At 32.1% G+C, this 70,627-nt stretch overlaps 7 protein-coding genes, 1 long non-coding RNA gene, 1 other non-coding gene and 1 pseudogene across 16 annotated transcripts; 6 read left to right on the forward strand and 4 right to left on the reverse strand.

Moving 5' to 3' along the window:
- The first annotated feature begins 4,688 nt into the window (after positions 1–4,688).
- Positions 4,689–9,057, forward strand: LOC146940938 (uncharacterized). Its single transcript, XM_085749917.1, has 9 exons — positions 4,689–5,805; positions 5,898–6,125; positions 6,399–6,658; positions 6,745–6,924; positions 7,031–7,288; positions 7,371–7,613; positions 7,898–8,084; positions 8,172–8,300; positions 8,393–9,057. Exons 1-9 carry the CDS (start codon positions 4,759–4,761, stop codon positions 8,927–8,929), a joined length of 3,069 nt encoding a protein of 1,022 aa, XP_085606043.1. The 5' UTR covers positions 4,689–4,758; the 3' UTR covers positions 8,930–9,057.
- A 1,882-nt stretch (positions 9,058–10,939) lies between these two features.
- LOC146940939 (protein FAR1-RELATED SEQUENCE 5-like) lies at positions 10,940–14,068 on the reverse strand. The gene is made up of 2 exons (XM_085754719.1): positions 13,050–14,068; positions 10,940–12,615 (listed from the first exon to the last, which is right to left on the reverse strand). Exons 1-2 carry the CDS (start codon positions 13,930–13,932, stop codon positions 11,096–11,098), a joined length of 2,403 nt encoding a protein of 800 aa, XP_085610845.1. The 5' UTR covers positions 13,933–14,068; the 3' UTR covers positions 10,940–11,095.
- Positions 14,069–15,876: 1,808 nt separating this feature from the next.
- Positions 15,877–17,399, forward strand: LOC146940940 (stemmadenine O-acetyltransferase-like). Its single transcript, XM_085754721.1, has one exon. The coding sequence runs from the start codon at positions 15,946–15,948 to the stop codon at positions 17,194–17,196; it is 1,251 nt and encodes a 416-aa protein (XP_085610847.1). The 5' UTR covers positions 15,877–15,945; the 3' UTR covers positions 17,197–17,399.
- Positions 17,400–27,104: 9,705 nt separating this feature from the next.
- LOC146940941 (uncharacterized) lies at positions 27,105–31,269 on the forward strand. 2 transcript variants are annotated; one of them, XM_085754723.1, is made up of 3 exons: positions 27,105–27,581; positions 27,675–27,882; positions 30,751–31,269. In XM_085754723.1, the coding sequence occupies exons 1-2, from the start codon at positions 27,204–27,206 to the stop codon at positions 27,861–27,863; spliced, it is 567 nt and encodes a 188-aa protein (XP_085610849.1). In that variant the 5' UTR covers positions 27,105–27,203; the 3' UTR covers positions 27,864–27,882; positions 30,751–31,269. The 2 variants fall into 2 exon arrangements, with proteins under 2 accessions (XP_085610849.1, XP_085610848.1); XM_085754722.1 differs by lacking the exon at positions 30,751–31,269 and having other exon boundaries at positions 27,675–27,883.
- Positions 31,270–33,763: 2,494 nt separating this feature from the next.
- Positions 33,764–36,725, forward strand: LOC146940942 (multidrug resistance protein). Of its 3 annotated transcripts, none has more exons than XM_085754733.1 (5): positions 33,764–34,278; positions 35,315–35,401; positions 35,505–35,552; positions 36,142–36,321; positions 36,390–36,725. In XM_085754733.1, the coding sequence occupies exons 1-4, from the start codon at positions 33,868–33,870 to the stop codon at positions 36,283–36,285; spliced, it is 690 nt and encodes a 229-aa protein (XP_085610859.1). In that variant the 5' UTR covers positions 33,764–33,867; the 3' UTR covers positions 36,286–36,321; positions 36,390–36,725. The 3 variants fall into 3 exon arrangements, with proteins under 3 accessions (XP_085610859.1, XP_085610858.1, XP_085610857.1); XM_085754732.1 differs by having other exon boundaries at positions 36,412–36,725; XM_085754731.1 differs by having other exon boundaries at positions 36,142–36,281; positions 36,412–36,725.
- TRNAP-AGG (transfer RNA proline (anticodon AGG)) lies at positions 34,385–34,456 on the reverse strand. The gene has a single exon. It is a non-coding gene; the product is annotated as a tRNA-Pro (tRNA).
- Positions 36,726–38,628: 1,903 nt separating the features above from the next.
- LOC146940944 (small heat shock protein, chloroplastic pseudogene) lies at positions 38,629–39,783 on the forward strand (annotated as a pseudogene). The gene has a single exon (XR_015032212.1). The product of XR_015032212.1 is annotated as a small heat shock protein, chloroplastic pseudogene (transcript).
- Positions 39,784–39,934: 151 nt separating this feature from the next.
- LOC146940945 (uncharacterized) lies at positions 39,935–47,802 on the forward strand. 3 transcript variants are annotated; one of them, XM_085754736.1, is made up of 9 exons: positions 39,935–41,406; positions 44,102–44,809; positions 44,923–45,720; positions 45,853–45,908; positions 46,020–46,094; positions 46,273–46,375; positions 46,473–46,538; positions 46,787–46,897; positions 47,207–47,802. In XM_085754736.1, exons 2-9 carry the CDS (start codon positions 44,150–44,152, stop codon positions 47,414–47,416), a joined length of 2,079 nt encoding a protein of 692 aa, XP_085610862.1. In that variant the 5' UTR covers positions 39,935–41,406; positions 44,102–44,149; the 3' UTR covers positions 47,417–47,802. The 3 variants fall into 3 exon arrangements, with proteins under 3 accessions (XP_085610862.1, XP_085610860.1, XP_085610861.1); XM_085754734.1 differs by lacking the exon at positions 39,935–41,406 and adding an exon at positions 43,361–43,945; XM_085754735.1 differs by lacking the exon at positions 39,935–41,406 and adding an exon at positions 43,361–43,582.
- Positions 47,803–48,070: 268 nt separating this feature from the next.
- On the reverse strand, positions 48,071–51,949 carry LOC146940946 (two-component response regulator ARR11-like). The gene is made up of 5 exons (XM_085754737.1): positions 51,702–51,949; positions 50,631–50,783; positions 50,126–50,512; positions 49,656–49,732; positions 48,071–49,350 (listed from the first exon to the last, which is right to left on the reverse strand). Exons 1-5 carry the CDS (start codon positions 51,826–51,828, stop codon positions 48,382–48,384), a joined length of 1,713 nt encoding a protein of 570 aa, XP_085610863.1. The 5' UTR covers positions 51,829–51,949; the 3' UTR covers positions 48,071–48,381.
- Positions 51,950–65,664: 13,715 nt separating this feature from the next.
- LOC146940947 (uncharacterized) lies at positions 65,665–67,123 on the reverse strand. 2 transcript variants are annotated; one of them, XR_015032211.1, is made up of 3 exons: positions 66,606–67,123; positions 66,433–66,520; positions 65,665–66,255 (listed from the first exon to the last, which is right to left on the reverse strand). It is a non-coding gene; the product is annotated as an uncharacterized LOC146940947 (long non-coding RNA). The 2 variants fall into 2 exon arrangements; XR_015032210.1 differs by having other exon boundaries at positions 65,665–66,225; positions 66,606–67,121.
- Between the last annotated feature and the right edge of the window lie 3,504 nt (positions 67,124–70,627).

The raw sequence follows: 70,627 nt of genomic DNA on the forward strand, positions 1-70,627 counted from the left end.
TCTTCTTTCTCTTATGTCTATAGTCTACATAAACGAGAGAAGTTTTTTGTCAAATGTCGTGGGGTGATTACACGTGCTTTCTCTTTACTTTGAAAAAAAAAAAGACAACATAAACGTCATTTGATGCACATTCATGTTCAAAATCAATGAACTTGATTGTGTCTATCATACTATCTCAGATCCACAATCAATACTACCTCGTCTTTAAATACATGTCACCCCTTCCGTAAATACCTTGGTCCCTAAATATAAAACCTTGAGTTTTTCCTTTGTCTTTTTTTACAAGTCTCCTCTTAAATTTAATTTAAAAGTGCATGAATTATTTCTTTACAAATATACCCCTACTTATATTATATATTTTTCCTGCAATATGTTATCAATACTAAATGAAAACATGAATTAATTTTCTCTTCTGAATGGTAAACTTGTAATGCTATCGAACAATAGCAGTTGCCAAAATTAAAACAATCAACTTTAACTCCTGTGTTTTTTCTTCTTTTAAAATGGTCTTATATTTAGAAAATGAGGAAGTATTTGACCTTTTCAGAAATTAATTGGTCCGAATAAATAAACATTAAGTGATAAATGAAATGAATCTCAATCTACTTATATATGTAAGAAAGGAAATGTCCATTGAATTTACCAATTTGCCCCTATGAGGGGCATTTTGGTAATTCAATTATTGGAGGTTTTTTTTTAAGGTTTGACCTATGAATTTCCATTTTTGCCCTTAACCAATTTTTTTAATTATTTTCTTATTTTTATATTTTTAATAACATTTAATTATTTTCCAATTTTTATATTTTTAACTATTTTTTCAATTTTTCCTCCCAAATTCAATTGCTTCTACATTGCCGTTGTGGGAGATTAAGGTATCGTTTGACCCGACTTTTTTTCAAACTTCTCTACATTTTTAAGGAGAAGTTAGGCCGAATACAATATCAATTAAGTACTTACTAAAAAAAGTACTTTTTTTGAACGCATAAAATTGAATGGAATGAGCTTTGACCAAAAGCTGTTGAATGTTACTTTAAAAAACTACTTCTCGACAATTTATTTCACAAGCACCTCTTTTCAACTCACGCCGGAAACTTTTTCTTTATTTTTTAATATTATATTTCAATATGTTTTTTTCTTCCATTTAACTTTATTTTTTTTAACCGTTCCATTAATTTTTTAAGGAGATTCCATTTAATTTTATTACCTTTTTTCAAAGGAATTTTATTATCTTTTTATCACTTATATATTTAATTTCAATATCGTTTAATCATCACAATGTCACAAATATTTTTATTCACGCTGTCATTTAATGATCCCAAATATTTTTATCTCCTTTCTTCAACCTCGCGAATATATACACACATTAACGTTTAGAGTAATATTTTATGTCCGTCTGTCTTTTTTTTGTTACGCTAATGCATATAATTTTTTTAGTGTTGCTTGGTTGAGTGCTACCTCACCAATTTTTTTAAATATTTTAAAATTTTTATATTTTTAAAAACTTTTAACTATTTTACAATTTTTTTATTTTTAACTATTTAAAACTAAGTTGATGGTTCATGGTTTTTAAGGTTTATATTTTGACATATTACAATGATTCACAATTATCCGTCATTTTACCATCTATCCTTTCAATGTAATCTTCCAGACTGAATATTACTAAGCATATGTGAAGAGACTGAATATTGCTCTGTTGATATTACTTTTTTGACGTCAAAGAGATTTTTTATTTTTTAACGGTCAAAATATTGATAACAAGTTCCTACACAAGACGCTAAAGAGTTTAATGTGTTTCTTTCGTTCATTTTGTGTCATATAAATATTGGTGTTAATCCCTTTTTGGTAACTCTATGACAGTAGCGCTCACTTTTATAATTTTAACTATTATGTAATTTATGATGTTTTCCTGCTCTTGATAAAGCTTTCATAAATATTTTGATAAAGTTTCTTAATTTTTGTGCAATATTCATTAATTTGTTCATTTTTCCTTCGGAACAATTTTTTTACAAAATACGTTACTGAACCCCATGCCTTAAACCATGCATCACAAATATTTGGATTATGCGAACTTCATTCTCAAATTTACTAAGAATGGTAATATTCCGTAATTTGAACATCTCTCCTTTAAAACAAGTTTTTAAAAGTGCGTATAATTCACATGAAAGGACTCGATACTAAATTGCAGTTAATATCTGCGTTTGCTGTAGATCATGTGAAATGATTTATATACGTTGAAACTGAAAGGCAAAATGATATAAATCAAGTAGAGAGGCATTCAACTATCTGTCTGATTCAGAAGTTTGTTCACCTGAAAGGAATGGATACTAAATTACAGTTACTATCTACCTTTGTTGTAGATCATGTGAAAGGATTTATATACGTGGTACTAAATTGCATTTAATATCTGCCTTTGCTAGGGGTGGCAAAAATACCCATGCCCACGGGTACCCGTGGGTAAAATCCGTCACGGGTATGGAGCGGGTAGCTAAACTGGTATCCACGGGTATAATAAACGGGTATTTGACTACCCATTATTATCTGGACACAGACACGGATTGGATTGTATCCATACCTATGGGTACCCATACCCGATAATAAATTAAGTAAATTACTAATATATCTTTATATATCATATCTTATTACTTAAAGTTGGTACCTTATTGAAGAAAATTTTACCCCCCGCCTAAAAATCCTCAATAATAACCTATTTTTATTTTAATTTTTTTTAATTCATCTTATTAAGTTCACCGTTTCCACTTCATTCACATCATAAAACATATAGATTATATAAGAATCATGAATTTTCTATGAATTATGTATGATTTATGAAATTTTGAGTGGATTATGTATGGATGTTTAAAAGTTGAAGTTTTTTGGTAATTAAAAAAAGTTATTATTTGTACCAAAAAATAAATAAATTCAAAACTCCATGGGTACCCATGGATACCTCAATACCCACGGGTACCCGTATAGTGAGTACCCACGAGGATACGGGGCGGGCACGGGTATCATACTTATCCAACGGGGCGGGGACGGGTATCATATTATCCGTACCCATGGGTATCCATTGACATCCCTAGCCTTTGCTGTAGATAATGTGAAAAGATTTATATACGTTGAAGCTAAAAACACAAAATGATATAAATTAGGTAGAGAGGCTTTCAGCTATCTATCTGATGCAGAAGTTTGTTCGCCTGAAAGAACTAGATACTAAATTGCAGTTAATATCTGTCTTTGCTGTAGATCATGTGAAATGATTTATATATGTTGAAGCTGAAAGTCAAAATGATATAAATCAGGCAGCTTTGGTAATAGGGTTTTCATTGGTTTATAGATAGATATCAATTATTACTGGAAAAGTGTTTCTACAGCTGACAAAATATGTTTTCATTTGTTACTTGTGATCAAACCATTTTAAAGATTTAATTTTGTAATCCGTAATGTAAGAGTACTCTAAATATTGTATTATGGTTTATAATTATCTGTCATTTCACAATCTATCCTTCCAATATAATATTTTGTCAAATACGTTACTGAACCCCGTGCGAAGCACGGGTTTGTAACTAGTTACCACAAAAAGTCAGTCTCTACTCCCCATAATTGCAAGTGGATTAACATACGTTCAACTAGTGATTCACTCATATATTAAGGGAGTGGTTATGGTGCATAAGCAAAACTTATGCACCATGCATAAGCCCAGACCGGATCCGGCCCACTAAACCAAGCCCAAGCGAAAATTGCTTTCTACATCACTCAAATTGCTTTCTTCACCTAAGAGCAAAACAAAACCAAATTCCAACGGAAACTGCATTTAATTCTCGCCTGTAACAACTTCACCGTCGCCTGAAACAACTTCCGGCACCGGCGTTCACCAACTTCATCACCGTCGTCCTTTTCCACCGTCAAAATCACCGTCGTAGTCCACAATCATCATCACCGTCGTCGTTTTCTGCAGATTTCGTCATCATCGTTCGCATTTCCAACTTTCTTCACCATAACCGCCACCGTAACCGTCTTTCACGATAATCATCACCACCGCATTTCATCATCGTCAACATCACCTTCGTGCAAGCATTCTCAACTTCACGCAAGCATCTTCTTCATCATTACGGTTGTTTGAAACTAAACTTTAAAACTCAACAAAACTCATCAAAAATGAAGTTTAAACAGGTTTGAACTTATCTTGTGCTTTGAAATTATTACAATTATGTAACTGCATTTGTGTAACCATTTCTGTTTAGTTGGAAAGTAACTGCATCTGTGTAACCCTAAATTGACATTCTAATTTCGAATTGGGGAAAATGAAGTCAAATTAATGGTTTCAGAGTGATTAAATGTGCTTATTATAGAATGTTTTGTTTAAAAATTATGCCAAAACCATTTGCCTGTGTAAATGGTTTCTGCGAGTTTCACGATGAAACCATTTTGCTGTGGAAATGGTTTCAAAGTGTTAAGTTGGTTCAATTATAGTGTTGTTGTTGTTTGTTTGTTCATGATGTAAATTGATCATGTAGATCTTGTTCATGATATAAGTTGGTTCAATTATAGTATTGTTGTTGTACTTTGTAAGCTCTTGTGCTGAGCAAATGGTTTTGGTAAACTCTGAAAAATATGCTAAAACCATTGTGCTGAGCAAATGGTTTTGGTGATTTGTACTCCAAAACCATTGGTTGTATTTAATGGTTTTATTTGATCATCCAGGTGGAAAAAACTACAGAGCAAGGTACATTGCCATCATTCAGTTTAGGACTTACACAAATGGAGGAGGAGGATGAAAAGAATATCAATGACTCATCATCTGCTGGTGATACAAATAAGGATCATAGAAAAAGAGAGGCTAAGGGCAAAAAGAAGAAGCATAAACCAAGAGAGCCTAAGGAGCATAAAAAAAGAGAGGCTAAGGGCAAAGAAAAGAAGGAGCACATAACCAGAAGTAACAAAAGGAAACAAGAGAGTGAAGAACAAATGGAGGATGAACAAAATAATGAAGAACAATTGGAGGATGAACAAGAGAGGCTAAGGGCAAAGAAAAAGGTCACTGGTTCATCATCTGGTGGTGATAAACATAAGGAGCAGAAAGAAGATGCTAGAAGTAAGGAAAAGAGGCATAAGAAAAGGAAACAACAAGATGATGGTGAAGATTCTGATGAAGGACGTTTGAATGATGAAAATGCAAAGCACAGACTGAGGCACAAGATGAGTATACCTAAGGTATATGAAATTATGAATTCAATCTATCGAAAGAGAAACAAAACAGAGATCATTAAGGTTTTGAATAAGTATGGCTTTGGTGGAATGTTGCATATCTGCAACTGGAAAAGAATCCACACTTTCTTTGTGGATTGGGTTGTTAAAAACTTTGACAAAGATAACATGTGGATTGTATTAAGCAAGAATGAGGTACTTCCATTGAAAGAGGAAGATGTACATAGGGTGTATGAGCTTCCAGTGGCAGGGAAGAAGATTAACGTGGATCTCTGTTCTGAGGAAGCAATAAAGAAATTAAGGAAAGAATTAGGTCTGACTGGAACTTATTCTGCTTCTGTGAGGGTGACAGAATTGGAGAGAATACTGAAGACACTTGAGAAACCAAATGCATGGGTGAAAGGTGCAATATGTTATATCATTCACAATATTTTGTGCCCCACTAATAGTAGCTTTGTATCTCTCCAATATGCACACATATTTGAAGATCCAGCTGGGGTATCATCTTATAACTGGTGTTCCCATGTTCTTGAATATATGAAAGAAGGCCTGCAAAATCCGGAAGTTGCAAATCCATTAGCGGACTTCCACTTCCTAATGGTGATCATATTATATATTCTGTATATTTGTATTTTTTAAACAAATAAGTGTTAGATTTTTAAATTATGTATGTGCATGTTTTTATTGTGCAGATTAATTACATGGACAAAATGGGGAAGAGAAGTCCTTTTCTGACAGGACAATACAAGCGGCCATCACTTCGTGATTGGGATGTCATGGCGGCAAACCAAGAACTTCAGAAGGTCTATGACATTATGGGACTCGAGCATGGACTGACAGCCGGCGTAACCAGACTGCACAACACAATTGAAGGTCCCCTTGTATTGTGTTTTGATGCAGATACTTGCCCACTCTCTAAGGTGAGATAAAACTGTCAAAAGATGTATTAGATGAGTGGCATAATATTGTGTTTTTATGGTTTTGAAAATATTGTGTTTTTATGGTTTTCAAAATACTAATAGTACATATAAAACTAAAAATAATTAAACCAAACTTATTGTTTCAGTAATAATTCCATCATTTAAAACCATTTGAAAATGATTTTGGTTTCACAATTAAAGCTAATCAGAACCATTGAAACAGACATATGTTTTTCAAAATAGTAATAGTACATATACATAAAAAATTTGCAGGCACAAATGCATCTTAATCATTGTAGGTCTTGCATACAAATCTACACTAAAACTGCTGAAACCTTGGAAAGAAGAATAGCTGAGGGAAATGTTGAAACTTCTGGGGAAAATGATGATGTTCCAAAAGATACAACCAACGACAGTCCAATTGAAGTTCAACCTGAACACGACGAGAATAACAGTTCAAGTCATGAAAAAAGTATGGAAGCACCTGATAGTGAAGAAAATAGAGGGGATGGAAGCACTGGAAGGGAAAAAAGGTACTGCATCTAATTTTAAGTCTTAACATGATTTAATGTTTGATATCTGCATAAGATTGACACATATAAGCAAATGTATAATTCAGTGAAGAAAATCATGACAAAGATGTATCAGATGAGATTGTTGATGATGATGATGGAGAGAATGAGATTGATGCCAAAATCCTTGATGATTCAGTGAGGAAAGCATGCAATATTTCCGTTACACAGGAAACAATCTTGAGGTTTCCAGAGTTTTTTGATGGGGGAGAAGCTTCAAATGCAGGGTAAGAAATGAATATAAATGATGTGTTTCAATGGTTTTTAATTTGTGATATGTACAACTATATGAACTAACTAATGCTTTTCTATATATGATGTGTTTGTCAATAGTAAATCAGTTAAGACAAAATCTGAGACAACATCTAAAGCAAGCAATGTGAATCAAGAAAGGGTGATGGAGGAGGAAAACCAGGAGAAGGACACGGAGCAGGAGAACCTGGAGAAAAACACATCAGTTAAGACAAAATCTGAAGCAAGCAATGTGAATCAAGAAAGGGTGATGAAGGAGGATAACCCGGAGAAGGACACGAAGCAGGAGAATGCGGAGGAGGATAAGAATTTGGAATTTTGTAATGACATTATTGTAAAGTAAGTATCAACCAATGTGACATTTGCTTCATTAAATTCTGCAGAATATAAATTCTGCACAATTACATAATTTATTTGACAGCGCAACTCCGTTAAGGTCAGTGTTAGCAGATGAGGTAATTGACTTGGACAATGACAAAAGTGTGAAGGCAAGGAAAAGAAAGACCACACATGACATATCTGGAAAAACCCCTGAGCGTGAAAGAAGAGCTGTAAAGAAATCGAAATACCTTGAAAGCCCTTACGATGAAGCTGTCTACGAGTCAAAATGCAATAAGATGCAAAAGGACATATCAACATTTGCATGGAGCAATTCACTTAATGAGTAAGGAAAACCATTTTAAATATTTATTGGCATATTATATGAATTAGTACTTTGTTAGCACTTTGGTAAACTCTGAAGACTATGCTAAAACCATTGTGCTGTGGAAATGGTTTTGGTTAGTTGTCCTCCAAAACCATTGGCTGTATTTAATGGTTTTATTTGATCATCCAGGTGATAATGATGATGATGAGTCAAACTGTTAATGTTTATTTGGCTATACTACAGTTTCTAATATAATATAATATAGTATTAGTACAAATGCTAAATGCTTTATAATAATGTAGGGATGAGTTTTTGTACTGCTCGGAAAACAGCACTCATGCTTACGCTCTACAAAGAAGAGACTTGTGCACACTTAAAAAAGATGAATGGGTGTCATGCTTTGTTATAAATGCCTGGGTCAATTGCTTGAACTGGAATCAACAACCAGCTGACAAAATGACAAGACTGGTCACGCCATTCATGAATTATGTATGCATTACATTTCATGAATGTTAAAATTTTAAATACATAATGTTTAGTTCTTTTTGAAATTGATTTTGACTCGTTTTATATAAACATGTTGACTTGGAAAGACCTGATGCCCTGAATATTACAGAAAATGTTGCATTTGAACGATTCATCCAAAAGCTGAAAAAGTTCAAATACATGGATTGGAAAGCTATTGACCCTTCATGTCTAGAATATGTGAGACTACGTTCATTTTATTTTTGAAAGATTTCTACACATTAATTGTTTGAATTATATGATGTTGATTGTTTTTTTTACTGGTGAAATAGATAATGACACCAGCAATAATTGGAAATCCGGGTAGTCATTATGTATCCTTCGTAGTGAATCTCAAGAGCCAAAAGTTACAATTCCTGAACAGCTTGGCAGGAGATCCACTGCACATGAAGAATGGAGAACCAACTGTGTACAAACGAATGTTTGATGTATGGCTGAAGGAGGTGGAAGCATTCGTGAAAGAATTGTATAAGAAAAGCAACATCACAATGCCTTTCCAGTTTAGCAAATTTACATGGGAAACACCAAAGGTGCCTATTCAAACTGATAAAGACAGTTGTGGAGTGTTTTACATGAAGTTTCTTGCTGAATGGGAGGATGGCAATCCACAAATGGAATCTTTCAAAGGTTGGACCAAACTGAAAAAGCGTGGGGAGAATGGAAAGGTTGCAAGAATTATGGATATGAGAATTGAAATCTGTTCAACAATATTAACTGACTCAAGCAATAACAAAAGACAACATGTGGAGAAGGCAGCAACTTCAAACTACAAAGAAATGCTTGAAAAGCTAGCTTCTCCGGTTAAATAATGAATTAGTTTTAATGTTTTTTTTTTTGGAATTTTAATGTTTTTTAAGGAGTTTGTACACAGATGTTGATGAATTTATATATTTCTGTCAAGTTTATGGAGTTTTAAATGATGAGACTATTACTGAAACCATATGTCTGTTTTAATGGTTTTGATAGCTTTAATTGTGAAACCAAAATCATTGTCAAATGGTTTTAAATGATGGAATTAATACTGAAACAATAAGTTTGGTTTAATTATTTTTAGTGTTATAGTGCAAACTTATAACACTGAAAAGAATTACTTAATAGGAATTAATCAATCAGTAACCACTTTTTTATTTATTAAGCTTCATCATCTCTCTTTTGTTTCTTCCGTTGTAAAACAAATTTCTGCATTTGTCTAAGTAAAATTGTGGTTTAATGGTTTATAAAATAAAAGAATAATGAAAATTATTATTAAGAAACAATTTTAAATAATGACCTTTACTGAAACCAATAGTACGGTTTAATGGTTTTGAAAGTGTTCTATGTGAAACCAATATAACTGCCTAATGGTTTTGTAACTGCCTAATTAGAGACACATAAATTTCCACGGCCCCACCAAGATAAATACGGGAAAAAGGTATAATAACGGTTAGAATGGAAGAATCAGAGTCATGGACAGTTGAAAAATGCAATTAATTTAAAAAAAAAGAGTTAACTATGGTTTTGTAAGGAAGTTGAAAATAAATGAAACTGCCTAGTATGGTTATTAAACTGCTTAGGATGGGAAGTTGAAACATAAGGATTAACATATTACTATATATAATGAGGTTGCTTTAGAGAATGTTTCAGAATTAGTATCATAATAAGGTCTTGTGTCACTTACATTTCCAGAACAAAAAATGTCAGACGTCACTACTGCAAATTCGGTTCCAGTTGCTGTAAACGGAGACATCGCAAGGGCAACAGATCTTGCAAATGAAGTAAGAGAAATCATCGTAAACAACACATTTGAAGTAATCTATTCCGATGCCAATATTAGAAACCAATTATCCCAACTTTTAAGCCAAATCCGTCCACTAAGACACCTCCTCAATCCTGTTCATTCAGGATTAGTCTGTTCATGTCTTCAGTTGCAAAACATGTTTGCTGCAGGTTTACCAATCATTGAAACTGATACCCTAAATGCAAACATCGCAAGACAGGAACTTGCTGTGTTCGAAAGACAATGGAAGGTGCTCAATGATGATTTTGTCGCTGCTGAAAAAGCAATGACAGAACTATCATTGCAAAAGCATGCCTCTGATACTCGAATCGAAGTATTGGAGAAGGCACTTGCAGAAGAAAAAGAAAAAGGGAAATTGATCGGGACAGAATTTGAGGCATCAAGGGTTCATCACTCGCAGCTGGCGGGGAGGATTATGGCTGGAACTGAATTACGCACAACGTTGCAGAATGCGGTTGAGCAATGGGAGCAAAAGTACAATCAACTTGTGGTATGGAGAGAGAAAGTGTTGGATTGCTGGACAAAAATCAGGGCGTTCTATGGATGAAGAAAAAAGTAATCTTAGTATTTATTAGTAATCATATTTATGTTTTCATAATATTTCTGTATAAGTATTTTTAATTTTGTTATGTTTGGATTTATAATGTTAGTATGGTTTGTAATGTTTGGAACTATAATATTAGTATGTTTTTCCAATAATGGCTACATTGTTTAAAAATGCCTTGTTTTATTATGACTTTAATTTATATCATTTGTTTCCTCTTTGCTCTCAACATGCCACACCATGAACAAATTCAAGGAATGAGTGGTTTCAATTTCGAAAACATAGTAATATTGTCACCGCGCATTACTATTAATTTTACTATTAATTTTATCACTTGAATAGATTGAAGCACATTGCAAAACTCAGTAATTTATCCACTTAACTACGAATTGAAAATCTTAACTAAACCATAATTATGGTTTAATGGTTTTGATAGTGTACTATATGAAACCAAATTAACAGTCTAATGGTTTTGTACCAAAATATAATAATAAATAGTTTCCAGAAGATAATATTCAAACCAATACATAACAATCAAGAATTTGATATAAAATCTAGTACAAACTTATCACATATAACATAAGTGACCGCTTTTTTAGTTAAAGCCTCATCATCTTTCCTAACTTATAACATAAAAAAAAAATCAGTGCCCGCTTAAATTGTTAAAGCCTCATCATCTTTCTTTTGCTTCTTCCGAGCTATAAGGAATTTCTGTCTTGCTCTAGCTTTTTCATAATCACTTTTAAGTCGCTTCTTTGACCTAATTGGATTTGGTCTTTCTTTGAACTTTGGTGCAGTCCCAACAGATGGTTCATAGACAGCAACTGCTTTTGAAGACTTAGAAGGCGTAACGGATGATCGATCTGTATGAATACCTTTAGAAATAAGAAACTCCTCTGCCTTTTTCCCTGCCTCAAGAACACCGTTGAGAAATATTTCAGATGCCTCCGCATCTGCGCAAACACGTGTAGAAAGCTGAACTGTAACAGCACAAATTTGTTGATATCGTTGTGCTTGAGTGGTGTCTTTAGTGCCAACATTCATGGTGGATTTCAGCTTATCGACAGACGGACGCACATCTCTAGTCCACCGCTTTAAAACATATTGTGCAGGTATAGTCTTCAAAAAATGATATTGCACATGACCACCTAAGACCTCCAAAATCTTGAAAACATGTCGACATAAGAAACCCCGGTTCTCAAACATACGACATGAACAAGTAAAACTTTTGCTCCTAATGTCGACTGTGACAACCCTTTCATCAAGTCGATTATGATCTTCAAACCTTGGGGAAAGGTTTTCTTCAAATTCTGCATCCAAAACATCAACATTCGAAACCCTCTCATTATCATTATCAACATCATCGTAATTATAATCAACCTTCTCAATTGTGAAAACTTTGAAGAACTTGTTCAATTCAGACCCTTTTGTTGTGTCCTCCTCATAATAGTATTTGAAGGAAAGGTCATACTGACTGTGAATAAATGAAAAGCAAGATGGTGTATACTTGTTTACTACGGACCGCATAAGCTGACTGTTGGGATAATTATTTTTTGTTCTAGTGTTTGCAGCCTTAAAGTCCAACTCTGCATGATTATCCCTCATTCTCTGAACCATAATGTTGAAATGACTAAAGAATCGAACAAGTGAATGGTCTGGCTGCAAAAATCCACGAAGAAAAGCATTGAAAGACTCACTTAACTGTGTCGTTTTCAAACCAGCTGTAAAATGTGACCTCACCCAAACTGAAGACCAATGCATACGATTTGAATGAGTTTGAACAAGCCACTTAAAGTCCGAAGTAGGCCTTCCATTAAAACAGTTTTTCATCATCTGATCCCAATTGTAGTCGAAATCTGATTCATCTTCGACATTTGAAACCAAATTAGTTAACTCATCGAAAAATGCACTGTTTGCACGAGAGCCGAGATTTTTCTTTGCATTCTCTCCCATGTGCCATGAGCAAAGACCATGAAAAACACCTTGAAAAACATTCGGAATTGACTTCAACAACGCACTAGCCTGGTCTGTGTATATGGTTTGAGGTTTCTTATTGGACATACACTTCAAAAAAGTTGTAAACAACCAATCAAAAGTAGCTGATGTCTCATCATACAGTAGCGCAGCACCAAATAACACACTCTTACGATGATTGTCAAAACCAAGAAAGGCAGCTGAAATGAACCAAATCAGAACAAAATACAACATATTTAAAAAATATAAAACCATTGTGCTGTGTAAATAGAAAAAACTATTCATTTAACAACTGTAAAAAAACACCTATGATCTTTGCATAGCTGGACATAGCACAACTTCTCAAGCGAGATGTCTAAACTCGCAAACACAGAAAGAGCTATTTATCATCGATAAAAAAACACATATGATCTTTCCATGGCTGTACAGAGCATAAATTCCAAGGCAAGATAGGATCACCCATAAACCAGAACATTAAATTCTAAACCTTCAATCAATATAAACATTCAATTCTAAACACACACAAGAGCCAAATTAACACACATATACCAGAACCTTCAATTCTAAACCAGAACATTCATTCAAATTTCAAGAATATAAGAATTAAAAACTGTGAGAAGTACAAAATACTAACCTAATGGCCGATATTTATTGTTTGTTCGGTAAGTTGTATCAAAACTGACAACATCACCAAATAGAGCATAATCTTGTTGCATAATTCCATCTGCCCAAAAAATACTGGCTATGTCTTCTGCAGCATCAACTTGGATATCATAGTAAAAACCTGGTTTCGAGAGAGCTTCATTTCTAAAGAATTCTTGAATAACAGTTGCTTCACCAGCCACCATCTCCTTTTGACGAGTTGTCATTAGATAGTTCTTTAAGTCCGAAAATCGAAAAGGAAGATTCTCCGTGCCTCCAACTCCTTGACCCATCACTTCATAAGATGTTCTCATCGACATTCCAGCTTTAGAATTTATTAAAGCAAGTTGTCCTTGAACTTCATTTACTTCTCGAAATGATCTCAAGTAGCACAAATGCTCTGGTTTATGTAATGGATGACAGTGATCAACTTCCCACTTATATATCTTATAGACATTCAACGCTTCATCCAACTTCAAATATATTCCAGCTTTACAACCAACCCTTTCCTCTGGTTTTTCTTTAGCTTTCTCATACTCAACAAGAACTGGACTGTCACATGTTGGCCTGTTTTTAGGATTAAGCAGACTTCCCTTCTTGAAACCTTCTTTGTTACAAGCATAACGCACATAATGTACCTTATCCGATTTCTTATTTTGTGAATTGTTCTTGGACTTCAACATACTCCTAACAGAGAATCCAGTGTTATATGCATAATTAAAATAAAAATCTTCAATCTCTTTTATAGATTTAAAGACCAAAGACTTCCATGATTCTTTATCACTAAATGAGTAACATTGAGAACTATCCGCATCAATAACTGAATTTTCAACCGTCAATTGTCCACTCTCAGATGAAGTTAATATCAAATCCATTGAAAACAGCAACAAACACTATTAAGAACAAAAAAACCATTAGATATGATAAATTGAAACTACTGAAAAACTCTAAAAAACTATGCTAAAACCATTGGCCTGTGGATATGGTTTTGGTGAGTTGTAATCCAAAACCATTGGCCTGTGGAAATGGTTTTGGTGAGTAATAAGCTAAATTGCTATCAAATTATCCCTAACACTCATACTCCAACAGTTATTTTAAATGATTCAATCATCAGTTTTATAGCATTGAGTTAAAAAATCACAGTTGAATATTCACATTGAGTTAAAAACATCACAGATTGAATCAAATTAACTGATGTAATCAACTGAACTAAAATATCACATATTGCAATGATTCAATCATTGCAATGATTCAATCAAGTAAAATTCTTACTACAACAATAATTTGCAATGATTCAGTTTACTTCAGTTTTATAGCATCACTTTTATATCATCAGTTTTCAATTCAATGATCCTTAACTTCAATTTTAAAGCATCAATTTTCAATTCAATGATTCAACAGTAATTTTATATAATCAACAATAATTTTCAATGATTCATATCACAGATTGCATCGAATTAACAGACTGAATCATATAAATGAATAACTCGCCGGAGAAATACGTCGGAGTGAATAACGTCGAAGGAAGGTGAGAAACACGTCGGAGAGAAATGTGAGAATCACGTCGGAGAAGAATCAAGTTGCAGCAGCGAGAAACGGTGAGAATCGAGGTGCCGGCGATGAATTTCTGAATCGCACGAATCAAGATGAATCAAGATGAATTTCTGAATCGCACGAATCAAGGGTGAATCACGTCGGAGAGAAGGCTGAAAATAACGTCGGAGAAGCGAGCAAGGCTAAGAATCACGTCGGAACGGCAAGAAACGGTGAGAATCGTGATCGTGAACCGGCGCCGGCGACGGAAACGGTGAGAAAAGCGATCTTGTTAGGGACGAAACACTGTAGCATCTGAAGCTCAAGATTAGAACACGTGTCCAATATCGGACGGTTGTGATATGTTTGAGCTGAAGCACCAGATTATAACACCTGTCCTTGATCTAACGGTTCTGATTTGCTTATGCACCATGCATAAGGAAATCCTTATGCATAATAACTTTTGCCATATATTAATAAGTTTTTTTTTTTTTTAAGGGACTCACATATTTAGTGATAACTTAAATGTGTTTTAAAATTAACCCGAGACTCATCCGATACTCGTATCTTTGTCCAAGATGAATCATTATTAACTATCACAAATTTTTGTTTATGCTCTTCATGTATATACTAATAGTAGTAGCTAGAACTTATTGTCCAATGTCCATTTTCTTGATTGTGTGAGAAACATTTATAAATCTTACAAATAGAAGGTATCCCCAACACGTAAAAACCTACCCCTTAAATTAAGTAATCCTTAGATCAAGTTACATACATCTCCAGTACAATATCAAGTAAAAGTCAAAATATTAATTAAAGTTAGAAAGAGCAAGCGACAATATCAAATACTCAAAATACATACATTGAAATATATCAAATACAATCCTAATGGTAATGGTAATCAGCTCATGCATGTAGCTGTGCTGATATTGATTAAAATATGTAATTTTCTGTGCTTCCTTATGCTATAGCCTAATGTTAATTATAGTTGATTATGTTCAATTCGGTCCAAATTATGTATGTACATTTCGATTAGCTAGTCTGTCTATTTTATCAAATTAAAAAGGTATACAAGCATACAAGAAACAACTTATGAAACTTGTCAAGTCTAATCTAGCACGAAACAATAATTCAAGAATTCTCCACAAAAAAAATATACAAATATAAAGCTTACAAGAAACTTCGAATTTAGGAATTGACATCACTTTTATAAAAAAAATAAAATAAAAAGGAGAAGAAGGAATTGATATCACTATATATGCATATGCATATGGAGCATGCTTGAGAGACAAAAACAAGACAATAACACTAAACATTGAAGTTGTTTCAACAACATCAATAAGATACATTTAAGGATGAAGTTAGAAGTGGAAATAATCTCCAGAGAAATCATCAAACCTTCTTCTCCAACTCCATCCCATCTTCGCCATTACCAACTCTCCTTTCTCGACCAAATCGCGCCTATGGTTTACAACCCTATCGTCCTCTTCTACTCTCACAACGACACACTCAACACAACAACCATATCCAACACTCTAAAAAATTCCCTATCAAACATCTTAACTCATTTCTACCCTCTGGCAGGACGATTGAACAACAAAAACTTCATACACTGCAATGACGAAGGAATCCCTTACATAGAAACAAGAATCACAAACTACAATCTCAAAGACATTATTCAAAATCCAATCCCAAATGAACTCAACCGTCTGATTCCATTTCAACTTGACGATATCACAAACATCACTTTCGGGATTCAACTCAATTTTTTTAGTTGTGGTGGAATTGCAATCGGTGCTTGTCTTTCGCATCAAATAGCCGATGGTTTATCATTTTTCAATTTCCTCAATAGTTGGGCAAATATTACTAGAAAATCGATTTTTCCAAAACCTATTTTTGATTCTTCTAAGCTTTTCCCGCCCAAAAATATTTCGGGATTTGACCCTAGAAGTGGTATCACCAAAGATAATATAGTTTGCAAAATTTTTGTTTTTAATGCTGACGTGGTTGAAAATCTAAGAGCAAAATATATTAATTTTAATCCTACACGCGTTGAGGCTTTATCGGCTTTTATATGGAGTCGTTATGTTGATGTGATTTATAATGATGGTGTACAAAGAAACTATGGTGTGGTTCATGCGGTGAATTTGCGCCAAAAAATGGAACCACCGTTACCTTCAGAATCGTTTGGTAACTATTTGCGATTTACAATAACGATTCCGAAGATGAATGGCGGAGAAGAGTGTTACGGGTTAGCGAAGCAAGTGAGAGATGAGATAAAGAAGATTGATAAAGAATATGTGAAGAAGGTTCAAGAAGGTAAAGAGCATTTGGAATTTCTTAAGGAAAGTTTTGATAGAGTGGTTGTGAAGGAGGAATTGGTTGTGTTTAATTTTACCAGTTTGTGTAGGTTTCCTTTGTATGATGCTGATTTCGGTTGGGGCAAACCTATTTGGGTTGGTTCACCTGCTTTGACTTTTAAGAATTTGGTTGTGTTTGTTGATTGTAGGGATGGGGGTGGTATTGAGGCCTATGTTAGCTTGAAGCTTGAGGATATGGTTAAGTTTGAAGCTGACTTGGAGTTACTTGCATGTGTGAATAAATGAAGAACTTGATTATTTGCATGTGTTAGCAAAAAAAATTAAGATTCAACAACTTCGTAGTTCGTACTATGCAGTAAGTGTATGGGATATATACGTAAAAATCAGTGGAGTATTGAGTAATGATTGTGTTATATTTTGAAATTGTAAGTTGAATTTACATTTGATCTCGAATTTGAGAAATGAAATCACTTATCTCTTTTTCTTTATCTCTCAAGTGAAATCATAAAAATATTATGACCAAAAACAATTAAGAGGTCATAATGTTTAAGGGCTTAGTCTCCGATGGATAAGTTTATCATGTCTTTCACCGTGATGAATCGGGGTTGATCTATTCAAGGGCAATGTGTAGCTAAAGTTCCACATGTCACTTCCCTTTTTTTTATTTTGTATATATATTATAAAAGGGTCTTGCTAACCAGTGCCCTAAGGGCAATGGTTAAGGATTTCATTCAAAGAAACTTTGTCATATGGAAATACAAGTCTTTACCTTTTTCTTAACAATAATTACACCACTTTCGATGCAAATTTACTTATTTTAGTACTTTAACCAATGCCCCAACGACAATGGTTAGCATTCTCCATTATAAAATGGTAATAGTCATTTTAGTCCCTGAATGTGTAATAAGTAGTCATAATAGTCTCTCAATGTATTAAAATTCTAAAATAGTCCTTGATTTTGTACTTTGTTAGTTAATGGTCCATGAAGTGACAATAAGTAAAGTATATTGAAGGGCTAATATGACAATCTTAATGAAGTATTTTAATGTTAGAGACTATTTTGACTAACAATCAAAGACAATTTAAAATTTTGATACATTGAATGACTATTTTAGCCCCACATGTATCAAATGTCTAGATCCGTCCCTGGTGATGAGTGAATTTTTTCCATGCGATATAATATTAAAATAATAGACGCTCATGATCGTTGACCGGTAACTCGTTGCTAAAGTGCCATTCTAGGTTTTATCCAAATACCATGAATGACACGATTCTTTTGGTATTTAAAATTCAATAATGCCACTTCACCCATTATGGTTTCTTATTTTCAACTTTTACCCTAGACAATGTTTTATTTTCTCGACAGAAATAATTAATTTAGGTTGCATTAATTGTTATGGGTAGATGGAGAGGGCACAATGTTTAAGTATGGTTCTTTCTTCCTGTTGGAACACTAGTTAATTCTAGTGAAGAAAATTGGAAAGAAAAACACTATGAAAAAACTAGTGTGTGGGTGTGACTTAAAAATGTCCCACATTGAAGGGTCATCCCAACTAGTAAGTGTTTATAAATGGGAAAAGTGACCTCCAAGGGTGTGCCCTTGGGGTATCCAATTTTGTGAACGGGTGAACACTTAAAAAAAAAATTGATATATATTTTTTTGTCACTTGAAAATGTTAAATTAATTAATTAATTAATTTAATCATTATCTGTAAGCGCTACGCGTAACAAATAAATTTGTTACGATCCGACCCGATCCAAAAGCATATCCAGAAACTTCCGGATATATCCAATTAAGAAACAAAACGCGTTTGCTTAAGGATTAAGCAGACTTAATCCCCAAGTCACTCGTTTTTTGTTACAAACTCTCCCTATAAAAGGAGAGCTCGCCCCATTTGATTCTTTACACCGAAAATTCACAGTCGATGCTTCCTGTGTTTTTTCCTCTCTTCTCCCTCCGACTTGTTTTTAACAAGTTTCTTCTGCTTCTACTCCTTTCTGTCCCTTCGGTATTAAGAGTGTTCTTAAGACCATAGTCCCTTGGTCTTAAGTTCATAGTCCCTTCGATAATATATGATTCTTCGGAATATAGAGTACTATTAAGATCATATTAAAGAATGATCTTAACAGTATATATATATTATTTTAAAGAGAAATGGTGGTATCACCATATTTGAGTGGTCGTAGTGCCATATTCATGTTTTGGAGAAGTTAGAATGGTGGTAACACCATATTTGAGTGGTCTCAGCACCATAATAGAATGGTAATAATACCATATTAATTTGAACGGTTTCGAATAGAGCGGTTACGTACCGTATCAAGTGGCTTCGATCAAACGATTGAGCCATATTTTGAGGGTGTAATTCTCGAACGATTTTTCTACAGTGCAGTAGTTAATGGAACAGTTGTAGCTGGGCTTGTTTTATCCTGGAGGCGGCGTGGTTGATAGTTTACCTTGCACAACTTTGGGTAGTGCCACGAAACGTCTTAAAGAGAGCGACCTGGTCGTGACTCAACCTAGTAACAACTTTGGTAGATAACAGAATTTGGAAATCCAAATTTAACAGTTTGGAAATCCAAAAACAACAATTTTAAGACGTTTCGATATGCTATGTCTACCGAAGAAGTTACATATTGAGGTTAAGTTGTCCCTAAATACATTAAGGATAAATCAAGCTATAGAATTACATCTTATGACTGAACACGACGAAGTGTTTGTTGTAAACAACAACACTATGAAATTCACATATGCGACTTTGAAATTTATTTTTAAAAAATTAAAACTGCAGCGTGAATAAATAAACTCTTAACCGTTAAGTAAATATAACCTTCAAGTGTTGCTGCATCGTCTTTTATTTTCTACTTTGACCCTTGACAATTGACAAAGACAATTCAGCATAACAAAGAGCTGATCGAGTAGGATAATATTAAATTGTCAAGTATTGAAAATTTTTGTAGAATGCAATGACAAAAAGGATGCTAAGGTTATAATGGAAAGTTGAGTGTACCACGTAACAGTATGCATGTGCTATCAAAAATTGATTCGGTTCAGCACACATGAATTAAATATTTTGGTAAATTAACGCAAGAATACGTATTTGATATAACTATAAGCTGAAGCATCAATTTTGGGTAGACGTATATAAAATTGAGCACTCAATTATTTTAGGATTTTGATCCTATAAGAACAGGTCTAGTGACTTGTACTCTATGCATTCTTGTGGAAAAAGATTGCACCTTTAATGGTAGATTCAAAATTAAAATTCTCCTTCTATTTTACTAGTTGTGTGATTTTAATATTTGACATATCAAAATTGATCACGAACAAGTGTTTAAATTTTAAAACTTGAGTAACTTGGACTTAATTCCAAAGTTATATAATTAAACAATTTTATTTATTGCAGTCAAGATATATGAATCAAAAGTTCATATAAATCAGAATTTAGAGAATTGAATCTTTAAACATAATAAATTACGATATGTGTTAATTTGATGACACATAAATTAGAAATGATAAAATGATATTTTTATCATATTTATTGATGACTGTGAACTCTGGAAAAATAAAATTGATATGCTTGAATGTTCAATTTTTTATAACAAAAATTGAAATTTATAGAGTACCCAAGTCTAAGAACAAAAATTCTAATTAAGAAATTTTTGAAGAAAAGACAATCCAACTTATCTTATTTTTGAACTTGGGATTGTCTGGACTATATTTAGATCCTGGACCCCAAGAGAGTTGAACTCACTAGTAGAGCCTATGAATGTGTATTCATCGGGTATGCGATAAATAACGAAACATATAGGTTTTATGACCTAAATTGTTAAAGTGATCATAGAAATTAAAAGATGTCGAATTCTATGTAAATATTTACCCCTTTAACTAAAGAATAGTGGAGGCACTAGCGGGGGCTCTAATGGGAGCACGACATTAGTGGGGGACAAAATAAATTTCCCTTTAAAAATTAAGAACTAGTGGGGGCACTATATCTAATCACATTCATGTAATTAGAAATAGTTATGAAAACATCATACAAGATGTTATAGAACCTCAAGGAGGTAAGAAAGCTAAAATTGCTAAAGAGTATGAACTTGGTTTATACATTGAAAGAAGATTCATTAAGCCTTAAAGAAGTTATATCCTCATTGGATGCTGAATTATGGCAAAAGCAATAAACGATGAAATGAATTTTCTAGAGTCTAACAAAACATGACACTTGGTTGACTTGTCTCATAGCTGCAAAACCAATCGGTTGTATTTGGATTTTGGAAAAAAAAAAGGAACTAAAACCTGATGGTACGGTTGATGAATACAAGGCTTTCCTTGTAGTCAAAGGTTTTAAACAAAGAGAAAAATATAGACTTCTTCGACATTCATTCACTAGTCACGAAAATCATATCCATAAGAGTACTAGTCCCTTTAGCCGCCGTTTATAACTCGAAAGTACTCCAAATGGATGTGAAAGTTGCCTTTTTATGGTGAACTAGAAGAACAAGTCTATATGGAACAACCTGAAAAAGTTTGCAATTCATGGACAAGAAAACAAGGTCTGTAAGTTAGATAATTATTTGAATGGTCTAAAATAAACTCCTAAGGAATGGCATGAAAAATTTGACATTCTAATATTATCGAATGAGTATAAAGTGAATGAAAGTGACAAATAATATTTGCACGATCATATGTCTCTATGAAGACGACTTGCTCATATTTGATTTAAAGATTCATGTTATGAATTATGTGAAATCATTGTTTATCAACAACATTGATAAGAAAGACCTAAACAAAAATTGAAGTAATTCTTGGTTTCAAGATTACTAGATCAGAAAAGATAACTTTTTTGATAATTCTCACAAAGTTGAGAAGATCTTAAAGAAATGTAATTATTTCACCGTAAACTTGCAATCACATATTATGATCCAAGTGTAAGAACACTTGAGATGGAATTAGAAAAACATAATATACGAGCATCATTGGCAGCACTTAGGTATGCCACTGAATCTATTAGATCCGACATTGTCAATGTCGTAAAACTCTTGTGCAAGTTTACTAGTAGACGGATGGGAAGCATTGCCATGCTATAGAAAGAGTCATGAGGTGTCTTAAGAAGACTATGACTCTAAGAGTAACATGTTGTACTTAAATGGTACAAGATATAAAATAGAACATCTTTCAGATGAATATTTAGCGACTAGTGTTTGTACATTGAGCATCACTAGAGGAGTTGTTTGTTAAAACAAATGATATTGACTCAGTCCAATATGGAATGAATCTGAGATGAGAACACTAGAGAAAACTAGTGAAGAAGCAAGTTGGCTAAGATTCTTGCTAGCTGAAATCCCTTCATGGGAGAAACCGTTACCAGCTGTGTTAATTCATTGTGATAGTACCGCGGCTATTGCAAAGATTAAGAATCGTTATTACAATGGTAAGAGACGACAGATAAGGCGAAAACACAGCACGATTAGAGAGTGTATCTCTAAATGGAGCGGTTAGAGTTGATTTTGTATGTACGAATGAAAACTTAGCTGATCCTTTGACGAAAGGACTTAATAGAGAGAAAGTCCAAGAAACATCCAGTAGGATGGGACTAATGCCTATAACCCACAAATGATGGTAACCCGACCTATATGACTGGAGATCCCAAGACTTAGGTTCAATGGGTAAAAACAAGTCATGAAGTGGTAGAACATGCTATGAGAGAAAGAATATAGAAAGCATGATCCTGCAGCGAAAGAAGGATGAGGTAATAGTAACTCTTAATGAGATCTATACTCTATGTTGAGTGGTGTACACAGCTACAGGAGTACCCTTGATAGACTCACCTATACGAATGTGGAACTTAGGCCAGTCCTATGGAATTTCGAGGCAGAATTCCTAGAGCATTCGTTAAAACCGGGATACACGTGCAGGGCCTTAAAACGCACGGGCTTTTAGAATACACCTATGAAAAGGTTTGTGTGTGGATTCTATGTCTGAGATAGAGTTCAATGCTGTAAGCAACTCTTGTTAAATCAGAATACCTTCCACTATGCAAAGGTTCAAGTTATTGGCGACACCTTTGTATATTAGCAAATCTTATGGAAACGTTTTACGTTATTTCTCGAAACCATTTTGAAGTCAAGTGGGGGATTGTTGGAACACTAGTTAATTCTAGTGAAGAAAATTGGAAAGAAAAACACTATGAAAAAACTAGTGTGTAGGTGTGACTTAAAAATGTCCCACATTGAAGGGTCACCCCAACTAGTAAGTGTTTATAAATGGGAAAAGTGACCTCCAAGGGTGTGCCCTTGGGGTACCCAATTTGTGAACGGGTGAACGCTTAAAAAAAAAATTGATATATATTTTTTTGTCACTTGAAAATGTTAAATTAATTAATTAATTAATTTAATCATTATCTGTAAGCGCTACGCGTAACAAATAAATTTGTTACGATCCGACCCGATCCAAAAGCATATCCAGAAACTTCCGGATATATCCAATTAAGAAACAAAACGCGTTTGCTTAAGGATTAAGCAGACTTAATCCCCAAGTCACTCGTTTTTTGTTACAAACTCTCCCTATAAAAGGAGAGCTCGCCCCATTTGATTCTTTACACCGAAAATTCACAGTCGATGCTTCCTGTGTTTTTTCCTCTCTTCTCCCTCCGACTTGTTTTTAACAAGTTTCTTCTGCTTCTACTCCTTTCTGTCCCTTCGGTATTAAGAGTGTTCTTAAGACCATAGTCCCTTGGTCTTAAGTTCATAGTCCCTTCGATAATATATGATTCTTCGGAATATAGAGTACTATTAAGATCATATTAAAGAATGATCTTAACAGTATATATATATTATTTTAAAGAGAAATGGTGGTATCACCATATTTGAGTGGTCGTAGTGCCATATTCATGTTTTGGAGAAGTTAGAATGGTGGTAACACCAAATTTGAGTGGTCTCAGCACCATAATAGAATGGTAATAATACCATATTAATTTGAACGGTTTCGAACAGAGCGGTTACGTACCGTATCGAGTGGCTTCGATCAAACGATTGAGCCATATTTTGAGGGTGTAATTCTCGAACGATTTTTCTACAGTGCAGTAGTTAATCGAACAGTTGTAGCTGGGCTTGTTTTATCCTGGAGGCGGCGTGGTTGATAGTCTACCTTGCACAACTTTGGGTAGTGCCACGAAACGTCTTAAAGAGAGCGACCTGGTCGTGACTCAACCTAGTAACAACTTCGGTAGATAACAGAATTTGGAAATCCAAATTTAACAGTTTGGAAATCCAAAAACAACACTTCCCCTATGTTTACTCCTTCTTATTTAAATTCATATTTTCCCACAAGTATCATTCACCTCCGTCATCAGAACCGCCAATGAGTAGAATGATCAGCTATCGTCGCAGACCACATCCATCTTCGGATTCTGAACCTGCACAAACGCGTTTCAATAGGATCTACACGACGTTCTTCGGGTTGGAGATGGGTGGATTCTCAACAATCCATGTAAAAAATGAGGTATGAATAAGTTATTTATTGTTGATTTCCCAACCATAAACATTTGTTTGCTATGCAACCATCTGGATGCTTGTTTAAGTAGATTATAGAGATAGACAGGCAGTGACATTAAGCTAAGCTGGTGGTACCCATAGAAACTAAGATTTTAATGCATGTTTCAGTATGTAAAAAATTGTGGATTTTTAAGTGCACTATTGGTAAACCAAGATTAGATATTCGTTTATCGCTAAGCACTAGTGAGTTATGAGGCTTTAATGAACATGTTTTTATATGGAAACTCCTTTTGTAGAAGATGTCATTCATTGGGTAGCCTAGTTTAACATGTAGACCTGTACATGAATGCGTATATGATATTGTTCAATCTAGTTTGGTTCTAAAATGTTTCAGGATTTCATGGTTAGGTTCTTCATGTTCTGCGGATTGTGTGGTGGTTTTGGTTAGATAGATCATTGTTAGAACAAACATCAACAATGATAATATTGATATCCGATTTAGTGTGTTAAAAAATGAATTTAAACCTTGTTTTTATATGTTATTCTTCACCCGTTGTCAGTTTGTATAAAGAACATATGATTTTTTTGGGTTTACCGGATGTTGTACATTAATTATTTGATGCATTTCGTGTATAATTTATGTGATGCATTTTGTTTGGAGTGTGAATTTGATGGCACTGGTTTTAGTTTAAGCGTGTCATATGATGTCTTTTTGCCGTTGTTTTCCACAAGTATTTGGGTAGGTCTATCCTAAGGGGGCGTTTGTTTCATGGTTACAAATTGAATTCCCAGGAATCTAAGATGGGAATTATTTATTCCCATGTTTGGTAGACATGCACACAAAAATATTCCAAGGAATGAATTATTCCCAGCAATATTTTTTACACTATACTGCATTGTTTTTATTCCCAACAAAAAGGGTGGGTTTTATTTATTCCCGACGGTTAGCATCCTTTGTGTTTGGAAAGACCATTTCTACCCTCCTAAAACCGCAATATACCCACGTTTTCTCTGGTTACATACCCACTACCTTTATATAGCAATTTACGTGCCACCCAGAATTTATTTCTTCTCATTTTGCCATGGAAAAAGATCATACAACTTTTAATATTTGTTTTTTTCGATTGGATGTTAGTAGGCAATGCACTTTTATTGGAACAATAAATGTCATATTGTTTTTTCTTACAAAAGTCATATTATTTTGATTGCATCAATAAAAGAAAACTCTCAAATATACTGATTTAGATTCTTTTTGATGAATTAGAGGTTTAGATTGTTCATTGATATGAATGGTAATAATTTGAAATAATAGAGAAAACCGAAGACACGTCTCTTTTACCAAATATGATACAAGGGTATTTTGATAATTATATATATTTTTTAAAAATAATTCCCAGGAATTCATATTATCAACCAAACATATTTTTTGAACATTCCTTGGAATAAAGTCCACACCTTTTATTCCTGGGAAAAGGTTAATCCTGGGAATAATTTTGGTAACCACGAAACAAACGCCCCCTAAGTTTTATAACAAAGTTAAGGAGGATGAATTAAGCCCAAAATGGCATATGGGTGATGAAGATAAACACTCACACCATGTCAGATTTAAAACTTCTTTTGCGAAAACCTTGCTGACTGTCGGGTGGGATAAACTACAAACATTTTACAACTTGACTGGAGATCACATAATCATGTTTAGCCATTTGTAAATTGAGATTTATCGATACTTTTATTCTTTAAATCTATGAATTAATGATTATTTTATGAGAAAAAAATTAATTATGGACTTTAATATTTTTATAAAAAAATCATTTTATAAGAAAAACACCATTGCTAAAATTATACTAAATTTTTTACATTTTATCATAAATAAAAAAACAATCAATAATGTTAACGAGTGCCCCCGGGGCACTCTTTAAGACCTTGAAATGGTAACTTTTTTTGAAATTTTTTATAATCATTGCATTGGAAATTGAAATATTTGACTTTTTTATTAAAATTGATTTTTTTTTTTATAGAAAAATTGACTCATTTATTTGACATTTAATGTTACATTTGTATATTACATTTTGATTGGTTGATATCTTGAAAGGTTAAATACCCCCTAAACAAGAGAGGATAATCTAAGCCTCACATTTCTTTTTTTAGAATGCTTAAAGAGTGTCTGGACACTCCTTAACAAGACCCTTTCTATTATACTCCCTCCGCTCCTATTTACAAGAGAAAGTTGACTTTTTAGATACATTGAATAATCTATGTATCTAGTCAAGAATCTAAGCCAAATACATAAATGATTTAATGTATCTAAAAAATTAAGGGTGTGTTTGTTTCAGCTTTAAAAAAAATAGATTTTGAGGTAAAAGAATCTAGAGATTTTTTTTGTAGAGATTTTTAAAAAAAATCTATTCTATTTGTGTTTGTTTACTATCCTAAAAATCATTTTTTGAAGATTTGAAACCCTTACACTTGAGCTCCTTGTATTTAGAAAAAAAATAGATTTTGGAAAAGCTACTTGGAATAGATTTTCATTTTGAGCCTAAAAATGATTTTTTTAACAAAATGGATTTTTTCAAAATCTAAAACAAACACTACAAAAACAAAAAAAAGTGATTTTTTAGTTAAAAAAATAGATTTTTTTTCAAAAAAATCCAAAACAAACGGACCCTAACTGTCTCTTATAAATAGGACGGAGGGAGTAAACAAAACAAGATCCAGCCCAAGGAAAAACAGAAGAAAGGTTTAGGTGTATGTGAATTGCGATTCCTTCCTTCCTCCCTCCCCTATTCTATTGCAATTGCAGAATGTCGATGGAATTGGATTCCCGCTTGTTCGGCGTTACTCGACCTCCTCCGCTGAAATTGGAACCGAAATGGAGACCTGTTGAAGATGTTGAGTTGAAAGACTTCTCTATATATGATGATGACGTTGAGCCTTTTGTGATTAAGTGTGATCGCTTTGAGTATAAGAATAAGGCTCAGATTAAACTAGATGAGGAGATTGAAGCAGCCATGGCGGAGTACGACAAGCGCCGTCGCAACCTAAGTCCCTTTGATGCTATCGCCCCTCCTGCAATAGCAGGTTTAGCTGGCGGTATCAGACCCATTGACATAACAAAAAATCGCACACTTCTCACTTGCCTCTCCAAACTTGCTTTGGACGACTACAATCATAAGAATCAGGTACTAAACTTAATCACCAGTTACTTCCTTAATTAATTCATTATTATTATTATTATTCTAGTAATTCTTTTTCTTATTTATTTATTTATCCAGGATTCGAATTATGAGTTTGTTGACCTTGTCAAGTCAACTCGAAAATTGGTTACTGGTGGAATGTATTTCATTACCTTTAAAGCAAAAGCAAATGATGATGCTACTACCAATCCTGATACAATTTTCCAGGCCCAAGTCTGGAACAAGAGGTCTGCACCTGAGGTCAAGTCGTGTGCCATCAAAACCTAACTCACTCACTATCACTATGGTAAGTAACGTTGTCCAAAGAGACTACAGTGTGTTGATAGAAATAACATCTCAGTCAGTTCTATGATTGTTTATTTCATTCTCTTCAATTTGGAAGCTGCATTGCGTTTTTTACTGCTGAATTCACTAGAAAGTGCTAGAGGTGTTTGTAAGTGAAGGCGGCAAAGTGCCTCACTTACAAACAGATAAGTTAAATAGAATTATAGTAAGGCATTAACACAAATAAGTTAAATGAAAAACATTGAGCTGCAATTTAACCAAGGCTGACATGCAAAACTATATGTAATTTTCATCCAAATGTCCACTGGCTTTATTTTCGCCTCATTTGGGATGTGTTTTCAGTTGTTCAACTGCTCTAGTTCTTTCTTTTGGGGGGTTATTTTTTCTGTCCAGATAACAATTAAGTTGAATTTGTTTTGGTATTGTCTTTATCTGTCCATATCACTTTCTTTTCCATCTTTGGTGTATATTTCTTTCCTTGTCCAATCCCTTGCTCGGGTAAGCAGTCATAGTATATTCTGGTCACTTTCAATTTGAAGAGAAATTTTGTGCGTATTGGTCATTTTACTTTTGTCAAAACTGTGACCTCACTTTTCTGGTGTGGTGTTACGTCCTTGGCTTGCCCTTGTTTCCAAGCATTTTGTTTTTATAATCCTTTTGTTTTTGAATGATTTGTTGTTGCTGAAGTTTATGTAGCCATTGTGTTTGGATGTTTGCTACGAATTCTTTCGAGGATTTTGTTCCTTTTTTATGTTAGGATCCAAGGAATTGAATTCCATGGAAAGAACTACCTTGTTGAAAGGTTAAGAATAAGAGAGAGAGAGAGAGAATAGGAGAGAAATCTCTCCTCCAAGGGGTTCCCCTTCTAAATAGACTAATTACTCTATTCACAGTTATTACAATATAATAGCCCTATAACAACCCCACTCTCCATTTTATTCTCCTAATTATACAAATATGTTAGATACTGGTACTTTGATGATTATGTAAATGCGAGATAGGAAAAGATACCGTATAACAATGGAACATAGCATGTGGATTGTAACATCCAGTAAGCAAGGCAGTTATTTTTTTTTTTTTTTGAAATGGCAAATTTATTCGCGACGAGAGGGTGCTAGTAGCACTCCAACTCGCGGAAAAAAGGGAAAAAATTACATAGAGGTGCCGCATATATACGGAACACCAAGTAAAACAAAAACCCCACAAAAGCCTTGGTATCAAGCGGTGAGGCCGGAGTATACATGCAACAGACTACACGCATACCCCTGCCTCACTCCCGAAAACCCCACAAACAGCAACCCAATCAGCCCAAAACACAGCAAAAACATAGATGATGTTGCTGTTCACAGCAGCACAAAACCGCAGGCATTCCCAACAAGAATGGCATCAGCCACACATAAACTCCGTAGCTGTCAGTACCGCAAAGGCCAACAGCACACCAGAATCTTCCTCCACCAATACAAAAGTTATCACACGGCTGTTAGGGCAAATTGAGGCCGCACCACTTTTCTGTCAAGGCACAATTGAGGGTTCCAACACCACTCATAAAATAAACATGCCGGCACCTTCATCCTACTCAAGAACCATCTCCAAGACACCACCTTCACCTCCTCCACAATGTCATCAACCATATAGCTTTCCCCCTTAAATATCTTGTCATTCCGGACTTTCCACAAGATAAGAAAGAAGCAGTGCAACATAATTATAAGAGTTGGTCAGGAGGTTCATTGTAAAAAAGCCAGGAGGTTCATAGTAAAAAAAGTGGAATTTTAGGTGTAATTTCTAAATGTCAGGGGATTCAAGTGCATCCCCTCAGTGGTATGTGCCTCCGCTAGGTAACACTAAAACACATCCCAACCATTAAACTTGAAAAATAAAAACACAAGTAACAAAAGGAAGATATATGACGACTCCATTTGAACCCTAAAGATAGGTTTTTATAGATAGGAATCATATTCAAAAGTAATTGTTGTAACACTCCAATTTTTTTTATCCAAGTGCTACTTTTCCTAAAAAAAAAAAAAAAAATCCAAGTGCTACTTAACTAAGTTGATTATTTTAGAAAAATACGAATTATATTTTTTAAGAGAATAATTTACTACATTACGGATAAGAGTTGCTTCCTAAAAAAAAAAAACAGAGTTGCATAAAAAAAAAAAACTTTTAAGCAAGGAAAAAAAAACGCAAAACAACTTACTATTTAAACGACAATTCATGCATTACTAGTGGAGAAATGATAATGTGTACGACAAACAAATTCGTGCAAATCCCACGAACATGTGAAACAGTGAGCTTGCCATTCAATTCAATTACACTCGACTTTGAATGGAATGCCTTCAAGTTATATCAATCCTACAACCGGCCTTCCATTTGTTTGAGCTTGCCATTCAATTCAATTACACTCGACTTTGAATGGAATGCCTTCAAGTTATATCAATCCTACAACCGGCCTTCCATTTATTTAATTTTCATTGAAAGATAATACAAATTCAATAAACATGACTAATGTCATTGTGACAGATACGTCGAAACCAGGAAATTAATGATGTGAATTATCATATATAGTTTTTCCGCAAATGACTAGATTAGAACAACTTTGTGGAATAGGTTTATCACAAAATTCGTTGGCATGTATTATACAATAGATTGATGACAGTGATCATGATATGGTGAATACTGAATATGTTCACTCAATAATGCATGTATAATGTTGGCTAAGCAGATTGTTAACTTGAACCAAGCATTGGGAATAGTTACTGATAGGCCTAGAATTTACCTATTTTTATTTATAGTCTTGTTATATTTAATAAATTAGTATTTTTATTTACTTTAAGCTGTATTTTAATACTTTTTTTTCTTCTTTTAATAGGCCAAGAAGAAAAAGTTACGAAGAAAGTAAGGAAAATGATGAATTTGCCATATTTTTATGATAATGAATTTATTGAAGGTAATTGAAGACCAACTCAATGCAAAAGGGTTGAAAAGTCAAGAAAACCCTCATTACAACCTTAGCCAAAAGTACTTGCATGTAGCTAAAAGAAAAAAGACAAGAGGATGAAGCAGAAGAAATAAGTGGAAATTACGGTTGCTATGCTAGTAATCGATCATTACAGATGTAATGACTCTAACTTTTTGGAAAAACATCGGTTACACTTTGGTGAATTGGATTGTTCCATGTAATTATCTGCAATCAAGCCAAGGGTGGCTATTGAATGCAGGAATTTAGGTATGTAAAAGCCTCACTCTCCGGCTTTTGTAACCATTCCATCGTAGTTAATTAGCTTTGTAACTTAGCATTTTCTTCATTTTCTCTCAACTTTAGAGAACTTTTGTTCTTGTTCTTGCACTTTGCTGAATTATAATCTTAGTAAGCTTTTGTTATCTTTTACATTATGCTTTTATACTGCTTTATTTGTTTGACAATGAGTATGCGTGAGGAGACAACTTTTATCTTGGGATTGTGTAAAGAAGTTACGATGATGATAGACTTTTCATAAACCTTAATTCTTTCTTGTTCTATGATTTCAAAGAATTCTAATTGTAAAAAATATGATTATTACGAGTCTTGAGCCTTCCAAGTCATGTAAATGTCATTTTATAAATCAATAAATGTTCTGAGTTTGACAATTATCCATATTATTAGGTCGAATACTTTATATGTTATTCGAATTTGTAGCTAGAATTTTCCATTTATGTGAGTGAGTGCTTACCACTGCATCAACAAACAAAAAACATTGAATTAAATTCAACCTGCTATAAACTAATACTTACACTATTTTAGGTTAACTATAATTTGCTCTGTTAGTTAAAAAGTGTATTGTTAACATTACTCTTGTTTGTTTAAAATATGATTGAAGAATGCTAGAAGCACACTCTTTTTAATGTTTTCTTCAACAGTCACGCTTTTATTTAGCAAAATCTATGTGAATCACATTACTTCATATGAGATCTATTTTTTTAAAAGGGTTAAATATGTTTTTGGCCCCTAAAAAATTGGGACCTTTTAAGTTTAGTTCTTACTTAATTTTAATGGTATTTTTAGTCCCTATAAAAAAAATTGCACTTAGTATTAATCCCTACTCAATTAAAATTTGTTTAATTATTCTTAAACTCTTAAGTTTTCGAACATTCTTTTGCAGACGTGTTAAGAACACTAAAAATTCCTCCGCAAAAAATTATCGCAAAATTTGCTTTTTTCTTTATCATTTAATGGGTAGTTTTTCATATCGCAAATTTCATATCGCAAAATTCCTCCGTAAAAAATTATCGCAAAATTTTTGGAAAGGAAAAAGCCAACCCAAAAATGTTGAAATGAGTAGTTTTCTTTATATATTGTATAGATACTTGTCACTATTTTTTTTTTTTTGGCCAAATACCTCCCTGGGTCCTTTAAGTTTCACGTTTGTTTCAGATAGGTCCTTTATGTTTCTAAGGTTTCAGATAGGTCCTTTAAGTTTCGAGTTTGTTTCGGATAGGTCCTTTAAGTTTCTAAGGTTTCAGATAGGTCCTTTAAGTTTTGAGTTTGTTTCGAGTTTGGCTTAACGGACAGATCAACTTTGGCTCAACGGAGGTTGATAGAAAGGACCTATATGAAACAAACTCGAAACTTAAAGGAGCTATCTTAAACCTTAGAAACTTAAAGGACCTATCCGAAACAAACTCGAAACTTAAAGGACCTATCTGAAACCTTAGAAACTTAAAGGACCTATCCGAAACAAACTCGAAACTTAAAGGACTCGAGGAGGTATTTGACCTTTTTTTTTAAGGAACTTGTCACTATTTCTATAAAACATATTCATCTCCCCATTTAAAAAAGTAAAATAAAAGATGATCCTTACTAGTATATTTTAAGGCTGTTGATTTGGGAAAGGCAATATATTACGTAACCTCTTTCCGCTTTTTTTTTATTGCGTTAACGTTTGAAAATTATGAACTGTGTCTTTTTTATGAAATATTGATTTTGATTAAAACTAAAAAAATATAAATGTTTGTTGCTTTCAAGTTATAAAAAATCAAACTAACCATGATTATCTATTTCAACGGCACCGACAATAATACAATATAACAAAACAAAAAATCTGATTTTTTTTTTAGTGACACAAACAACAATTTATTATAGAAAAAGTTGTTTAAATGTATAATTGGAATGATGAAAAAGTAAGTATAAATATACTCATCTAGTTTATTACACTTTTTAAATGATAAAAGAAAAAAAACAAAAAAATATTCATATCGTGTTTGTTACATTTGTTTTAATAGTTAAATTTATTCTTATCTATTTCTTACATGTGTTATTTGTATTGAAAATTGAGGATATTTTTAAAAAGGAAAAAATCAGTCAAGAAGTGGTGAAATGAGTAGTTTTCTTTGTAAATAGTACAAATTTCTTTTGTCCAAAACAATAGAAATTTTAATTATAAAAAAACCATTTCATACTGATTCTCGCACTCTGGTTTTGTTAGCAACGGATTTTAGTCACAACAATCAAATTCTTTTTCACAACAAAAAAATTGCGTTTTTATTTTACTATATGAACCTTTTTTTTTGTGGTGACCGGAGTTCGAATCTCAAATAAGCTCACGATAACTATATGAACTGAGTCGAGCCTCCTACGACGGCATAATATTCAAAATAAACCTAAACCACAAACTAGACTTATTATTTGTTGACATTAATTCTTATAATTTATTTATTTCACCATTCAAGTACTAGTGATTATGGATGATTGGGACTAATGTTGTCTGCCTATGATACTCCACCCTCCACGTATATTATTATAATTATGATTTTTTTTTTAAATAAAAACTTATGTGCATGTCCTCTATTCGCTACATTTTTTATTTTTTATTTTATATATTTCGATTAAAAAAATTGATTACATTGAGATAGCCCTTTTATCGAATTCTCTCTCTCTCTCTACCCTATCCAGTTACCTGAGTTAGTTAGTTACCATCATCACAACAACTCCGAGAGAATCTCGAAACGCATGGAAGTAGGAATGTCGTTGAACGCACTGATTCATCCACCACTATCAAGTTCAAGCTCCAGGTTCCACAACGACTCACTCTTCTCCATTCCAAGACAATTCCCCAGAACTCAACGCCAACATCACCACCACCACCACCATGTCTTGGTTGTTGAAGCAAAGGGTAAAAAAGGAATGATGTCTCGTCAATATCAACGTCAACCTCCTCCTCCTTTACCCAAAATTGAAGACGACGGTAATCCTAAATTCGTCGTCTTCATTCGTATGGCTAATGTTTATCTTTGGTATCCTCTTAGTATTGTTTCTGGTGGTACCACTGCTAAAATTATGGTTGCTGCTAAAGATAATTTTCTTGGCAAATTTATTTATAAGGATACTCTTGATCGAAATCTTGCTGCTGTTATCTACCGAGTAAGATTTTTTCCCCTAACTTTTTTTTCATTAATTTCTATAATTGCAAATTTAGAAAGTTAGATATGTTAATTAATGCAAAAAAAAAAAAAAAAATATCGAGAATGGGGCATTCCGAGAATTGAACTCGGGACCTCTCGCACCCTAAGCGAGAATCATACCACTAGACCAAATGCCCATTGTTGCTGATTATTTGTGTCATTAATAAATGATTCTAACTTGAAGCCGGACATTAGAGCTTTAAGTTTTTCATTCTAGAAATGATTTTTAGACACAAGTTTACAATTCAACTTTTATATGAATGTATCCAAACATGAATGACTTTACCTTCAAGATAATTTTAGGCGGAATCAATTTACTCAAAATTAGTTACAGAAAAACCACTATATTAGTCCTTAACTTTGTAGGGTGCTCTCAAATAGGTCCTGAGATTGTGAATATCTCAAAAAAGTCTTTGACTCTATTAAACTTTCAAATTGGTCCATGTATTTAACTGCTTGCTATCAATTAGGTCCTTATATTTTAACCACTTACTATCAATTTGATCTTTATATTTAACCGCTTATTATGAATTTAGTCCCTCTTGACTCTGTGAAGCACTAAAATGAGTAAAATTTGATAGAATCCATGATTTTTTAAATGTTCATAATTTTATGGACCTATTTGAGAGCCCTATAAAGTCAGGGACGAATTTGATGGTTTACTCCATTTGACTAACATCAATGTGACGTGGACGAATCATCAGAGTGAACTACGTGTATGAAAATACGGTGTGTGACCAACTATAATTATGGCAAGAGACTTTTTGATAGACAACGGATAAAATTTCGGTGATTTGTGTCAATACTTGATAGCATTTGTTTGTTTTGTTCTTTAAAAATTGATGTGCTGATAAATGTTGAGCTCTTTTTAACCATTATGGAGACTCTAATTTCTATGCATTCATCATGATGAGCATGTTTTTTCTTGGTTATGTATGTTGGTTATGCATGTTGGTCCTGTCTTTGTTACTCACTGCTTGCTTCAATTCAAATAGGATGAGAAGGAGATACAGAAATCTGCATTCAAACAACACCGTGTACTAAAGTCGGCTACTGAATTCAGATATGGCTACAAACTTGTTGTAATGTTCCTATATTTCAATACATATATTTTAAAACCAATTGAAGATGAATTCAGTGAGACTTTTATTTTGTTTATTAACTTTTTCAGATTATGAATTGCAGGAGAATGGCAATGTAAAAGCTGCACTTTCTACCAGTGATGTTATTGAGGTGATATTCTAAACCTTAAACTGAACTTTTATTTGTTGAAGTTTTTAACTGAATTTTAAACCTTATACCGCATTAGGGACATATATGTTCTTCAAGTACAACATAGAAGAACCCTGGTTGTTCATGTAACTTTTCATTTTAATAACTTTACAGAAATAATGGAAACTGTCTGTTAGGAACCCGGGAATTGAATGGAATAGAAAAAACACATTATTTATGAAATATGATAGATAGGAGAGAATCTCCACTCCAAGGGTTTTCCCCTTCACAATAGACAATACTCTATTCACAATTACAATTTTCAAAGACTATTTAAAGACAATACTCCAAGGCTATTTAAAGACTTGCTAATAGGCTTAACAGCCACATAACAAACTAACCACCTAAACAACCATCATAACAAAAATATCCCTAATTGAAAATTGTAGAGATTCTCTTTAGATCATTAGCTTGTAGATTGATTATATTGTCTACATTATAAAATGTATGCTTTCTTTTTAGTTATAAGGTTCTTTTTCATAATATTGAGGAAGAATATTTTTTGATACATTACAAGTAATATATTGATGTATTTGTATCCAACTTGCAGCTTCCTACACCAGATAAACTAAAAACTGTAGCTGATAAAGTGAAAGACTTTTTCGGAGATGTAAAGGAGTCCTTTGGGGAAATAACATCGTTAGTTACTGCTACCGATGAGTCAGAGGAAGATTCAAAAGAAAAAACTAAGTGAGTTTTATGTCTTCTTGATGCAACATATTTGATAGAGGTATCTATGATTTTATGCACTGTAATGAATACATGGTAGGTAATATTTTTAAATTTCTAATGGTTTAGATTGTTTTTGTGCTAATACCAGGGTTAAAGGATGAACTTATATCAGGAAACAATTTACTTGAATCGTTAAGTGCTGTTTGGAGCCGTATGAGCTTTAGAAAGCTTTGTGCTGTTTGTAAATTGGTTAATGGCTGCTTTCTTTGCACAACAATGCAACTCCTGTTTTGTTCTTATACCTGCACCCAACACATAATTTTATGTTCTGATCAGCGAACACCGCCTTTATAATCACACATAATTTCACCATTACTTTAAGACATTTCTGATCTGTTGTAAAAATTACCGAGTTGTAATATTCTTGCATTTTATTTCACAGGAATTCATTTTGTTGATTAAGAGTTTTATTTGTGTTTGCAATGATACTTTTCAGAGAGAGCGAGGTTTTATTGTTTGTTGTTTTATGGGTTAAATAAGTTTTTCGTCTTAAAAAATATAGTGAATTTTAATTTTAGTCTCGATGTTATCATCGTTCCAAATTTTTTTGCTTCATTTTTGGTACATAATGTTTATACTCATATTTATGTCACTATTGTGACTCTTTTATGATTAAGATGTGTTCAAATTATCTTCAACTCATGTATGTGCATGTTATATATTTTTTCTACAAGGCTAATCAAAACAAACAAACAAAATGAAAAAAGGAAAACAAAAGGAACAAAAACTATTCTCTAGGCAATCTTAAGGATGCTCAAAAGATATGTTGGCAGATGGTCATGGAGGAGGAGTTAAGCATCAAGTTTAGCCATAAAATATGCATATCGGTTTCTCTCGCGAAGAGTGTAACAAATTGTGACATTTGTATATTCAATTAGATCTTTGATGTCTTGAATCAAAATAGCATAGACATGGAACATCATGTTGGAACCTTTAATAAGATTGATACAATGTAAAGAATCTGACTAATAAAATGACTCTGAGAAGTCCATCTCTTTGGCCAACATCAGAAGTAAATAGCAAATAAAAGAATGTAGAGGAATGTTGGATGTAGCCATAGAAACCTATATTCAAGAAAATGTTAAAATTATGGGTATATTAACTGTTTTTGTTCGATCCTTCTCCACTGAGGGTTTGTTTTTGTTTCAAGATCTCAACTTTGGTTTTTATAAGGGCAATGCTATTTTCTTTTCTTCATGGTAAGCAAATTACTCAATTAAATTACTCCATCGGTCTCAAATCATAGGTAAAAATAAGAAAAACAAAGTTGATGTATTTGTTTCAAATGTTGGAGTAAATACATCAATTTTCTTTAGCCAATTTTGCTTATATTTTGGGACAAAGAGTATATAACTAGAAGTATAAGGGGTACATCAATACAAGATTTTTAGATCTTAAGAGACCGATCAAGACAACAAATGAAATTACACCACCGATCAAAGAATTTCACACCCCAGTTTTTCTCCATCCTATTTATATAACAACCCCACAAACCACAATAAAACCTTTATTTGAGAAACAATTTTATTGACGTCTGCAAGTTTGCCTTTGAATATGATTTTATTTCTAGCATTTCACAAGCATCACACAACTGCAAGCCATATTAAGATATTTACCCTCTTTGATTTGATGAATTGCACTTAATCAATTAGCCAAATTGTATAAAATGTTCTTTAATATTACTTTGTATACTTACACCAATCAAACTGAACGCTTGACTTCAAACCTTGTGCGAAAATGTGCATAATAATAAAAAGGAAAATATGTGACCGAAGACAAAACAAGCAAGATAAACTTGCATATGTAGAAATTTTGATCAAGTAATCTTCTAATTGGTAAGCCACTGACGAAGAAACTCCGTGCTAGAATTTGTTAGCAAAGCAAAAATCACAAAATGTGACGAATTAGATTAGGGATATTATTTTCATTCGATTAAATTAAATGTTAGAAGAGGACAAACATCCGTAGATAAAGTATACATAAAAAAAAAAGTGTGGGATAAAGAGTTATAACTGATGTGAGAAATCTAACCACAAGATTAAGTTGTGGTATTCTTTCAAAGAAAAAGATTAAGTTGTGGTATGTGCAAATGTAACCTCTCATTTAGCAGCTTTTAATGTCTCACATTCATTATTCATGATTCATGGTCTTGTAACTATATATCCTATGACTTGAAGTGATCCACTACAATTAATATGTTTGGTTCTCGAAAATTCTATAAAGTGGAATTGTACACGAGCTTTCCAGAATCCTCCATCACTCATTTCCAAACTTATATATATCAAAAACTAAACAAATTCACTTCGTAAAAAACGAGCAATAATTAACTATTCATATACTTGTGATTCTTGTCTCAAAAGACAAAATGGCACACTCTTTATCCTTAAATCTTGGTCTTAACCTGTCCATGATTTCCAAGAGTTCATCAAGACAAACTCATTTCCTTCGAGTCAAAGCCATGACAGGTGAAGCAAGAGAAAAACTTGACCATGTTTCAAGATCAAACAATATTAAACACCGCCAGTCCGAACCCAAGAAGAGAGTTTTTCCTGCTGCACCGATAGGGTTATGGGATCGATTTCCTACGACAAGGACAGTGCAAGAGATGATGGGAACAATGGAAAGCATGATGGAAGACCCGTTTGCAATGAGTACAATTGAGTGGCCTTCATCGCCGCTACCGATTGAAGGAGTAGGTGGGTATAGAAGGAGGGGAAGAACACCATGGGAGATTAAAGAAGGAGAAAGTGAATACAAGATGAGGTTTGATATGCCTGGTATGAACAAAGAGGATGTTAAAGTTTGGGTGGAAGAGAAGATGTTGGTTGTGAAAGCTGAGAAAGCATCCAAGAAGAAGAATGATGAAGATGAAGAATGGTCTAAGAGCTATGGTAGGTATAGTAGCAGAATTGCTTTGCCAAAGAATGTGCAGTTTGAGAATATTAAGGCTGAGGTTAAGGATGGGGTTCTTTACATAACCATTCCTAAGGCTACTACTACTTATTCCAAAGTCCTTGATCTTAATGTTCAATGACAATCATTCATTTTTTTTCCCTGGAGTTGTTAATTAAGCTTTTGTTATTTTTGATATATATTTAGATTTTTATATTGTTTTACGAACCCTTTTTGTAAGATGTTTAAATCTGGTTGTGAGGAAGCAGCTCTATTATGAAGGGAAGTCACTTATGTTATGGCGCAGCTGTCTCTGCCACTGCTTCACATGTGAGTATAAGAAAGAAAAATGATATTTGAACAACCGCTTTTAAACAACTTTTGTGACAATTTTCTCTCTCATACACTCATTATACTTTTATTCTCTCTCTTTCTTTTTCTCTCTACTGTTGTTGTCCAATAAGAAGAGAGGAAAAAAAAGTTGTCACTAAAGTTGTTTGATTTTGGTTGTTCAAATATCACTCATCTATAAGAAAACTTTGAATGGAATTCAGTTCTCTTGAATAAAGATTTCATTGGTGTTTTATCGGGAACTTCAATACTATCATTGTTGTTCACGAGAAATATGTTAGGCATTTAATTAAGGAAAATGTTAACGGGTGCTTTATAGCAAAAATCTTAACCACTAAATTGATCTTTATATTTGTAAGTCACTCTCAAATTAATCACCGACTCTATTAATATTTCAAAATAGTTTGTCTTTATCAAAAGTTTCTCAATTAAGTCCCTCCTTATGTGACAAAAACAAAGAGAAAGAGATTTAATTGAGATGTCTTTGACAATATTTCAAAATAGTCCATGTTTTGTCAAAGTTTCTCAATTAAGTCCCTCGTCATGTGACAAAAACATAGAGACAATGATCTAATTGAGAAACTTTTAACAAAGATAAGGATCGTTTTAAAATATTAATAGAGTCAATGACTAATTTGAGAGTGACTTATAAAGACAGAGACCAAATTAATGGTTTACTTCAAAAATCTTGTTCATTTAGAGTGCGTCCTAATAGCAAAAATCTTGTTCATTTAGACATTAATAGGGTCCAATGGGTGCAAGAGGCATGTTTACACCGTCTTAAAGGTTTGATAGAGCTATTTTCAACACCTCTTAGTTTGAAAAATTGTTTTATGCTCTACTTTACCTAGGTCTCATTCATATCATCGTCTCATCTTGTTAAATTTTCAATCGGAGGTAAACTTCACTCTTTCTTTTAAATTCCAAAGTATGTGTGTTTCTGGCTAAGATTGTAGTCGGGTCATTGAGTCTCATTGGTCTAAGAGTTTGGCTGGTTTTCCAATGTTTATTCTTTCTCATAAACTTAAAACGTTAAAAGTTGAGCTCAAAGTTTGGAATTTTTTTTGGCTTAATTAAATTTTTGGCTTAGAGAGAAGTGCTATTGATAGAAAAAATTATTATCACGAATGAATTGTGAGTGTGGATGGATTGCTTTGGTGAATTGTTTTTCATGTGAAGTAATATTTCTTGAAACCGGATCCTCTCCAGCCATTGAAGGGTCCTGTCCAATCTCGGCCATTTAACAAAAGTGGTATTTTCTCCAAAAGTGATATTTTCTTTTGTGATTCAACATTTTGACAATAAATCACCGCTTTCGACTTAGGGGAGAACAAATTTGCGATGATGGTTGAGATGTATACTTTAGATTGGGGCGTTGGGAAGGATGGGTGGAAGTCGTGGCATAAGTTGTTAGCCTGGGAGGAGGAGTAGATGGGATAGTGTAGTCTATTGATGTCTAACATTTTTTGTAAAATGGTGTGGAAGACAAATGAAATTGGAAGCTAGACCCGGACGAATGGTACACAGTTCGTGGTACTTATCATATACCGGTTGCGATATTGCTGAGTGATAGATTTCTCATCTATGCTATCATTTGGACAAAAAACGACTCCTTTGAAGGTTTCCTTGTTTGCGTAGAGGTTGTTACAAAATCGATTACCAATAAACGATAATTTGATTAATCATGGAGTTATTCAGGCTAATTTAGGTTTGTGTACAAGTGGGGATGGGCAGAAGGAAAGTGAAGACCATCTTTTTGTGGGTTGTGAAATCTTCAAATGCATTTGGTCTCTTCTAAGTCAATGGATGGCCATTTGTTCAGCAAACGAGTTGCATATAGGTAATCACTTCAAATATTTTGAAAATTTAGGAGGCGATTCAAGGAAGAGTCCCTCTTCGCTTCATTTGATTTGATGGCTTGTGTCTGAATATTATGGAAAAGATATTGCCGTATTTTTCGGCAAAAGAAAATGTCTATTCAACAACTATTCGACAACGTAAAACTTTACTCTTATTAGTGGTTGAAAGTAAAGAACCAATAATTAACTTTTGATTTTCATCGATGGTGGACAAATCTTCTCCCTTGTTTTCCTCATGTAGTTAATTTCCTCATGTGGTTGGAATAATTGTTTTCTTTTTGTAATCTTGCTTGCAACCTACTATGAGTCATAGCCCGATACTACCTGTATGGCTATGGCCTATGAAGCTTTTTTTCGATTTAATTTAATTGATATTGTTACAAGTGTTTTAAATATATTGTTTGAGAAATCCATAAAAAGAAATTTTTTTATTTAAAATACAAGTTAAACACTCTTTCCTTAAAAAAAAGTTAAACACTAAAAGTCATAACTATACGATTTTCAATGTAACACTTACTACTTTTTTATGTTTAAACAATTTTCTAAAGACAGTTGTTAATATAACCAATTCACCTTAAAATTTGAGGGCTTATTAAAAAGTTAACCATCATGCATCCAAAATCCAAATCCAACCAACATTTTGCTATGTGGGTTTCGTGCCATTTTGTTAGCTTGACACGTAATTGCGGCTATAGCCGTTGGCCATTAATATTTATCTATATTTATTTTCTTTTTTGAAGGGATTTTTTTCTTCTCTATTTGGTTATAAATTTGTCTTTGTTTACATTTCATTGATCAAAATTTAACACTTAAACATAATGTTTTCTATTCTAAAAAAAACTCAAACATTGACGTTAATTGTCTATGAATCAAATTTTGGATTATGAAGGTCCTTTTCCTAAGAATTTGAGGATTAAAATCAAAATATTTTTTTTTGGTGCAAAAAATCAAGATATAATTAAAATTAAACAAAATGGTAAAAGTCCCACTAAGGGTCTTTAATTTCTTACGGACAAAGAAATATATAATTTTGATATTTAATAATTTATAGATTAATTTTTTTGAGAGGAAAGAATTTAAATATTAATTTTTATTACAAAAACTAAAAATTGTATGTTTATACCATAATCAATTATTTTATTTTCAGATTATTTTTAAAAATTAACATTTTTATGTTTACCATAATCAAATAATATTTTTTTTAGATTTTACCTTTAAATTATTTAAAAAATGTTTTATTTTTATGTTCTCATTTATAAAAATATGGTAAGAAACGAATACAAAAACAAACTTCTAAAAGTGATAATTTTTGGAACCAAAAGAATACGCCAAATTTGTTAATATGCATGCCATCGTGATTTTTTTCATTGTTTTTACAAGGTTAAATTAGATTATTTAGGTTAAATTAGATTTTGTAGCATCAACAAATATTTTTTTTATGCACTTAAATGAAAAATCTCAAATTTGAATCTAAAAAACCATATATGTTCGGCTTAACATTTTTGACATTTTTTGAATCCATACTTACTCATAAATCAAAATGAGTTTGGTCTTTTGTTTAACATAATAAGTATTTTAAGTATTATTCGACTCTTTTTGTTTTTGAAAAGTTTTTATCTATTTTTCTTCTTCTTTTTTTAATAAAATGGGCTAAACCCCAAGTTTTTTTTATCCATCTAGAACTAGAAAGAGGGTTCAAAAGCTTTTTTTTTCTTTAAAAAAAATTCCAAATGCAAAAAACCAAGTTGACCACATTAAATTATTTTAATTGATAGAAGAAAAATGTAACGGCCCTATGAGTTAAAAGAAAGAAAGAAAATATGGAAACTAGACGTTATTTTGGAAATAACTTTACTCCAATTTTAATTTAATATTCCAATTCATAAAGTTGGATCCAATTCATATTAAATTCATATTTTAATAAGAACCATAATCAAGTTTTGTGTATAGTTCTGAACCAAGGAGCCTAGTGAACGTGTACACTCAAGTTTCAATTTCATACACATTCATTTTCGGATTTTCGCTTCTAAAGCAATAAATTTTGGGCATTGTTTGTTTTTTTCTTGTTAACTGTTTTCAGTTATGGCTGAATCTTCAACCTGTTTCGTTCAATCCTTCTCCACTCATGCAGATACTAGTAGTTGCGTAACCAATGAGGTTTGTTTTGGTTTCAAAATCTAAACTTTAACCCGAATTTGTTGTGCCCATTTGTTCAATTTTAATGGGTCGATTTTGATTTGTTAAATTGGTATCTTCTATGTTTAGATTTAGCGGTTTTAGTGTCTGTAACTGCTTTGTTTCGATTTTAGATTTTGTTTTTCTAATTATCTTCTGATTTAACTTAAGGCGTTAATAAAACCATGATTATTATTATATAAATGTGTTTGTTTATAGAGTGATCTTTTAATGTTTTTTAACATTCATAATTTTCAATATCACTTTATGTGTTCCCTTGCCAATTTTCCTATAATTCCACCACACGTTGGCCTTATTGAAGATGGGATGTTTTCATTCTCTCTGGTAAATCCATTAATGTTGTTGTCATTCTGAAAAGGATGTTTTGTTTTATAATTTTTTTATCAATGTTCATAGCTTGAAATTTCTTTCAAATTTCCCAGTTTTTATCATGTAATGTTTTGTTGAATTAATATTAATTGGTAATTTTTGTAATTTCAGGGTAACCCTCTTCGTGCTCTTGGGGAATCTATATCTTTTGGGAGGTTTATGTCAGAAAGCTTGGATTGGGACAGATGGTCGGCATTTTCGCAGAACCGTTATGTTGAGGAAGCTGAAAAATATTCCAAACCAGGTTCTGTTGCTGCCAAAAAAGCATACTTTGAGGCTCATTACAAGAGAAAGGCCGCGGAGAAAGCAGCTGTGTTGGTCGAAGAAACAAATGTTCAAGCTAATGGAAGTTTGGATTCGGAAACTTGGGAAGGAAACTGCATTGGTTCATCCGCTAAGATAAAGGCAGAAGCTGACAACATTGAGACAACCAATGAAGAGATAAAGAAAGATACAGTTGATTACCAAGTTGTCGATTGCGATGATGCCAACCAATTTAAATGTGATGATGTTGGACAAAGTGATTTGGAGATAAAGTCAGAAGCCGACAATATGGAGATAACCAAGGAAGAGATAAATGAAGACACTGTCGATTACCATGCTGTTCATTGTGATGATATAAACCAATGTAAATGTGATGCTGGTGAAAATGATTTAGACATTGTCAAGATGGAAGGAGCGGAGGACGTCCTACAACCTTGCAATGATATGAGTCTTAATGCGGAAAGTTGCTTGTTTGTTGATAATTCTAATCAGCTTGATCATGATGAAGTCCATAAGAATATTACCATCGCCATTGAAGAAAAGGCGCCTGATCCTGTAATTTTTTTTTCTTACTTTGTTTATATTTGATTTGCTTTTTTTTTCTTTCCTCCACATGAGTAATTTTGTGTCTGTGGTCACTCTGAATATTTATCATTCTGTTGTTGCAGGGCATTCCTAGTCAGGAAGTTTTGGCTTTGCCGGTCAAGGGAGGAGAAGTAAATTCTTCTCCAAAATTATCAGCCAAAACTAGACCTGAGAAACCGCCTCTTACCTGTGATCAAAGGAAGGCTTCTGCCGCTGTTTTACCTAGAATTGGAATAATCAATGGTTCGAAACGTGATCAAAGGAAGGCATCTGCCGCTGTATCACCTAGAATTGGAATAATCAATGGTTCGAAACTTGAGAACTCTGTTGGAATAATCAATGGTTCGAAACGTGAGAACTCTGTTGGAATAAACAATGGTTCGAAACGTGAGAACTCTGTTGGAGATGCAGTTGTAAAGAAGAGACTAACAGCACGGTCACTCCACACGTCAATCAATCTTCCTTCTGGCACCGCTGAAACAAGAAAAACAGCTGATGCACCTTTACAATCCAGAAATGGTACAAACAGGTTTTCAGCAAGTAAGAACTCTGTTGGAAGCTTAGTTGAGAAGAAGAGATTGACTGCATCATCGCTTCACATGTCAATCGATGTTCCATCTGGCACTGGTATATCAAGTAAAACAACTACCGCAGCTGTTAAACCCAGAAACGGAACAAACATTGTTGCAAAAAGTTTGAAGTCTATTGGAGCCTCTATGGAGAAGAGACAACCTGCAAGATCACTCCACATGTCTATCAATCTCCCTTCTTGTGCCGGTGAGACAAGGAAAACATCATCAGTGATTGAACATAACAGAAACAAAAAAATTCAGTCTGATCTGCCTAAAGTTCATCCCATGGCATCACAGACATCAACCCAGGTATTAACTCATTCTCTCTTTGTTTGTATGTACAATTATCTTAGTGGTTTTCCTAAGAACAAATAAACATTAATTGAAATCAAAGTTGCTAAAAATTGTGCTGGTTACTTATAATTTTTGTCCTTTCTTTAGGCATCACATGGTTTATTAAATCAAGCTCCAGCAAATCTTCCTTCTCAGGGCAGAAGGTACTTTGTCTTCTGAACCTTAGTTTTTTAATATCATCTGAATGAGCTACAAATTCTTCTGTATGCATCAATAAAAATGTTTGCTTACATGACCACATTTAACTATGTCAGGATTGAAAGGATAGTTAACAAGTCTGTGTCCGGAGATGTTACAGTAAATCCAAAACTTTCCCCCCTTTCTGTCGAGTAAGTGCATTTTACAATTTGCTACTATTTTTTCCTGATAACTATTAACTATCAAGTAGACTTTGCCAGTCTTCTTTTATATATGCACATGCATTACAAGTATGAAACAGAAAGTTAAAACATGCATAAAAATTTTGAGGTCTTATTCATCTTTTTTCCCCCATAAATTTGTGAACAGATCCTTAAAATCTTCAAGCACCACCCAAAGCAATACCCGGTCCCCTACCAAATCATCACCTTTTAGATTCAGAAGTGAAGAAAGAGCAATAAAACGCAAAGAGGCAAGTTCTTATCTTTGTCCCATACACTAGCCGTGCACATCATGGTAGTACTGAAGGTCATAACATAACAAATAGCCTTTCCATTTTTCTATTTCAGTTCATGCAGAAGGTCGCTGAAACTAAATCCAAGGAAGAAGAGAAAGTTCAACTAAGGATATCAAAGGTGAATAATTTTATAACTATACTGTTGGTACAATAGTAGTGGTTCGTAGAGCCAATCACTAATAAAAAATGTGGGGAGATTGGAAGCACTAATTCCTATATTTATTTTCCTTTGTCTTTGTACTGTGTTGCACTACAATTTAAGAATGAAGGAGTTGGTTAAGATATAGTTTCATAATTCATTTTCAATTCCTCTTTATTTCTTAATAATAAGGTGATTTAATGTCTTTAATTTGATCTTCTATGCAGGGTAAAACAGAGCATACCCACAAGAAGCTACCGCAGAGCAGTGGCTCTAAATCCAAACCAAATGATGATGGGCCAAGTGGAGCACAATCACCAAGCAATCAGATTAGAAAGGTATATTTAATTGTTACTTATAATTTTGAAAATTACACCATTGGCCACATTCTAGTGGCATTTTTATTTATATTCTGAAGGGCGTTTGTTGTAGACATTCTATTCGTAGACAGGTGTTATGACCGTCTTCATTATCAGCCTCCCAGTCCCACATAGTATTTCAACCATTAATATCTTTTTGGTTGATTTCTACCGGGACATTCTTTTTGGTTAATTTTAGTTCCATTAAGACAGGCGTTTGTTGTATCATATTTGTTATTTTCTTTGATTCTGGTTGATTCTTACCTTCAATTTTATTTATTTGTACAGATCTCGGTTACAATGCCCCGGTCACCAAGACAAGTGAGGCAAGCAAATTCTAGTTCTAGTACAACAAAAAACATAGGAAATTCATGGAAGCCTCCAATCAGCACCAATAGTTCCAAACGTATTACAGAAAAAAATAACCGAACAAGGCAATCAGGAACTTCATTATCAAACACCACATGGGAAAATGCTTCTCCAAATATTCAGCATTGAGGACATGAAATCGTTTACCTGAGCTGTCTTTTGAAGAACATGCTGTCAAAGATAGTATACTGAAAGTTAATACTGTGCGTATGATTTGATTCTAAGAGGATCAACTGGAATTAGAGGCTCATGTAGTGATATGTTTTCACATTTTGAAGGAAAATTTTGACGACCTTTTTTCATTTTCTCGTTATGTCTAGGCTTCAATAAGTTTTGACCTAGGATTATTCCAGCGTTAGAAAATTAAATCTGTAACTAAACTAGGTTTAGGCTTTATACCTAAGGTTATATGCCTAAAGGTAGTAGGTAAAATGTACATTCTATAGTTGGCATTAATTTGCTTGGATAAATTGCCAGTGTTTTTTTTATGACAATAAAATAACATTTGCTAGTGATTCACTTTGCTTCTAACCATTCAAATCATAAGCACAAAGAACGTAAACACTTTGTCTGAGAATGTGTTAGAAAAATCTTACCCTTAAAATATAAGAGTGCAGCTCATACATTAGTTGTTCTGGTGTAAAATTCTGGTGTACCCTCTTATTTTTAGAGCTGCGTTATTTTTATACACAAATCTGGCAACAAATTTCGACAATAATTTATATGGTTAGCATAGTTTAAACAATTTATATAGTTGATCATATCCGAAAATAGCAACTGCAGTTCGAAAAATATCCGATCCTTTATACTTTGGTTAACCCGCAGTTACAATTCATATTTTTTTTTTCAAGCAAGTCCTGGAACAAAATAAATAAGAAGGAAGCAAGCTTATTACTTAAGCTTAATATTTGTCATCACCCCCTACTTTTATACATGCTGCAAGATCCAAATTCTTGATTATAGGAAAAAGAATCCCCCAATCTTTATAATTGTTCAATAATAGATGTAGTTGGCTACTACAAACAGTAAATCTGTCATTTCATGCATGAAGTTCTGATTTTTTTTGCTGAATAAGCAGGTAATATCAGGGCTGATCATGCTATGAATAGACCTTGATCAATTACTGAATAATCTGTTGAATCATATAAGTGGTTTGGAACTTCTATGAGAAGTCCTGGATCATAATACTCAGACATCCCTATATTCTGTTGACCAAAGTTCATATTATGCCAATAGAAATATAAGTCCTCGTCCAAAGGCGCAGAAGCTGCTTCACCTCCCAAAAGTAGGTTTCTTTGGTAAGACTCTAGATCAGAAATGCAACTAAGATTAGATGTCTGTGTTTTTAAGCCGAAATTAGTAGTGGAAATAGGTTGTGTAGGTTGATCATTCATCATAAGGCTTCCGGGTTGGAAAGGAAAGGTGTCAACTGAAGTTCTTCTTGAACTCACCGAACTAGTGTAGTCTTTCTTGTAATCATAAAACCTAGGTTTTGTTTCTATACAAGCAGCGACATCTTGCTCTGTTATAGAGGGAGCGGAACTAATTGAAGCAATTGACTGTGATTGATCAACTTGAATGTTATGCTGCTTGCCATTTAAGGGCAATAGGTTGAAGTTATCCTCTAGATGAACAAGTGACTTTTGTTCTTTTTTGAGCTGTGTTTTTGGAATTTCAGTCCAAGAATATGGTGTTGACATGTTGCAATCAAACGCTCCACGTTTTCGTTCTGATTCGAGTGGGTTAAAAGGTTTATTAAGTGCAATGTCTGTTGCATCAGTGATGTTACCAGTCAAAGCTCTTTCTTTTTCTGCAGCAGTGGAATGTGCAACAATTCCTTTGGGATTACCTTCATGACTTTTAGTTTCTATGTTCTGATGTTGTAAGCTTCCTTCAGAATAGTTGTATTTGTCGATTGAAGCATCATTTTGTTGCTTGTTTGCTGAGTTCGGAACACCGAAATTTCCTACATCTTTTGAAGGTAAATCAGAATGCTTCATTCCACTTGAGGAAGATTTTTGTTCGTTATCTTTCTGAAGTCTACTCAAGTAAAGCCGGTATTTCTGCACAACAAATTTTTTATCGTTGGTGAGTTTCAAACTTCAAAATTGTAAGTAGTTGCAGAAACATATGTATTTTCCTTTTAACTTCTCTTGTTTTTGCATTTGTGCACTATTCTATTAATGTGAAGCTGTATTGTGATATACATGATGCTTAATCAAACATGTTATTAAAATATTTAAAATTCTATGAAAATAAAAAAGAAATATTTAAAAACTACAGATGCTTATTCTAACAAAAAATATAATACAAGTTTCTTTCTAGAATTCCTAAGGAAAATATTCAAGAAGTTAAATAGTAACATCACCTGTAAGTGGCTAGCAACATTCTCTCTACTCAGCCATGGAACATTCATCAAATCTAGTATTTTCTTGGGACCAACTTCTGCCAAACAGAATTCACTTGTTACAAATAATTTTATGCATGAAAGATATGATGATGAGTTTATGACTGTATTAACAAACAGATTATGCTTGACAATCACAATTGGAAGGCCATATGGAAATAGTTTATAATTGTCCTTTAGTTGTTTTCAGCTTAATTCAATAAACTCTTCGGGATAGTTTATGAAAACTGTTTAACCACACTCCCTCTTTGATTAAAGAAATAGCTTATACAGAAGCATTTATGTAACAAGTACTTATTTAATAAGTGCTTGATTGTTTACTTGAACACACTCGTTTAGCAATGTGCTAGGTTAAGCATAACAATTAGATTTAAAGAAGTCATAATGATGATTCCGAATAACAATTTAGAGAACCTTAACAAGAAACTTACTATCAAATCCAATCTGATTCACTGCTTTAACAAACTTCTGATGAAGATCTACAGACCAAACTACTCGAGCTTTCTTTGAGGAAGATGAATCCAGAAATTCTTTGTCGTCGTGTCTGCTATCTACATCTTTTCTTTTCTTCGTTGAGGTCATATCTTCTAAAGCAAACAGGTTCCCCTCCTCAGACATCTCTGATCCATTTCTCATCAAGTGCATGCTCTCAAAACTCTCAAAATTTTCAAATTCTCTAACCTCGTGTATCCTTTTTCTGAAGACATGTTGCCATATATTTCGCAACTCTTTCATCCTTATAGGCTTAAGGAGATAGTCACATGCACCGTGTTGGACACCTTTCATCACCCTGCTTGTTTCTCCATCCACGGACATCACTGAACAGCATTGCAAAGTGTGATTTGTCAGAGCGACGACTTTTAATCAAATTGATCAAAGGATTACAATGTTATCATTGAACAAAAAATGTGAATATATTATTGATAGAGAACTGACTAATGACAGGAAGATCCATCTCAAGTCCAACATGCTCAAGAAGTTTGAAACCGTCCATGTCGGGCATGTTTACATCGCTGATCACTATATCGTATCCGTCTTTCCTTTCACGAAGCAAGCTTAGAGCATGTCTTGCTAAGCAACATGTGGTCACTGAAACAAATAACTGAATAGAGTCAGAATGTTGACTGAAGATGTGTTTTCATTCCAAAATTTGTTAATTCTGTGACATCTCACTTAAATTAACGACAGTATTAGAAAAAAAAATGAAAAAAGTAACAGAAAAAGGATTGGAATCCTACAATTTTGACTGAAAAATAAGCTGCTTTTTTATTATTACTACTCTTAGTGTCAAATTGTTGAGCTCTAGCTTTTCCCTGAGTCTTAGATGCCACTGCTAGGGTCTCAACTATACTCTGACATTGATGTTAGTGCATGTTACCAATGGATTACCACCATTGGCATGTTATTTCCAAAGATACCATAAACAATGCCAAAAAACAATAAATTTAGATTAGCTAGAATCAAATTCGGCGAGGGAACTCCTTTGTTCCCTTTTATGTCTTAAAAATAGCAGACATGGCAACACAAAACTTGAAGCCAAAAAATTGTTTATAACCCTCCTGCACCATCTAATAATTCAAGTTTTTCTTCTTGAAGATCGGAAAGGATCATACTTTGAAAACTTTTAATGCTACAAAAAAATTTTGAAAGGTAAGGACACAGCAAAAATTTTATTACAAAAAATGTTACAAAAAGCATTCAAATAACATTAGCTTGTAACTACTTAAATGTCATCAATTTTTTATATGCTTATTTGAATTTTGGAAGAATTTTGTTTCTCTTGCTTTGTTGCCAAGAGACATTTTATAATCCAACACATTTAAATTCAGAAACTCAAACCAAAATTATGAAACAAATAACATAGATAGCAAAGCAAATAAGCAACAGTACAAGAAAAATATAAGCCAATTTTGAAGATCCTTAGTAGTATAGTACATCAACTTAATACTGCATGTAACTTAATTAGCACATAACAAAAGAGGCTGCAGTGTGTTGAATCAAACAAACCTTCATAATTACACTTCTTGAGCATCTTTTCAAGGATCTTAAGCCATGTTGGATCATCATCCACAACAAGAACTCGTAAACCAGCAGGAAAATCGCGTCGAGGCGAAGAGAAGCAACCATTATCCATTTTTGAGAGACCAAGCTGCTTCTGTTTCAGTTCAAAAAAGTTTTGGCTTTCTTTGTTGCCTTATAATAAGGCAATGAGTAAAAAAAAACATAAACACACACACAACAGAGAAAGAAAAAGTGTGCATCAACGAATATTAGTGGTGGATAAGTAATGGTTCCTGTGGCGTATGTTAGTATATATCCCTTTGTGTTTGGTCTAGTCCTATACAATATACAATACAAGTTCTGTGCTAAATATTTTGAGGAACTAGGAACAGTGATGAAGATTTAATTAGTTTAATGAAAGGTAAGGACAAAAATGTGTACGTGACTAGAAATGAGAAAGTGTGACATGCCAACTTTACTGCCGAAAGATGATGGGAATTAGATTGAGACATTTAGTGGATTTAACATAAATGATTAATTGAAAAGAAAAAAAAAAAACGATATAGGGAAAAATATGTACTATACATCTATTAAGGGAAAAATTAACAGTACTGTTTTTTTTACTTTCTATATATAGGTACCTTAATACTATATGATATAGTTATTCAATTTGTGTAGTGGTGGTGCTGGTTGTAGTATATTTTATTGCGTTAATGAGGTTAGAGTGGGAAATCTACGGTTTACATAGCACGAGAGAAAGACAAAGAATAAAAACTAGCCAGCTTCTATTTTGGAAAAATGCATGAGACAGGAATTTTATCAAGAAAAAGTAAAGTAAGGAGACAGAAAATATATAAAGAGGACATGTCACGTCTATTTTGTCTGCTATTTAAGAATTAAGTTATCTTGTCAATTTATATTTATATTTATATAAATAACAATGGCAAGAGTTTTTTTTTAATAAACCAAAAAAGTTCATAATATTTTATGTTTAAGATAAGTTGTTTAAATTTAAGTGTTTTTGATAATTTGATTTGAATTGTTGTATAAGTAGAAAAAGGAAATTAGATATAAGATAAATAAATATACAGGCTTGAAATTCCATTAGTTGAGTGAGGAAAGTTTTGGTGGTGGAAAGGCACGTGGAATGCATTTCATAGACATGATCATGGGAAAGTTGTTGGAGGTAAGAAGAGTAATTGTAAGTGTTAGAAAGGTTCAACATCATTAGAACTTGAATTTCCAAATGAAATAAATCATTAAACCTATTGAATTCAGAGTAAAGAGAGAAAAAGTATCCATATTCACTCATTGAAATGGATGAGTACTATATTTGTACTCTCCTTGTCCTATGTACAAGCTCCCTACACTTGAATTTTATCCTTGATTTTAGTAGTCCAAATGTCCAATACCTTAACTAATGGAAGTGGATACACAAAGCAATAAAAAAAATGTTTTTGTTGTAAAATTATCTATGCATGCAACAATAAAGACTTGTTCATCGAGCCGAATACCACAACAAAGTAAACAAACAACATATTAATTTAAAAGAAAAGCAAAAACAAAGGACTTCTTAGTTGTTTGCCCCATGTCTCCTGCTGATGATGGAGGCCGCCCTGATAAGCAGCAATTCGCGCTCTCGGGTGAGAGCCCTCCTCTTTGATTCCAGAGCACGAATGTTGTCTCAGAGCTCTTGTATCCGCTTTATCAGGACCTCCTCCTCGACAGGAGGCATGAGCTCCCAAAAAGCAGGCAGGGTTTGCTCCTACAGAAACTTTTCGTTCTCTACATGAAAAGTAAAATTTCCCCTAAAAAAAATTTAACGTTGTTTCATTCTTAAATGACTATTGATAAACTTAAACCACCTCTAAAATCTCTCTATCTCTAATCTCTATGTCTAACACTAAACCCCTCTAAGGTTTAGTGCCCCATGCCACTGCTTTTTGGCATGTAAATATTGACTAATAATGGATCCAACCAAAGTAACCGAACTAAGGAAGAAAAAAAAAACACATACAAACGCATACAAACGCGGAGAGACAAAACATCAGTGTCAAGTCAAAAATTAAAAATGCTCGAATGTTCTGTCTCCGTACTATTGGTAATGCTCTGCTTCTTTTCCACACTTTACATATTAGTACATAACCCTTTCAAAAAGTAAACAACATGGGGGATTAGTGGAAATTTTAAATTAACAATTAACTTATATCTTCTTAAAAAGGAAAATATTAAAGGTGTGTTTGGATTAAGGGTTTAGGAGGGGAGGGGAAGGTTTACATTTATTTTTTAAATTACGAACAATGTAAAAAAAAAATTAAAATAAATTAAATGTTTTTGAAGTATTATATGATCATTTATCATATTGTTAATTCAATTTTTAAAAAATCATTTCATAATGTCCGTAATTTAAAAAAGAAAAGTAAGTCATCATCTCCCCTCCATTCAAACACATCCTAAATATATAATTGGAACCATGTCCAAGTGGGAAAAACAAAAAAGTCTTTTACCCAAACTACAAAATATAGCTTCACAAAAGCCACGATGGCTCAATAAAAACTCTTTAGAATGCTAAAAATAAATGTCAAACACATATCTAAGTGATTATATACGGACTACGGAAAAATAAATCAAACACTAACTAATTTATTTCAATTTTCCCTAAAAAAAAAACTAATTTATTTCAATATTATCTTCTATCTTAAATATTTCATAGTAAATTGAAAGTACATATGGATTAAAATAATCAATATGGCGGGTGTTACTTTGACTTGGTTTATCATACGTCGCTCCGGAGGGATGTAGAGACCATTATCTTCAGTTTGGACATATGGCGGGTTTACCGTATTCTTCACATCCTTTTTTACAGTTAATTTGGTTGGCTTGTGTGTGGACAATTTGGAAGGAGATGAACAACCACATTTTTAATCAGAAGGCTACAACAATTAGCGTTATATCTGACAGAGTGAAATTACTTTCATTCCAGTGGCTTAAAGTTAGGTTGCATTCGTTTGCTTTCAGTACCATGACCGGTGGCAACACCCTATGTCGTATGGGTATTTTTATGTAATCTTCTTTGTTTTGGTTTTGAAATCACGGTGTTAGTGTTTGTGGCACCGATGAACTGACATTTGTATCTGTTTGAAGTACTTTTCTTTTGCACACCTTGTGCGAGATGAATCACTTCTGGTTATTAATTTCATTTTGGCTTGTTAAAAAAAAAAATCAAGAAGAAACGCAAAAATGACCAGGCCAAACTCACAATAAGTAGTATTGCTCTTTAAATAGTTAGGGAAATTTTTGTTTTCAAATTTTTTTTTTGAAGAAGCATTTTTTTTTATTTCAGTTTAAAATTGAGAATTGGAATTCCCCATAAGTATTTTATACTCACTGGATATTAATGGAGTTGGCACTAAATAAACAACTAGGAGAACACATAAAAAATTGAAAGGTATGTGTACCAAAAAAAAAAAAATTGAAAGGTATATATCGAATTATGCCATCATATGATCCACAGAGTCATGTATACGTCCATTGTAGTGAGTTAGTGACGCAAGATTGCCCAATCAATTTAAATTGCAACCCAATTTTTTTTTTAGAAATAATGAAAATGGATTAAATTAATAAAAAATCGATTTGTTACCTCTGCATAACAAACAAACCTATAAGTAAGCCAACAAAGTGTGTGCACTGATATAGGCCACGATAAACAAATACAACGTTTGAAGGCCATGATAACTCCATTTGTTACGCATATATGAAGGGATAAGGTTGCATATGCATCTACTTTAAAACTTTAAAAAATGATATAACTAAACCAATTATAACTTAATTAAGTTCCATGATCAACAGTCAGAAGTATTAATTAATGGCTCGATTTTTTTTAATCTCTCACTTTTGGCAGCGCACTTGGTGCTTAAAAGAGAGATTGCGATGTTACCAATTAGAGGAATTTTTGAGGGACCAATTAGAGGAATTATAAAGTACATGTGTAAAATTGATGTGTAGTGATACAATTGATCTTCAAATCAATAATTAAATAAATTATTGTTCAATAAAAATCATTTTACCTCATTTAAAATTAAGTGTTAAAGAGTCTCTCGTTTACCTCAATTAAGTTACTCTCTTTTTGGTGGTTGAAAGGAAGAAATGTTACTCTTGTATTTTATTATCATATTGGTGGTTTAATCTTCTACTTTGTTTTGGTTTTGTCATGTAGCTTTTCTTATTTTCCTTTCTGACTCACCTTTGTAACTATTTGTAAATTGCAAGTGTTTTGTCCTCACACTACTTGTGTGGGATTGAATGCTTTGTTCGTTTTAATATATTTCATTTTAGTTTGTTTAAAAAAAAGTATTAAAGAGTCTCATATTGAATGAGACGTGGCTTGGCTGTGTATTTATAAGTAGGGACAAGGCTCACCTTACAAGTGGCTTTGTAAAGATGAGTTACGTTCAACCCAAAAATCTAATATGGTATCAAAGTTTATCCAAGATTTGTTGAGCCAAATTCTATCAAGTTTCCGTTATATGCCACTATGGTCACACTCCAAATGTCTAGTTCTGAGTGTGATGAGTTTGTTAAAGAGTCTTCATGCATAAGTGTGCTTGTAAGTGGGGCAGACTTCACCTTACAAGTCAGTTTTGTAAGATCGAGTTAGACTCAATCTAAATTATAATAAAAAGAGTTTCAAAATACTACGTTTTATCAAAATATCAATGAAATAACAATTAAAAAAGTCATGTTAACTTATATCATAAGGTGTACTTTAAGAAATCCATAAATAGAATGTTCGTAAAACAATTTACAACCAATTTGATGAATGAAATGTACAATTTTCATAACTTTAATCTTTAAAATACTAGCAAATATTTTGGGCTTTTGCCCTCTTTTGTACCAAAAAAAAAAATAGGCTTAATTAAACCTTTGGTCCCTTAACTTATTTTTGGATTTCAATTTGGTCCCCTAACTTTAAATTGTCTCAAAGTGGTCCCTTAAGTATACCTCCGTTTACTATAGTGGTCCCTTCTGTTAATTTTTGTCAAAAAACTGTTAACCTTTGCCACATGTCAGTTTTGATTTGTGATCAATGGTTGGATTTGAAAAGCCCATCTGGCATAATGTGGACTCACAACATATGATAACTCCTATTTTCATCAGATTTTTGCGAAATGACTAAAATACCCCTGCTATCATTTTCTATTCCTCTTCTCTTCTACGCTCTTCCACCATTACCTTCTTCGTCCTTCTCTCTTCTCTCCCACCACCGCCCCCACCCAACCACCATTGCCTCATCCATTACAAAACCACTGCTATCGAATTGAATCAGTAAAACATTTCTGAAATCAAATCCCAACCATTTCAAATACAATTCGAACACAAAATTGAAGCTTTGATAGATTGCAAATTTAAAGAACACGGAAAAATTCGATCTCAAACAATAAATCGAAGCTTTTGATTTCTGGGTTCGATTTCATCAAATTAGGTTCGAGAAAGATGATTTCTGGGTTCGATTAACTTATTTTTGATTTCTGGGTCTCTCTTTTCTTCTCTTCTTGCTCACTCTCTCTTCCTCAATAGTCACCTGTATCTGCAAACACACTCAACCAATTATTGATTTCACACGATTCCCTTCACATATTCTCTCTAACCTTAAGTGTGGATTTTATTAATAATTTGTGGATTTTGATTTTGGTTAGGAGAATAGAGATTGATAAAGAGGGGGTTTTGTTTTTTATTATTTCTTGATTTTTATTTATCGGTTTTTTATTTCTCAGATCGATGAATATGTAAGTGATAAGCAAGTGATTGATGAAGATTCATTGTTAAGGTTGTTGCTGCTGCTGCTGTAGAAGATGTTGCTGATAGAGTTGCGGTTGAAATTGATGAAGAAACGTGACAAAATCGATTTGGATGAATGAGGCAATTTAACAATCAGGATAAGAAGCCATCACTCTTATTAGCATGATTAACCCTCTGTTACTTTTTAAAAAAAAACTTGTGCGCCGTAGCTAGTTCATGGAGAAAATATTAGAATTGAACCTAGAATTAAGCAAGAAGGATGATAAGACGATGATGAAGGAATCATTATTGAAGATGATGAAGAAATTATTGATGATTATGAAGAAATTATTGTTGTTGTTGTTGATGGTTATGATAAAAACAGAAGAGGATTCACTTAAAGATTTTTAATATGTTGTTGGATGATGAATTTTATTGTTGTTTCAATTTGAGTTTTGGGTATAATTTTTGTGCCACTGAAATTTTTTTATTGCTATGAAACTGAAAGATGAAACGGAATAATAATAATAATAATAATAATAATAATAATAATAATAATAATAATAATAATAATAATAATAATAATAATAATAATAATAATAATAATAAGAATTATCATATGTTGTGAGTCCACCGTATGTCATGTGTGCTTTTCAAATCCAACCATTGATCACCAATCAAAACTGACATGTGGCAAAGGTTAACAGTTTTTTGACAAAAACTAACAGAAGGGACCACTATAGTAAACGGAGGTATACTTAAGGGACCACTTTGAGACAGTTTAAAGTTAAGGGACCAAATTGAAATCCAAAAATAAGTTAAGGGACCAAAGGTTTAATTAAGCCAAAAAAATACTAGCAAATATTTTAATGACACGTGTTAACATTTTCCTACTTTTATAAACTATGTAATTCTTTTTTTATTAATTGATTTTTTTAAAGTATAAAACTTTAAAGGTCTTTAATTCATAAAAATGAATATGATTTGTTAAGTTCTTCAATTACAATCTACCGTAGAAACACCCTACCAATTAATAAGTGGGCTTAATTAACTTCTCTTTTCCATCTGTTATTCTCTAGAAAAGGTTCCCACTTTCAGGTTTGTGGGGTAAGAGCCATGTTTTAGGGATATATAAGCAACAAAAAACTAAATGATCCTTAAAAGGAAATTCCCACTAAGAAATTCTTTATGATAAAAGGAATTATTTACTTAAAAGAAGGGGTAGTGAGTGAGCCTATGGTATGCATGATAGAAGAGTCACGAAATAGAAAAGGGATTAACTCCATGCAACTTAAGCTAAGTGGAGCATAGCTTTTGATTAATTTAATTTAAACTTTAGAAAATGGGTCTGCCTTATTCTCCCTCATGATGCTTCATTAGTTGCTCTTTACATGTTTATTCTTTCTTTCTTATTTTATTTTTAATTAACTTTCACAGTTAAAATTTTCACTATTTTGTTATAGTTGAGAGAGATGCTAAGTAATGCAATACGCGAGTTGCTTTGGGAGAATATGCGTCGCCTAATCGTTTGAGCCACTTGCCAGATCGTGTTGTGTTGTGCCATAAAATAATAATAAATCGTTTTTTTTTTTGATGTATAAATAATAATAATAAATCGTTTTGGAGATAACAACAATTTTTGTGTTTTTAAATGTCTCTTTATAAGAAAAAACTCCGAATATTGCTCTTCAAGATGAAGACCTCTAAATAAGGGACCAAAAGAGTACCCATAAATGGGTGTGGTTATGGTGCATAAGGAGATCCTTATGCACCGTGCATAATTGCTTTTTACACCCAACATAATTGCTTTCTACACCTCAAGTGAAAGCTTAATCAATAGTATATATATAAAGTAAGGTTTTTTATGCCACATGTCACTTCCTCATTCCTTCTCAATATTTTTATTATTTTTTCTATTTTATTTAACATAAATATCTCAACAAACTTTTGATCTTATGCACTCAGTATTTTTTATCTCAACAAACTACACATCAATCAATCAATCAATAGTATATATATAAAGTAAGTTTTTTTATGCCACATGTCACTTCCACATTCATTCTCAATATTTTTATTATTTTTTCTATTTTATTTAACATAAATATCTCAACAAACTTTTGATCTTATGCACTCAGTATTTTTTATCTCAACAAACTACACATCAATCAATCAATCAATAGTATATATATAAAGTAAGGTTTTTTATGCCACATGTCACTTCCACATTCATTCACAATATTTTTATTATTTTTTCTATTTTATTTAACATAAATATCTCAACAAACTTTTGATCTTATGCACTCAGTATTCTTTATCTCAACAAACTACACACCAATCAATCAATCAATGGTATATATATATATAAAGTAAGGTTTTTTATGCCACATGTCACTTCCACATTCATTCTCAATATTTTTATTATTTTTTCTATTTTATTTAACATAAATATCTCAACAAACTTTTGATCTTATGCACTCAGTATTTTTTATCTCAACAAACTACACATCAATCAATCAATCAATAGTATATATATATAAAGTAAGGTTTTTTATGCCACATGTCACTTCCACATTCATTCTCAATATTTTTATTATTTTTTCTATTTTATTTAACATAATTATCTCAACAAACTTTTGATCTTATGCACTCAGTATTTTTTATCTCAACAAACTACACATCAATCAATCAATCAATAGTATATATATAAAGTAAGGTTTTTTATGCCACATGTCACTTCCACATTAATTCTCAATATTTTTATTATTTTTTCTATTTTATTTAACATAAATATCTCAACAAACTTTTGATCTTATGCACTCAGTATTTTTTATCTCAACAAACTACACATCAATCAATCAATCAATAGTATATATATAAAGTAAGGTTTTTTATGCCACATGTCACTTCCACATTCATTCTCAATATTTTTATTATTTTTTCTATTTTATTTAACATAAATATCTCAACAAACTTTTGATCTTATGCACTCAGTATTTTTTATCTCAACAAACTACACATCAATCAATCAATCAATAGTATATATATAAAGTAAGGTTTTTTATGCCACATGTCATTTCCACATTCATTCTCAATATTTTTATTATTTTTTCTATTTTATTTAACATAAATATCTCAACAAACTTCTTTTGATCTTATGCACTCAGTATTTTTTATCTCAACAAACTACACATCAATCAATCAATCAATAGTATATATATAAAGTTAGGTTTTTTATGCCACATGTCACTTCCACATTCATTCTCAATATTTTTATTATTTTTTCTATTTTATTTAACATAAATATCTCAACAAACTTCTTTTGATCTTATGCACTCAGTATTTATTATCTCAACAAACTACACATCAATCAATCAATCAATAGTATATATATAAAGTAAGGTTTTTTATGCCACATGTCACTTCCACATTCATTCTCAATATTTATATTATTTTTTCTATTTTATTTAACATAAATATCTCAACAAACTTTTGATCTTATGCACTCAGTATTTTTTATCTCAACAAACTACACATCAATCAATCAATCAATAGTATATATATAAAGTAAGGTTTTTTATGCCACATGTCACTTCCACATTCACTCTCAATATTTTTATTATTTTTTCTATTTTTAAAAACCAATATTTTATTTAACAAAAATCGGGTTTTCGGGTTACTTGATCGGATTGCTCCGAAACATCCCCAGAAAATCAGAAAAAAATTCAAGGACCATGACTCCCGTAAAAGGGACTTCTTACGGGACTCCGCCCTCAAAATCCAAAATTCCATGTTTAGACCCATTTTTCATTTTTATTAATTTTTCATATTCTCAGAAAAATCTGAAAAAATTTCCATTAGTTTTATTTGATTTTAGAATTTTTTGGTACTATTTTTTATATTTTTATGATTTTATTTGACAGGTTTTTAGCATTTTTTACTTAGTTTTTGGTTGTTTTTAAAAGGAAAACTCAAAACTATTGAAATGTGAGAGAGTCTGATGGCTGATTATACATAAGAATTGTCCGTATTATGAAATCCGAAATAGTAAACATGAATCCAAATTTTAAAATCCGGAATGCACAAGGACATTTTTAGAAATTTTACAGGGCGCGGGAGAAGGCAATAGGGGGGGAAAGTAATAGTCCATGTTTAAAGGACCCAAAACTATTACCACTTGGACTAATTCATTATTGATTTTGTTACACTTTTTATTCTTGCATTGGACATTCATCTCATCATTTATATTTATTTTTAATTTTTTTTTAAATATTTATATTTATTTTTATGATATTATTATAATTGTAAATTTAAATAAATTCAATCTAATATACTGACACGTGTATTCGTGCACACAAACTTATAAAACTTATTTAATATCTAACCCGGGCAACGCCGGGTATCTAAACTAGTTCTAATAAGTAGAGGTGTCAATAGAGCCCCAAATTTCAAAGCCCACTTAAAAAAGCTCACACCAAGCCCACTAAATTAAAGCCCCATATTATAATTTTTTTCTTAACAATTTATTTATGCAAAATAGTTTATTCGAAATAGTTTATTTATGCAAAACAACTTATTAGAATGATTTTTTAAAAACCGCTTATTCAAAACAACTTATTTATGCAAAACAGCTTATTCCGATCTCATTTTAAAAAGCAACTTATTCAAAACAGCTCATTTATGCAAAACAGCTTATTCGAAACAACTTATTAGGATAACTTTTTTTAAAACCGCTTATTCAAAACAACTTATTTATGCAAAACAACTTATTTGTGCAAAACAGCTTGTTTATACAAAACAGCTTATTCCGATTTCATTTTAAAAAACAACTTATACAAAACAACTTATTTATGCAAAACAACATATTTATGCAAAACAACTTATTCAAAACAGCTTATTTATGCAAAACAGATTATTCGAAACAACTTATTTATACAAAACAGCTTATTTGTGCAAAACAGCTTATTTATACAAAACAGCTTATTCTGATTTCATTTTAAAAAAACAACTTATTCAAAACAACTTATTTATGCAAAACAACATATTTATGCAAAACAACTTATTCAAAACAGCTTATTTATGCAAAACAGCTTATTCGAAACAACTTATTTACACAAAATAGCTTATTTGTGCAAAACAGCTTATTCAAAACAACTTATTTATACAAAACAACTTATTTGTGCGAAACAGCTTATTTATACAAAACAACTTATTCCGATTTCATTTTAAAAAACAACTTATTCAAAACAACTTATTTATGCAAAACAACATATTTATGCAAAACAACTTATTCAAAACAGCTTATTTATGCAAAACAGCTTATTCGAAACAACTTATTTATACAAAATAGCTTATTTGTGCAAAACAGCTTATTCAAAACAACTTATTTATACAAAACAGCTTATTTATACAAAACAGCTTATTCCGATTTCATTTTAAAAAACAACTTATTCAAAACAACTTATATACGCAAAACAACATATTTATGCAAAACAACTTATTCAAAACAGCTTATTTATGCAAAACAGCTTATTCGAAACAACTTATTTATACAAAATAGCTTATTTGTGCAAAACAGCTTATTCGAAACAACTTATTAGGATAACTTTTTTTAAAACCGCTTATTCAAAACAACTTATTTATGCAAAACAACTTATTTGTGCAAAACAGCTTGTTTATACAAAACAGCTTATTCCGATTTCATTTTAAAAAACAACTTATACAAAACAACTTATTTATGCAAAACAACATATTTATGCAAAACAACTTATTCAAAACAGCTTATTTATGCAAAACAGCTTATTCGAAACAACTTATTTATACAAAACAGCTTATTTGTGCAAAACAGCTTATTTATACAAAACAGCTTATTCTGATTTCATTTTAAAAAACAACTTATTCAAAACAACTTATTTATGCAAAACAACATATTTATGCAAAACAACTTATTCAAAACAGCTTATTTATGCAAAACAGCTTATTCGAAACAACTTATTTACACAAAATAGCTTATTTGTGCAAAACAGCTTATTCAAAACAACTTATTTATACAAAACAACTTATTTGTGCGAAACAGCTTATTTATACAAAACAACTTATTCCGATTTCATTTTAAAAAACAACTTATTCAAAACAACTTATTTATGCAAAACAACATATTTATGCAAAACAACTTATTCAAAACAGCTTATTTATGCAAAACAGCTTATTCGAAACAACTTATTTATACAAAATAGCTTATTTGTGCAAAACAGCTTATTCAAAACAACTTATTTATACAAAACAGCTTATTTATACAAAACAGCTTATTCCGATTTCATTTTAAAAAACAACTTATTCAAAACAACTTATATATGCAAAACAACATATCTATGCAAAACAACTTATTCAAAACAGCTTATTTATGCAAAACAGCTTATTCGAAACAACTTATTTATACAAAATAGCTTATTTGTGCAAAACAGCTCATTCAAAACAACTTATTTATACAAAACAACTTATTTGTGCAAAACAGCTTATTCAAAACAGCTTATTTATACAAAACAACTTATTCCGATTTCATTTTCAAAAATAACTTATTCAAAACAACTTATTTATGCAAAATAACATATTTATGCAAAAAAAACTTATTCAAAAGAGCTTATTTATGCAAAACAGCTTATTCGAAACAACTTATTTATACAAAATAGCTTATTTGTGCAAAACAGCTTAATCAAAACAACTTATTTATACAAAACAGCTTATTTGTGCAAAATAGCTTATTTATACAAAACAGCTTATTCCGATTTAATTTTAAAAAACAACTTATTCAAAACAACTTATATATGCAAAACAACATATTTACGCAAAACACCTTATTCAAAACAACTTATTTATGCAAAACAGCTTATTCGAAACAACTTATTTATACAAAATAGCTTATTTGTGCAAAACAGCTTATTTAAAACAACTTATTTATACAAAACAACTTAGTTGTGCAAAACAACTTATTTATACAAAACAGCTTATTCCGATTTCATTTTAAAAAACAACTTATTCAAAACAACTTATATATGCAAAACAACATATTTATGCAAAACAACTTATTCAAAACAGCTTATTTATGCAAAACAGCTTATTCGAAACTACTTATTTATACAAAATAGTTTATTTGTGCAAAACAGCTTATTCAAAACAACTTATTTATACAAAACAGCTTATTTGTGCAAAACAGCTTATTCAAAACAGCTTATTCGAAACAACTTATTTATATAAAATAGCTTATTTGTGCAAAACAGCTTATTCAAAACAACTTATTTATACAAAACAGCTTGTTTGTGCAAAACAGCTATTTTGCACAAAATAAGCTGTTTTGAATAAGCTTTTTATGAGTTAGAGAGAGAAATGAGTATGGATTATGAGTTTCTTTACTGGAACGTTGTTTAACATGTTATACACTGAAATTATTACTGAAACCATAATTATGGTTTAATGGTTTTGATAAGCATGTATGTGAAACCAAGATAAATGTGTAATGATTTTTAATGAAATTATTATTGTTAGATGGTTTTGAATAATGATTAAGATGTTATACACTGAAATTATTATTGAAACCATAATTATGGTTTAATGGTTTTGATAGTCTTCTATGAGAAACCAAAATAATTGTCTAATGGTTTTGTTATGGCTATGGTTTCTGTGAGTTGGTTTCAAAACCATTTTGCTGTGGAAATGGTTTCTGTGAGTTGTACTCCAAAACCATTTTGCAGTGAAAATGGTTTCCGTGAGTTAGACTCCAAAACCATTTTGCAGTGAAAATGGTTTCCGTGAGTAATGCTAACACCAGATCCGAACCGGATTGATCATAAACAACACAATTCATCACAACATTCTCAATAATTCATCAAATCCGAATTCCAGCTTATACCAACAGATTTCACATCGAATCATTTCCCAATTCCAGTGAAAATGGTTTTGTAATAAAAAAATTGTGATAAACATTTAAATCATTATTAAGTAACCACTTAATAGTACACACTTATAACCTAATGTGAATTAATCAATAAGTAACCATTTTTTTGTAAAGCCTCGTCATCTCTCTTTTATTTCTTACGTTGTAAAAATAATTTCTGACTTTGTCTAAATATAATCGCGCTTTAATGGTTTTAATAGACTTGTATGTGAAAGAAAAATAATTGTCAAATGCTAAATAAAATAAAAGAATAGTGAAAATTATTATTGACAAATGATTTTAAATAAAAACTATTACTGAAACCATAAGTGTGGTTTAATGGTTTTGATAGTGTTCTACACGAAACCAAACTAATTGTTTAATGGTTTTGCTATGGGTATGGTTTCTGTGAGTTGTACTCCAAAACCATTTTGCTGTGGAAATGGTTTATGTGAGTTGTACTTCAAAACCATTAGATGTACTTAATGGTTTTCTTTGATCCAACATGGTGCATATCACAATCAAAAATAAAAAACATATGGAATTTTCTAACCATAACAGAACATTTTCAAAACCATCAGATTCAGGCACCAACTTTGAATTCTTAGCAACAGAATCACAATTCTCAGAAAAATTCCCAATTTGATTTCGACAATTTCTCAAACCAAGTCCATCATCAATTTTCCCAAATTCAAATCAATCCCTAATCCCTCCAACTCATTACTCCCAATTCTCCTCCTCTTCAACGTCGTCCTTTCACAATCAACGTCGTCCTTTTTCTTCCAAAAATCAAGAATGCAAAGGAACTTGAAAATCTCCAGCAAACTTCATCACCAAACCAATCAAACCCATCATCTATATGTAACCAAAATTAAAAATCATAGCAAGATTCGAATTCAAACACAAAATCATCGGTAGTAACAGTTGACAAATTCCTGAAAGGTTGGGACCTGAGAATTGAACCAAAACAAGTGAATGAAATAAAAGTGAAGAAAATATGAATTTCAATCAAAACAGAACACAGTAACATACCTTTGATTTTCTCAATGCGTCTCTTGATTTCTTGTGAACAAGCTTCACAATACATGTGAACTTTCAGAATCACTATCATAACCTTAGGCTGCACCATATAATAAAATAAAAATGATAAAAATGATCCATCACAGATTCAGATAAATTTAAAAAGAAAAAAATAATTAATTAACCTCTTCAGCTTTCTTTTCTTCCTCTGGCTTAGGTTTCTCTTTCTCTTCAATTTTTTTCTCTTGTTCTGAAGGTGGTTTTGGGATCGGAGAAAGAAGCTCAACTTGTCTATGACTCTTCCTCTGAACTCTTTCAAGAACCTTCAATGGATCCGCTTTTTCTTCTTTAACAACAACCTTGTGAGATTTGCAATCAGTAACCACATCTTCATAATTATAAATCTACACGATTTCACGCATAGCGTTCCGCAATTCAAAATTGAAATCTCTACAAATTCACAATCACGCAAACTTGTCACGAATTACAATACACACATACCTCAGAAGAATAGGGATGATCTGCAATTCCGTTTGGGATCGGCGACCTAGGAATCGAATAAGCTGTTTATGCAAAATAGCTTATTTTGTGCAAAATAGTTGTTTTGCACAAATAAGTTGTTTTGTATAAATAAGTTGTTTTGAATAAGCTGTTTTGCACAAATAAGCTATTTTGTATAAATAAGTTGTTTCGAATAAGCAGATTTGTATGAATAAGCTGTTTTGAATAAGCTATTTTGCACAAATACGCTGTTTTGTATAAATAAGTTGTTTCGAATAAGCTGTTTTACATAAATAATCTGTTTTGAATAAGTTGTTTTGCATAAATATGTTGTTTTGCATAAATAAGTTGTTTTGAATAAGTTGTTTTTAAAATGAAATTGGAATAAGCTGTTTTGTATAAATAAGCTGTTTTGAATAAGCTGTTTTGCACAAATAAGCTGTTTTGTATAAATAAGTTGTTTTGAAAAAGCTGTTTTGCACAAATAAGCTCTTTTGTATAAATAAGTTGTTTCGAATAAGCTGTTTTGCATAAATAAGCTGTTTTGAATATGTTGTTTTGCATAAATAAGTTGTTTTGAATAAGTTGTTTTTTAAAATGAAATCGGAATAAGTTGTTTGTATAAATAAGCTGTTTTGAATAAGTTGTTTTGCACAAATAAGCTGTTTTGTATAAATAAGTTGTTTTGAATAAGTTGTTTTGCACAAATAAGCTATTTTGTATAAATAAGTTGTTTCGAATAAGCTGTTTTGCATAAATAAGCTGTTTTGAATAAGTTGTTTTGCATAAATATGTTGTTTTGCATAAATAAGTTGTTTTGTATAAGTTGTTTTTTAAAATGAAATCGGAATAAGCTGTTTTGTATAAATAAGCTGTTTTGAATAAGTTGTTTTGAACAAATAAGCTGTTTTGCATAAATAAGTTGTTTTGAATAAGTTGTTTTTTAAAATGAAATTGGAATAAGCTGTTTTGTATAAATAAGCTGTTTTGAATAAGCTGTTTTGCACAAATAAGCTGTTTTGTATAAATAAGTTGTTTTGAATAAGCTATTTTGCACAAATAAGCTATTTTGTATAAATAAGTAGTTTCGAATAAGCAGTTTTGCATAAATAAGCTGTTTTGAATAAGTTGTTTTGCATAAATATGTTGTTTTGCATAAATAAGTTGCTTTGAATAAGTTGTTTTTTAAAATGAAATCGGAATAAGTTGTTTTGTATAAATAAGCTGTTTTGAATAAGTTGTTTTGCACAAATAAGCTGTTTTGTATAAATAAGTTGTTTTGAATAAGTTGTTTTTGCACAAATAAGCTATTTTGTATAAATAAGTTGTTTCGAATAAGCTGTTTTGCATAAATAAGCTGTTTTGAATAAGTTGTTTTGCGTAAATATGTTGTTTTGCATAAATAAGTTGTTTTGAATAAGTTGTTTTTTAAAATGAAATCGGAATAAGCTGTTTTGTATAAATAAGCTGTTTTGTATAAATAAGTTGTTTTGAATAAGCTGTTTTGCACAAATAAGCTATTTTGTATAAATAAGTTGTTTCGAATAAGCTGTTTTGCATAAATAAGCTGTTTTGAATAAGTTGTTTTGCATAAATATGTTGTTTTGCATAAATAAGTTGTTTTGAATAAGTTGTTTTTTAAAATGAAATCGGAATAAGTTGTTTTGTATAAATAAGCTGTTTCGCACAAATAAGGTGTTTTGTATAAATAAGTTGTTTTGAATAAGCTGTTTTGCACAAATAAGCTATTTTGTGTAAATAAGTTGTTTCGAATAAGCTGTTTTGCATAAATAAGCTGTTTTGAATAAGTTGTTTTGCATAAATATGTTGTTTTGCATAAATAAGTTGTTTTGAATAAGTTGTTTTTTAAAATGAAATCGGAATAAGTTGTTTTGTATAAATAAGTTGTTTTGAATAAGCTGTTTTGCACAAATAAGCTATTTTGTATAAATAAGTTGTTTTGAATAAGATGTTTTGCACAAATAAGCTATTTTGTATAAATAAGTTGTTTCGAATAAGCTGTTTTGCATAAATAAGCTGTTTTGAATAAGTTGTTTTGCATAAATAAGTTGTTTTGAATAAGTTGTTTTTTAAAATGAAATCGGAATAAGCTGTTTTGTATAAATAAGCTGTTTTGAATAAGTTGTTTTGAACAAATAAGCTGTTTTGCATAAATAAGTTGTTTTGAATAAGCGGTTTTTAAAAAAAGTGATCCTAATAAGTTGTTTCGAATAAGCTGTTTTGCATAAATAAGCTATTTTGAATAAGTTGATTTTTTAAAAAATCATTCTAATAAGTTGTTTTGCATAAATAAACTATTTCGAATAAGCTATTTTGCATAAATAAATTGTTAAGAAAAAAATTATAATATGGGCCTTTATTAGGCCCACAAATAAATAGATTTTATAGTGGACGCAAATAATTCTTTTCACTTGGGGTGTAGAAAGCAATTATGTTGGGTGTAGAAAGCAATTATGCACGGTGCATAAGGATCTCCTTATGCATAATAACTTTTGCCCCCATAAATAATAAAACACGTTACAACTTACAAAACGCATGATCGTTTCAAACATTATTTTTCATTTAAATCATTTAACACCTTCATATGGAAATTTACTTTTCCCACCTTCCACTCTTCTCGCACGTCCTTCAACGGAAATTTATTTTTCCCACCTTCCACTCTTCTCACACGTCCTTCAACTTTTGACTAAAATACCCTCACTGTTTGGGTTATATAATCTAAAATATGTTTATATATAAGAAACAATTAAAATTTTCTAACATTTCAGCAGTTCTAAATTTTAATTTTAAAAACAACAAAAAAAACAGAGTAAAATAATATAAAACTTGTCAAATTAAATCAAATATATCACCAAAAAATTTTAAAAAACAAATAAAGTTAATGCAATTTTTATTTTTTAGATTTTTCTGAGAATATAAAAAAATAAAAAAAAAAATGTGTCTAAACAATGAAATTTTGAATTTTGAGGGGCGAAGTCTCATAAGATGTTCCTTCTATAGGGCACTTGTTCCTTATTTTTTTCTCCTGATTTTCTGGACAAGTTTCAGAGCAATTCGATCAAGACACAACGAAAACGACAGACAATGACCTGAAACACAAGACAGCAGTTGATTATAATGGTTAAATTGACTATCCATGTCACATAACAAGTTCATTTTTTGTGTCGATACAATTCATATTATATAATCCGAACATATTTTTTTGGCAAATCACTGCGGATTTTATAATCCTAATTGGTGAAAATGCATTTTTCCACAAAAAAATAAATAAGGAAAACCTCATTTTAGTTTACATAATCCGAAAATTCAAAATCATTTTTGAGATATTGGAGGGCGCACGAGAAGAGAGGGGGGAGGGAAAAGAAATTCTCAGTCATATGATATTTTGGTGAAGCTATTTTGGCCTAATAGAGTAATGTCTTTGTTTCCCTCACAAAAAAAACAAAAAAAAAAAAAATGGCCTTGTTTTTCACATTTTTACGAAAAACATAGGGAATATCTTATCGCATCCCCATTATTCTCGCACCCGTCTAATAGTATGAAAATATCCTTACTATTTTTGGATTTTAAAATCCAAATACCCTTTATAATGTACGTATCCCCTTATAGTGAGGATGTTAGCCACAATTTACTGTGTCTAACTATTTTTTTTCTTCAAAATTTTTACAAATTTAAATTTTAAAAT

The sequence above is a fragment of the Medicago sativa genome, chromosome 3 (assembly GCF_051527215.1).
Source record: "Medicago sativa cultivar Bolivia chromosome 3, Bolivia_mono, whole genome shotgun sequence".
NCBI lineage: Eukaryota > Viridiplantae > Streptophyta > Magnoliopsida > Fabales > Fabaceae > Medicago > Medicago sativa.

Bases quoted from the DNA above. Each gene is read 5' to 3' on its own strand.
- LOC146940938 (XM_085749917.1), top strand. From the start codon at position 4,759: ATGGAGGAGGAGGATGAAAAGAATATCAATGACTCATCATCTGCTGGT. The intron at 5,806-5,897 runs GTGATCATATTA...TTTATTGTGCAG, and splicing joins CGGACTTCCACTTCCTAATG to ATTAATTACATGGACAAAAT. The intron at 7,614-7,897 runs GTAAGGAAAACC...ATAATAATGTAG, and splicing joins TGGAGCAATTCACTTAATGA to GGATGAGTTTTTGTACTGCT.
- LOC146940940 (XM_085754721.1), top strand. From the start codon at position 15,946: ATGAAGTTAGAAGTGGAAATAATCTCCAGAGAAATCATCAAACCTTCT.
- LOC146940939 (XM_085754719.1), bottom strand. From the start codon at position 13,932: ATGGATTTGATATTAACTTCATCTGAGAGTGGACAATTGACGGTTGAA. The intron at 12,616-13,049 runs GTTAGTATTTTG...GGTTCATTTCAG, and splicing joins CAATAAATATCGGCCATTAG to CTGCCTTTCTTGGTTTTGAC.
- LOC146940946 (XM_085754737.1), bottom strand. From the start codon at position 51,828: ATGGATAATGGTTGCTTCTCTTCGCCTCGACGCGATTTTCCTGCTGGT. The intron at 50,784-51,701 runs GTTTGTTTGATT...TATTTGTTTCAG, and splicing joins CAAGAAGTGTAATTATGAAG to TGACCACATGTTGCTTAGCA. The intron at 49,351-49,655 runs GTGATGTTACTA...TTTGTTGTGCAG, and splicing joins ATGTTGCTAGCCACTTACAG to AAATACCGGCTTTACTTGAG.
- LOC146940941 (XM_085754723.1), top strand. From the start codon at position 27,204: ATGTCGATGGAATTGGATTCCCGCTTGTTCGGCGTTACTCGACCTCCT. The intron at 27,582-27,674 runs GTACTAAACTTA...TTATTTATCCAG, and splicing joins ACTACAATCATAAGAATCAG to GATTCGAATTATGAGTTTGT.
- LOC146940945 (XM_085754734.1), top strand. From the start codon at position 43,832: ATGTTTTTTAACATTCATAATTTTCAATATCACTTTATGTGTTCCCTT. The intron at 45,909-46,019 runs GTACTTTGTCTT...TAACTATGTCAG, and splicing joins CTTCCTTCTCAGGGCAGAAG to GATTGAAAGGATAGTTAACA. The intron at 46,898-47,206 runs GTATATTTAATT...TTATTTGTACAG, and splicing joins CAAGCAATCAGATTAGAAAG to ATCTCGGTTACAATGCCCCG.
- LOC146940942 (XM_085754731.1), top strand. From the start codon at position 33,868: ATGGAAGTAGGAATGTCGTTGAACGCACTGATTCATCCACCACTATCA. The intron at 34,279-35,314 runs GTAAGATTTTTT...CAATTCAAATAG, and splicing joins TTGCTGCTGTTATCTACCGA to GATGAGAAGGAGATACAGAA. The intron at 35,402-35,504 runs GTAATGTTCCTA...TATGAATTGCAG, and splicing joins GATATGGCTACAAACTTGTT to GAGAATGGCAATGTAAAAGC.